The sequence below is a fragment of the Papio anubis genome, chromosome 17 (genome assembly GCF_008728515.1).
Source record: "Papio anubis isolate 15944 chromosome 17, Panubis1.0, whole genome shotgun sequence".
Classification (NCBI taxonomy): Eukaryota; Metazoa; Chordata; class Mammalia; order Primates; family Cercopithecidae; genus Papio; species Papio anubis.
Window position 1 is genome coordinate 42,467,160 of NC_044992.1, and position 68,500 is coordinate 42,535,659.

General features: G+C 53.6%; 2 protein-coding genes and 1 pseudogene across 4 annotated transcripts; 2 read left to right on the plus strand and 1 right to left on the minus strand.

Annotated features, from left to right (window-relative positions):
* Positions 1-21,407: 21,407 nt before the first annotated feature.
* On the plus strand, positions 21,408-39,013 carry COL1A1 (collagen type I alpha 1 chain). 3 transcript variants are annotated; one of them, XM_031657563.1, is made up of 51 exons: positions 21,408-21,649; positions 23,140-23,334; positions 23,503-23,537; positions 23,640-23,675; positions 23,768-23,869; positions 24,593-24,664; positions 24,892-24,936; positions 25,098-25,151; positions 25,315-25,368; positions 25,867-25,920; positions 26,037-26,090; positions 26,429-26,482; positions 26,571-26,615; positions 26,731-26,784; positions 26,899-26,943; positions 27,122-27,175; positions 27,433-27,531; positions 27,620-27,664; positions 27,765-27,863; positions 27,989-28,042; positions 28,251-28,358; positions 28,453-28,506; positions 28,632-28,730; positions 28,896-28,949; positions 29,037-29,135; positions 30,062-30,115; positions 30,294-30,347; positions 30,451-30,504; positions 30,616-30,669; positions 31,134-31,178; positions 31,272-31,370; positions 31,665-31,772; positions 32,231-32,338; positions 32,559-32,612; positions 32,775-32,828; positions 33,047-33,154; positions 33,242-33,295; positions 33,422-33,475; positions 33,616-33,777; positions 33,879-33,986; positions 34,144-34,251; positions 34,359-34,412; positions 34,517-34,624; positions 35,004-35,057; positions 35,142-35,249; positions 35,587-35,640; positions 36,003-36,110; positions 36,203-36,485; positions 36,618-36,808; positions 37,102-37,344; positions 37,474-39,013. In XM_031657563.1, exons 1-51 carry the CDS (start codon positions 21,547-21,549, stop codon positions 37,618-37,620), a joined length of 4,395 nt encoding a protein of 1,464 aa, XP_031513423.1. In that variant the 5' UTR covers positions 21,408-21,546; the 3' UTR covers positions 37,621-39,013. The 3 variants fall into 3 exon arrangements, with proteins under 3 accessions (XP_031513423.1, XP_031513422.1, XP_031513424.1); XM_031657562.1 differs by having other exon boundaries at positions 23,503-23,675; XM_031657564.1 differs by lacking the exons at positions 26,899-26,943; positions 27,122-27,175; positions 27,433-27,531; ... (8 more) ...; positions 30,062-30,115; positions 30,294-30,347 and having other exon boundaries at positions 23,503-23,675.
* An 8,090-nt stretch (positions 39,014-47,103) lies between these two features.
* Positions 47,104-58,893, minus strand: SGCA (sarcoglycan alpha). The gene is made up of 10 exons (XM_021928995.2): positions 58,795-58,893; positions 56,637-56,756; positions 56,388-56,542; positions 56,106-56,178; positions 55,554-55,752; positions 54,873-55,035; positions 53,762-53,970; positions 53,447-53,473; positions 47,583-47,775; positions 47,104-47,320 (listed from the first exon to the last, which is right to left on the minus strand). The coding sequence occupies exons 1-9, from the start codon at positions 58,829-58,831 to the stop codon at positions 47,595-47,597; spliced, it is 1,164 nt and encodes a 387-aa protein (XP_021784687.1). The 5' UTR covers positions 58,832-58,893; the 3' UTR covers positions 47,104-47,320; positions 47,583-47,594.
* Positions 51,430-52,591, plus strand: LOC101004873 (annotated as a pseudogene).
* Positions 58,894-68,500: the final 9,607 nt, after the last annotated feature.

Below are 68,500 nucleotides of genomic sequence, written 5' to 3' on the forward strand. Positions count from 1 at the left end.
GAAGGATGAGGCACCCGGTGGCAAGACCACTCTGGCTGCTGCCCTTCGGAGAAAGATTTGGGCCCTAGAAGGGAGGGGGCAGGGAGAGGAGCTGGGAGGCTGTGGCAGGAGTTCGCAGAGACTGCAAGGCAGGAGGAAGGAGAGGGTGCTTGGGGAGAATCCATGGGTGGAGAGATTTTACAGGGAGAACCCCATTTGATGGTCATTTTGCAGCGGGGAGTTAAAAGCCCACACTTGGCTGCCAGACCTCAGTTTGAAGCAGAAGTCGCCACTCATTTGCAATAGGACCAAGGGCAAGTGACTTAACCTCTCTGAACCTCAGCTTCCTCATCTGTAAAGCAGAGCTAATGACCCATGTATCTCATTGTGAAGATTGCTGTAAAGATTGAGACAATGTAAGCAGGCGTCTGAACCTAAGTCCTAAGTAAACCAGAGCTTTCTGGACACTGTCCTTTAGGTCGTTTTGCAGACGTCTAAGTCTGGGGGAAAGGGTCTTTGGGGCAAGGGGCATAAAAAGTTTCTGGGTCCTCTCCTAGCCTCTCCCCTCCAAGCCGGGTGGCTTTGGGGAGAAGCTCTCTGAGCTTCTGGGTTCTCATCTGTAAAATGGGGCTACTAGCATTTCCTTCACTGGACTTCGAGCAGAACAGCTGGGACAGAGCTGTTGGACATGGAGCAGAGCATTGCTTTTGTGTGAGCAAGAGCTAGTGACCCACCAGAAGGCTGTGACAAGGGTCAGCTCAGTTGACACAGCAGGGCTGCGCTGGACAAGCAGGGCTCACAGGATCCTAGGGGCCTCCCTGGATTCCCTGTGGGATTTCTTTATCTGCCATGGAATGCAGCCTCGGCAGTAACAGGAGTGTTTCTCACACTCAACATCAGCAGCCCTTACTGGGCATTGAGCTCACACGTCAACCACCCACTTTAAATAAGTTTAAAAACAACAGTGCATTTCTAAAATCATTTTTGAAATGCAACTGTGTAAAAAGTAACATGAAGGATAATTGTTACATATCAGGGAGGGTGATGATACCTTCTGAAAATTTCTGCTAGTACGTCTGCGCCCTGTGTGACAGTAGGAGCCATAAGGAGTTTTCATATCCTGTCAGTTTCTTTTCTTATTCCTTATTCGTACCAAATTAGAAAAATCCTAAACCACAATTATAGGTCATTAGAAATGGCAGCAAATGTTTGGTGGCTCTGACAGATGGTTCTGGATTCAGACCAAACAAGAATTCAGAAATCACAGACCTGTTTCTTCCTGAAGACTGCTCTCACCTCTCTCGGACGTTAGGTCAACAGGTACAAAGCTTCCAAAAGCCAGAAGACTGAGTATTTCACTGAGGGAGCGGGGGGCGGGGGTTGGGGGGAGCAAGCAGAGCCATAATCCTTTCTTTGGTTGAATTTGACTCCGGAAAGAATTCTTTAAGTTCTGATGTAATGTTTGGATGTGGTTTTTAAATAGTCTTAATAATATGTCACCGATTCCTTTCTCTTGCTCAGAAACAAAAATCACCAAGTGCTGAAAAAGAATCAAAATCAAAATGGAGCAGTCATACTGCTGTTTGGTTTTAAGAAATTCTGCTAATGCCGGCATGGTGGCTTATGCCTGTTATCCCAGCACTTTGGGAGGCCGAGGTGGGCAGATCACGAGGTCAGTAGATCGAGACCATCCTGGCTAACATGGTGAAACCCCGTCTCTAACATGGTGAAACCCCGCCGGGCATGGTGGCATGCGCTTGTAGTCCCAGCTACTCGGGAGGGCGAGACAGGAGAATCGCTGGTACCCGGGAGGCGGAGCTTGCAGTGAGCTGAGATCGTGCCACTGCACTCCAGCTTGGGAGACAGATTGAGACTCGGTCTCAAAAAAAAAAAAAAAAAAAAAAAAATTCTGCTAACTTGCTCCTCAACAGTAAACATTGTAATTGATGATGTCTGGACAATACAGATATTGAATATATTGCCATTTGAGCAAGTCACTCAGGATCTCAGAAGTGGCCTTGAGTGGCCTTAGAAGAAATGGGGGGTTTTTTGGTTTTGTTTTGTTTTTTGAGAGTCTCACTCTGTTGCCCAGGCTGGAGAGAAGTGGCATGATCTCAGCTCACTGCACCCTCTGCCTCCCAGGCTCAAGTGATCCTCCCACCTCAGCTCCCCACCACCCCACCCCAGTAGCTGGAACCACAGGCATGCACCACCGTGTCTGGATAATTTTGTTTGTACTTTTTGTAGAGACAAGGTTTTGCCATGTTGCCCTGATTGGTCTTGAACTCCTGGACTCAAACAATTTACCCACTTTTGCCTCCCAAATGCTGGAATTTCAGGCATGAGCCACCAGACCCAGCAGCACATCACTGATTTTTAGCCAACTTCACATGGGGCCTCAAGAATGTTTGAAAAAAGAGATGAAATGAAACCATTTCCTTAAGTCATTGACTAGGCCACTGAAGATCAGTTCTAAGATCTTAAACAGCTTGCTCAGATGACAACGTATGTAATAACTGACAGTTCAAACCTCATCTTAGAGGAATAAAATGTCATTATCTTTTTTTAAAATTTTGGTATTAGACAAATTACCACTGGGCAAAAACTTACATTTTTAAATGAGGAGGATATGATAGCCGGATTTATTAAAATCAAACAATTTTCTTATATTTGCAATTGATACTATGTGATATCCAACACTGTCATTTGATAAAGGAAATTTGCCAAAAGTTGGTTTTTCATTCTCTGTGAGAGAAATGTGTATCATTAATAACACAGCTGTGTTACAATCTTCTCAGACAGTATTACTTTGTAGCTGTGTTTTACCAAGAGGAGTGTACTTTTAAATGCTGCCTCTGTCATTTTGTTTTTCTTCCTGCCTTTACTGGGGGAAAATCCATTAATTTTGTCCTGGAAAGCTTATTTTGCTCTTGTTCTGGAAAAAAAAGAAAAGTCTCTGATGGTTTACCAGAAAGGTCACTGTGCTGTGTTTGAAAATGATGTGAAAATCTTGATGGCTTTATGCCACTATTTGACAAAGTTTCATAACACACAACTCACTGGGGATTAAAATGGAATAGATCACCAGTCCAGTAAAGTTTAGTTTCAGATCTTCAACATCGTACTCACTATTTACACTTTTTCAGCTGCTTGTGTGAGATTGTCAGACGTGTCCCAGTTCTTAGAGATTTTACAGATTTTTGAACTAGATGCTTGTTCATTGTGTGTTTACTTTTCTTCTTTCTTCCTTTTCTTTTTTAGCCCAGCCATATGCCTGGACACTACGCATTTACTTTTATAACACCATTCTCAGTTGTAGTATTTGGGTTACTATTTTCATCACTCTTCTTAGGCTTTAATTAACCACTTTTGAATCATTGGCTTATTATTTGGGTTGAGGATATTACACATCACAAAAATAATAACCAAAAACCCTTAAGTGACATGAAAATATATCTCTGGAGATGATCTGCCCAAGCAAGATCAGCCAAATTCAAACTGGAGGATGCACAATGTTGGAGAATGTGACAGTTATTAAGAACAAAATGGGGCTGGGCGCAGGGGCTCACGCCTGGAATCTCAGTGCTTTGGGAAGCTGAGGCGGGAGGATTACTTGAGCCCAAGAGTTCAAGACCAGCCTGGGTAACATTGTGAGAGCTCATCTCAAAAAAAAAAAAAAAAAAGTAAGGATTAGCTGAGCATGGTGGCCTGCGCCTGTAGTCCCAGCTACTCAGGAGGTTGAGGCCGGAGGGTAATTTGAACCCAGTTCAAGACTGTAGTGAGCTGTGATCACACCATGCACTCTCTGAGTGACAGAGTGAGACCTTGTATCTGAGATAGATAGATAGATAGATAGATAGATAGATAGATAGATAGATAGATAGATAGATAGATGTACAAGAGGGAATTGTTGCAAGAATCTTGATCAGTTAATCAATTTTGCATTTCAGATTTATGAGTAGAGCAATTCCATCCTTTTTTGCCTTACAGGTTTCCTATGGACCACTTGTATACCTTTAGGGGCCCTCCAATGGTCCATGAACCACACTTTAGGAAAATTCTATAGCCATTAACTGTTGTCTGAATCATGAAATGTAGTGGGGTGGGGGGAATCATCCTGTTACCCTGGTCTCTGGCCACCTAGAGCTGGAAGAGTGCATCCTTGGCCAAGTGACATGTTAAGTGGGAGGGACCTTGATAGACACATAAGGGGCATCAAGAGAGACCCAGGACATGTAATGAGCAGAAACCTGGACAGCTCAGTCTGGAGGATACTCATGGGAAGATGCAGGGTCTGTCAGGACTCAGCTTATGATGAGTGGCTCTGGTCCCCTGATGCTCCCTGGTTAAGTGTTCTGTTTCTACCAGGGTCTTGTAGCATGCCATAAGCTGTTTTTGACTAGTGAATTACCCTTCAGAACTCTAGAGGTCTGCATTGTGATTCTCCTATTGCGTTGTCAGCCTTTTTTGATGCCACAAATACCTCCAATGCCATAGGATCTGTGGGTCTTAGGGTCCAAGTGGTAGGACCATTTGCACTACACCCAGAACTGTTGAACAACTCTTTGTTGCTCTGCATCTCATTCACATTTGACAGCCTTTAATGTCACCTGTAAACATATTCCCAAATGTAGAACATGTTTTCTCCAGAGTCGAAGGAGGCCTACCAGATGTGCTTTCTTATCTGTTGGGCAAGAATTTCTCCTTTTCTTTGGAGTGGATGTCTAGTCATGCTTCTGACTACCAAACCACTAAAGATTTCACTGATGTTAATAAGACCCTAAATCTTTGTAGGGGTTTTTTCTTCCCATCCCCTGGAATGCATGCACTTACCAAGGCTCCTTGGCACTTTTCTGGTCCAATTAACATGATGTCATCTGAAGAGTAGACCAATGCAGCTGGGCACCATGGCTCACGCCTGTAATCCCAGCACTTTGGGAGGCCGAGGCAGGTGGATGACCTGAGGTCAGCAGTTCGAGAACAGCCTGACTGACATGGTGAAACCCTGTCTCTACTAAAAATACAAAAAAATTAGCCAAGCATGGTGGCGCATGCCTGTAATCTCAGCTACTTGGGAGCCTGAGGCAGGAGAATCACTTGAACCCGGAAGGCAGAGGTGCACTGAGCCAAGACCACACGATTGCACTCCAGCATGGGCAAGAAGAGGAAAAATCCACCTAAAAAAAAAAAAGAGAAGAAGAAGAAAAGAAAAAGAAGAAAAAGAAGAGTAGACCAATGCACTATTCTGCAGAATGTCCAGATGATCCAGGTGCCTTCAGACTTTTATGACAGAGTGGGAGGGTTAATATACCCTAAGACAAGACCTTAAATGTATATTACTGTCCTTTCCAAGTGAATGCAAATTGTTTCTATTTCTTTCTGATAAGGATGAAAAATAATGCATTCTTCAGATCAATGCCTACATACTATGCACCTGAGGCATGTTCATCTGCTTTAGCAAAGGTATGACTCCTGGTCCAGCAGCCGCCATTGGGGCTAATACTCAGTTGTGTTTGCACTGGTCCGCCGTCATCCTCTAGAAACTATTTGGTGAATTGTTTGGTTTTTACATAATATATCCACTCTAGCATGCCCACTTCTCTGAGCTTTTTGATCCTATCTTCTACTGTCTGCTATGACAGTTCTAGAATTTCTACTGTATTTAGTGTAAAGCTGGCTGGTGGGTGATTCAGAGCCTGTTCTCTCTCTCTCTCTTTCTCTCTTTTTTTTTTTTTTTTTGAGACAGCACCTTACTCTGTCACCCAGGCTAGAGTGCAGTGGCATGATCACGGCTCACTGCAGCCTCGCTCTCCCAAGCTCCTCCTACGTCAGCCTCCTGAGTAGCTGAGACTACAGGCGTGTGCCACCACATCTGGCTAATTTTTTTTTTTTTTTTTAAGACTGCGTCTCACTCTGTTGCCCAGGCTGGTGTGCAGTGGCACCATCTTGGCTCACTGCAACCTCTGCCTCTTGGGTCAAGAGGTTCTCATACCTCAGCCTCCCATGTAGTTGGGATTATAGGTGTGTGCCACTATGCTCAGCTAATTTTTGTTTTTAGTAGAGACGGGGTTTCACCATGTTGGCCAGGCTGATCTTGAACTCCTGAGCTCAAGTGATCTGCCTGCCTTGGCCTCCCAAAGTTCTGTGATCACAGGCATGAGCCACCATGCCCAGTTTTTTGTTTTTGTTTTTGTTTTTTAATAGAGATGAGGTCTCGCTATGTTGTTTGGGCCGGTCTCAAACTCTTGAGCTCAAGCTATCCTTCTGCCTTGGCCTCCCAAAATCTCACACTGGGATTACAGGTGTGAGCCACCGCGCCCAGCCCACAGTCAGCATCTTTAGGCCACTCCTGGCACCAGCTGTCTTAGGTGAGGTCCCGGGAAACAGACTCTCAGGTGGAGTTTTATGTGTAGAAATTTTGGGGGTAGTGACTGCTGTAGGACTGGGCAGAGACAGATAATTCACTGCAGTGGATTCACAACAAAGGCCTCAGTCGACCCCACAAGGAATTCTGGAGCTGAGGTAACCCCTGGGAGTTGTCCCTGCCTTGAGGGTTTTATACCCTTACAACAACCAACCCTAGGACGACTGCCCCCCAGGGCGGGAGCGAGACCTGCAGACTCCCTTTGCCTGAGGGTGAAACTTGGGGAGGAATATCAAGGCAGCGAACTCCAGCATTCAGCTGGGGAAATGGGTGTTGCCATCCTGCAGGGGCACCCACAATACAGGCTGAGGAAAGGCAGATTTCACAGATCTCTCCAGCCACTGTAGCCTTCTTGAAAATGTGTGGGCTGGGCGTGGTGGCTCACGCCTGTAAGCCCAGCACTTTGGGAGACCAAGTTGAGTGGATTACCTAAAGTCAGGAGTTCGAGATCAGCTTGGCCAACAGGGTGAAACCCGATCTCTACTAAAAATACAAAAATTAGCTGGGTATGGTAGCGCATGCCTGTAATCCCAGCCGCTCAGGAGGCTGAGACAGGAGAATCACTTGAGCCTGGGAGGCGGAGGTTGCAGTGAGCTGAGACTGTGCCACTGCACTCCAGCCTGGGCAACAGAGTAAGGCTCTGTCTCAAAAAAAAAAAAAAAAAAAAAAAAATTGTGGTGGCCCTCTCACCAGAAGTATGTAAGACCTAGTTTATAATTCCCTGTCTAGAGTTTTATAGCACAAAACCAAGTACCGAACAGAGCTTGGCCTAAATTAACGGTTTTCAAACTGGGTTCCATGGTGTCCTGGGAGTTTCTCATAATTCTCAGGGGGTTCCATGGAGATTCATATTCAGGGGATCATTTCTCATCCCTGCTGTGACCAGGGCAACTCCACTGTTTTCTGTTCACAGACTAGGACTCTGCAGAAGGTTTTGAGGAAAGGCTTTTACTGCTGAAAACTAACAGCAGGACATTCTGTGGAATACCTGACCAGTACTCCTTGAAACTTCAGTCATGAAAAACAAGGAGAGACTGAGAAACTCTCAAGAACCAGAGGAGACCACGGAGACACAAACACCAAATGCAATGTGATATCCTGGATGGAATGCTGGAACAGAAAAGGGACTTTAGGAGAAAAATTCGTGAAATCCCAATAAAGTCTGGAGTTTAGCTCACAGTAACGCACCAGTGTTGACGTCTTCATTTTGGCAAAGGTTCCATGATGATGTAGGATGTCAACATTAAGGAAACTGGATAAGGGATATATGGGAGCTTTCTTTACTTCCTTTGCAACTTTTCTGTAAATCTAACATTATTAAATCCAAATTGTAAAAGTTTATTTAAAAAAAAAAATAGCATTCAAAAACCGTCAGACAAATGAGCTCCAAATACGTTCAGAGATGAGAAGAAAGACGGTGACCTGATTCAGGAAGTTCAGATGTCCATGTTGGTGACCTGATTCAGGAAGTCTTTCGGGAGGAGATCAAGCTTGGATCTTGGGTAGAACTGGGATGCAAGGCATTGGTGATTGGGCAATATCCCTGCCTGTAGGATTCTTTGTGGAATGCTGGATATTCATATTCCTGTCTTTCCTTATCTCTGGCTGCCTCAGGGAAGTAAGAACGCATTTGGGAAAGAGGGGACAGGACTGAAGAGGGACTTAAGGAAGTTGAGTTTACTGGATTGGGGGTGAATGTTAAAGTTCCAGTTTGAACAGGTTTGGAGGGAGAGATGGATGGTGGGGAGGGCATCATACCTTCATCCTTGCTAAATACTTCCTCTACTTTCCAGCAGAGCCCCAGCTGGAGACCAGGAGAATCTAGAGGAAGGAGGTGACACAGGCCTGCTCCTAGTCTGATGGGGAAACCTATGTTTTACCCTCAAGGAACCCCAATCTGGTATGGGAGACACACTCCCTGATTTCAGAGAGCTCTCTGTCTGAACAAGTGGATGCAATGCCTACCTTTAAGGAGCCCCTCTGTCTGATGGGAGGGACACGGCTTCTTCCTCCAATCTGCAGGGGAGACAGGACATATCACATGCCCACTGGTGGTAGCTGGGCTGACCTTTAGATATTAGTATTCAGGGACAAGGAGAGCCTGGGAAGAAGGCTTGAGGATGACCCGTGGTCCACCGGAGAGTGGGCCCTGCTCAGACATAGATGTCCATATTGGTGACCAAGCTCTGATTTGTTGTCCCCACAGGGGTCTATACCCAGCTGAAAAGCAGTGAGGAGACAGGGAAAGACAGGAGACAGAAAAATAGAGACATGCAGAGCCATATATGGAAGAAGATCTGAAATGGAGTGATAAAGAATAGATATGAGGCTGGGCGCGATGGCTCATGCCTGTAATCCCAGCACTTTCGGAGGCCGAAGCCGGTGGATCACCTGAGATCAGGGGTTCGAGACCAGTCTGACCAACATGGGGAAGTCCCATCTCTACTAAAAATACAAAAAATTAGTCGGGCATGGTGGCACGCGCCTGTAGTCCCAGCTACTCTGGAGGCTGAGACAGGAGAATTGCTTGAACCTGGGAGGCAAAGGTTGCAGTGAGCCGAGATCTAGCCACTGCACTCCAGCCTGGGTGACAAAATGAGACTCCATCTAAAAAATAAAAATAAAAAAGAAAGAAAGAAAAGAAAAAGAATAGATATGAGTATATGATTAAAATGCAGCCAGAAGCAAAGAGAGATTCCTGCTCCCAGACCTCCCCTCACCCCCTACCCTATCCCCCATCCCTGCCCTGGCCCCAACTGGCACCCCATTTGCATCTCCTTGTCTCCATGCTCCCCATTCAGGTGTTACCTCAGTATTTTCTTTCACTAGGGGTCAGAGGCAAACAGAGCCAGTATCCACATGTGCCAGCTTGCGGAGGAGGAGAACCTCTGGAAAAGAAGGAGAGTGACAGCAGGCACAGCCCCCATCTACCATTTGGCACACACCAGGCTGGGTCAGGAGGAGGGGGCAGGGAAGAGCCGTCCCAGGGGCCTGTGCAGAGTTGGGCACAACACGGTAGTCAGTAATAGTTGATGACTGACTGAATGAGTAGCATGCAATCAATATTAGAGAATGGGCCATAGCACAGTGGTTAAAGCCTGCGTTCAAATCTCAGCTCTGCAGCTTCCTAGCTGTGTGACCTTGGGCAAATTACTTAATCTCTCTGAGCCTCAGTTTCCTCATCTGTAAAATGAGGATAAGAATATTAAAGGAACCTTCATCATAGGCTTGTTATGGCCTTGCATCTAGCTCATGCCTACATAGACCTCACAACAGGGTCTGGCACACAGGAAACACCAAAAAGCCCTTAGCCTGTGTCGTGCAGGTACTATGTGAGTACGACTTTCCTGTCTGTGACATGCATGTGTGCTCGCTGGGGATATGGTGTGCGCAGGGGCTGCTTCTGGGCTGCTGACAGTGAGAGTGGCAGGTGGTATTGTAGGGTGGGAGGAGCACTAGTTTTGTGGCCAGGCCAGGCAGACGTGGGATCTAGTCACAGCTTTACCACTTCCCAGCTGGTGGGGAGCCCCAGAAAGGGGCTTCCCCTCACAACAGAATGGGCATAAGCCCTTCCTGGGACATTGTCAGTGAGGAGGTGTGCAGGGCCTCTTCAAACACTACCAAGAGCTGTCATTTATTTATTTATTTTTTTTAGACAGAGTTTTGCTCTTGTTGCCCAGGCTGGAGTGCAGTGGCGCGATCTCAGCTCACTGCAACCTCTGCCTCCTGGTTTCAAACGATTCTCCTGCCGTGGCCTCCTGAGCAGCTGGGATTACAGGTATCCGCCATCAAGCCCAGATAATTTTTTGTTTTTTTAGTAGAGACGGGGTTTCATCATGTTGGCCAGGCTAGTCTTGAACTCCTGACCTCAGGCGATCCACCCACCTTGACCTCCCAAAGTGCAGGGATTACAGGCGTGAGCCACCGTGGCCTACCAAGAGCTGTAATTCTTTCCAACGTTCTATGTGGTCTGTTGTATGTGACTGTGTGTGTCTAGAAGCCGTGTGGATTTGGAAATAGGGGATGTGTGGATCAATGAGCGAAGACTGATCTGGCTGTCAGGACACCTGGGTTCTTTCTGAGCTTGAGAAAGGGGATCTTGCACAACGCCTCGGCCCGTTTGACTCTCCAGCTATAAAATAGAGGTATTAAGGCTGACGTCCCAGAGCTGTTGTGAGGATGAAATGAGATGTCGTGTGTGGTGTGGTCAGCTCACAATAGTTCCTCAGCAAATGGGAGGGAGGCGGCTCTGTTCTGATCTTTCCAACTACTGGTGGTGCCTGTGGTCAGTTTCCAGCCACATCATCCTGTGATCTTTCCATGAGTGCACACAGATGGGAGCCTGTTTGTGCAAACAGCCACTGCTTTAGATGAAGTGGGAGGGCATCCCTTGGACCATCCTGGGTCCCTTGGACCAGCTGGGAGTAGCAGATAAGCGTGGGGGCTCTGGAGCCAGGCTGCCTGGGTTTGAATTCCAGCTCAGCCACTTGATAGCTTTGTGACTTCAGGCAACTGACTTAACCTCTCTGTGCCTCTCTTTCCTCCTCTGAAATTGGAGACAATTGGAGCACCCATCTCAGAGGGCTTTTGGAGCAGTACAAAGATGTAAAGTGCTTACGGCAGAGCCTGGCACAATCGTTTGTTGTTATTCCGAAGTCGGGCCGGGTCTGGAGGGTGTGCTCTGCTGCCCAATTCCCACGCCTTTCCTGGCCAGCGGATATCTCATCCCCTGGAACAGTCCCTCCTGAGCTCTGACCAGTCTCCCTCAGGCGGAAGTTCCTAGAAGGGTGCAACCTGGGGCAACAGCCAGGGCAAGCTGCTAAAATGATCACACTTCAGAGGAGGCCTCCGGATGTCAGTGGGACAGATTTTTTTGGAAAGCGAACGTTCATGATGTTCAGGAAAGACAAGTGAGGGGCACCCTTTTGCAGATCCCCAGCGGTGTAGGAAAGAACTAGCCTTTCTCAGCTCTATTCCCTCTCCCCACTCAGACTCCCTCCCACCCAAAACTCAGAAAGAGCCTCAGGGGATAGTCAGAGTGGTCTTTGGCAAGGTCAGAGGTCTAATACTCTGAAGTTCAAATCTCACTGCCCTGCCAGTGACCTCACGCGGAGGAGAACCAGGAGTAGAAAAATGTAAAGTGGGTGGCTAAAGCGGGTGGGGTGGGGGCTGGGGGAGGTATGATTGGAATGAGAGAAGAAATGGTGGGCTGTCAGAAAGAAGGAAACAGAAATTGTGGGGATCTGCTGTACCCAAAATAGGCAAAGGGCTACGTGTGCGTGTAGATGTGTGTGTAAGTGTGCATCAGTGAATGTGTGAATGAATGAATGTGTGTGAGAGAGCAGGTGGGTTTGAGTGAGTGGGTATGAGTGCCCGAGTCTGACTGACTGTACAGAGACAGAATCATAGACTCACCCATGGGTGGAGACTTTTTCTGTTCATCCCCCTTATTTTCCAGCTGAGGAAACTGAGGCTCATTGATGGGGAGTGAAATGGCCAGGCATGCTGGGAGGGGGCGGAGAGGAGCTTTTCCTAGCTTGGCCTTCCCTTCAGTGTCCCCTCCCCCTACCCCCCAGCTATTTCTTGAGGTCAGAGGGAGGGGGCAGGCAGGGCTGCTGGGGAGAGGAGGGAGAGGAGGAGAGGGGTGGGAGGCAGACTTGCAGGGCACAGGGGCTCTGTGGGAAGGGTCTGGACACGTGGCATCCCCCTTTTCTGCGGACGTGGACTCCCCACCCAGCAGAGACGTGTCATCCCTGGAGTGGGCAGCAGAGCCTCTCCAGCTTTTCTGCCAGATCCAGCCTCGAATGTGGGGAGGGCCCTTCAGAAGGACGCCTGGGCAGGTTCCCAGTCTGACAAAGCTGTGCCCTAAAAGGGAGTGGGTGAACCTGGGCCCACCCAAGTTCAGGCCCTCCCCTCCCCACCTCTCCTCAGTGTCCCCACCTGGGAAATGGGAGAAAGTCAGGGAATTCTATCTGCCGTGGGAAGGTAGGATCTGGGTGAGGGGTGTGCAAGTCTTCGAAGCCCCCTTCCAATGGCAATCGGGGAGCAAGACCTCATCCCAGGCCTGCCTGTGGCTTCCTCCCCCACTTCAGAGCCCCCTGCCTGGGAGGGGCACCCTCTCCCTGAGTGTGGGGGAGGAGGAGAAAGAGGGTCCACGTCAGGAGAGGGAAGTTGCAGCCAGAACAGACATTCCCGATGACTCACAGCCCCGGAACGCCTTGAGAGCGGGGCAGGGACAGCCCCCTGTTCAGCTGGGGCAGCTGGAGACCCAGGACCCTGGGGGGCAGGGAGGCGAAGCGAGGGGGAGGCAGGGGTCAGAGGCAGAGCCTGGAGACAGGACTGAAGGGAAGGTCCCTGAGAGCAGCTGACAGACGGAAGACAGTGTACCGCCCACCTCATCCTAGCCACACACCGTGGTCCTCACACAGCATGGGGAGGAAGACTAGATCTTCTAGAGGCCCCCTCCTAGACCATGGAACTCCTCTTCTTGTGAACAGCTTGAAAAGAGGAGGAATGTCCTGCCCCGTCCCTTTCTGGGTCTGATCCTAGCACCCTCCTGCCCTGAGGAGGCAGGGGGATGGCTACAATGACCTCCAGAGAGCCCCCACCTGATTCTCACCCACTCCAACCCACTTCATTGTCATGCTTCTCCCATGACCTCTGTCCCCTCCACTTCCTGGGCCTCAGGTTTGAGGAGGGCAAACTGAGGCCCAGCCTGGTCATGGAGGGTGTTGAGGAACACAGCTGCTCTCCCCAGGCCAGCCTGACCCAGCAGAGCTCTGGGCTCAGGGCCTCTGTGTTCTGCTCTTCCTCCCTCCAGCGAAGATGCAGCTAAGCCTCCAGTCTACGTGGCAGGCAAGGGGGGAGCTTGCGAGGGAGGGGAGCTGGGAATGAGGTCAGCGGGTTGGATGGGCCAGACCATGGCTGCGAAGGCATCTGGGCTGCAGCAGTCTGGAAGGTAGGGGCCTCCGGGTCAGGCCACTCCCAGCCCAAACCCGCCATCCACCCGCCCACCATGGCCTCCTTCCCGTCTCCTGCTCCTCCCCTCCCTGCAGCCCACATTCCGCCCGCCCAGGCCAGATGGTTCGCATCAAGGCTTTTCCATGTGGCAGTTCCTCCCTGCCCACCAGGCTCCCTTCCCCCTCTGGCCACATGGCTCAGCTGAGAGTTGGGGAGCAGCTCTCCTGGGCTGTCCTCCCAGGACCAAACTGGGATTATGTGGGATCCCTGTGTCATGCTGTCGCTGCCATCCTCAGTGACTTCCCTGGCCCTGCCAGCTCCCCAGCCCCAACCACCTGGGCTCTTGAAGTGTCACAGGGTTCTTACCTCTGATCCCTCAGTCCCAGCTGTGTGACCTCTGGCAGCTACTTTCCTTCTCTGGGCCTCAGTTTTCTAATCTGTACAAGGAGGGGAGGACAGAATAAACTCGAAGTTTCCTTCCAGCAGAACGTCTCTTATTCTGTGATATTTCCACTTAGAGACTCTAAAGCTCTGGGATTCAGCAGAGGTCAAACCACAACTCTGGAGGGGTTATCTGGTCTACCTCTTTACCTGCTCCCGGGCCCCATTTGTTTGTTCATCTCCAATTCCACAAGTTCCTCCCAAGCTACCCACACTTTCCTCTAATCTTCCCCTCCATTGAAGGGCCCCGGCCTTCTAACTTGAGTCCTTCTGCTGTCACCAAGGTATAAGTCCTCTGGGTGAGTTCTCGGCAAAAGAATCACAACCATTCTCCTCTCAAAGGCAGTCACCAACTCCCATGGCCACCACCGAGTATAACTAACCTGGGGCCTCTAGAAGTTGGCCCCAGCCTATCTTTCCAGCCTTATCTTCCTCTGCCCATGGCCTTATCCCTCTTTCTCTCTGTCTGTCTCTCACTCAATCTGTGTCAAGCTTCCCAGGCTGGGCGGTGCCTTTCCTCCCATTTAAACCATGCATTTGAACCCTGTCACCCACCCTCCCAAGCCTGGCTGGAAAGCCGCCTCCTCCATGCAGCCTTCCTTGTCTCTCATTGGCGCTCTCGTCATCCTTTGTGTCTAGAGGCTTCCATTTACTGAGCAAGACATAGACCAGCAAGGTGGTCTCACTACTACCCCAGTTCACAGACTGGGGAAATGAAGTTCTGAGATGGAGCATTTACTCAAAATCACACAGCCAGTGCTGCCTCAAGTGAAGGGCGTTTTTGTGTGTGTTTTCTTTCTTTTCCTGGCTCCCCACTCTCCCAGAATAGGAGCTATTGTCCCCAGAGCTCTCCCCAGCACAGGGCTGGCCCCAGAAGGCCTGAAGTAACCACCTAGTGAATAGGATCAACTAGAGGGTCAGCAACAGGCACCAAACTCAGCATATTCTCCCCAAGCAGGGTCCTTGCCCAGCCAGAAGCCCAGGGTCATCCCTGTTCCTCAACACCCCCACCCCACATCCAATCCAACCCCAGCACCTGTAAATTTTGCTTCATAAAGGGCTCTCAAGCCCATCCTCTTCTCTCTGTCTCCATTCCCACCTACCGGGTCCAAGCCCCTCACCTGGACAACTGCAGCAGCCTCTCAGCTGCTCCTCCACCTTCGCCCACAGCCCTCCTCCCGCAGGTACCTACTCCATCGAGTGCCCACGGTGTTCTTTTACAAATGCAGACCTGATTGTGACCCTCCCCTGCCTCAGGCCCTCTGCTGGGGCCCATAGCTCAAAGGAGGCAAACTACACCGTGATGGGGCTTCTCTGGCCTGTCCAACCTTTTCCTGTGGTACTCCGGCCTCACTGGCCTTCCCTGAATTCCTTGGGTATCCAGCACTTGCCATGCTCTCACCTGCCTTTGCATATGTGGTCCCATCACTCCCCAGCCTGCCTCCTACTCCTTCCCATCAGCCTACCCAGGGAAGCCTTCCTAGGGCTCCAGGACTAGAGCAGACCCTCTGCCATGTCTGCCCATTCAAAGCTCTGCATTCTTCTCCTTAGTAACCTTAATGGTTGCACCTCCATGTTTATTCATGTGATTTCATTGCTGGCTGTGTCTTTACCAGACACAAACTCCATCAGGCAAACACAGGGTCTGTGCTGCTCACCATTGAATGCCTGGCACGTGAGTATTGTTGAATGAATTCATCAGCAAATGAATGTAACTCCTTAGCAAAATGAGGTGGCGGTGGCTTTTGGGAAGAAGGCAAGGTCATGTTATCCCTACGGGATCCTTTCTGTGTCCGAGCCAGACTGTCCAAAGAGGTCCTCTGCCAGGACCCCTGCCCAACACCCTGCCCTGAAACTCCAGAATCTCAAGTTTGCCAGGAGGAAGACTGGTGGCTGGGGCAGAAGTGGAAGACAGGAGACATCGGTGGCCAAGGCTTACCTGGGGTGGGGGTTGTGGGGGGTGGGTATCAAGGAAGGAGATCAAGATCTGGAAGGTACCTCTGCCCAACAGAGGCTTCTCAGCTCCCCGCTTCTTTTATTTAAATTCAGGATTCAAAGGAACCCTGGCATTTATCTCCCAAACACAACACGGCATCCAGACATCTGGCTGTGAGGCAAGCCCTGCACCACCCGCCCCCCTGACCACACCCCCTATGGCCGCTGCCCTTTCTCCCCTGGAGCAGCTCATGAAGGCTGCACGCCCGCCTACAGCATGAGGAGACCCGGCAGAGCGCCATCCCCCAGGATGGGCACCAGAGTACCGAGGACTGGAGAAGAGGAGATACCGGAAGAGAATAAGAGAGGAAAAGAGGGAGAGAGAAAAAAGAGTGTGTGGGTGGAGGGGTGGGACAATGGGCCAAAGACAGAGGAAAGAAAAGGAAAGGAAAAAAAAATGAAGAAAAGGAAGAAAAATGCATGAAGAGAAAAATTTGAAGGGAGAGAGGTTAGGGGGAGGGGGAGAGAAAAGGTAAATGAATAGAAAAAACGAAGGAAGAAAGGAATGGAAAAAAGTAAATGGGATAAAACAGGCACAGAATTGAACCAAACCAGAAAGGCGTAAATAAAAATTCAATCAATTCATGAGGCCAACTTTTTCTTTTTCTTTTTTTCTTTTCCTTTTTTTTTTTTTTTTGGAAGAGAGTTTCCCTTTTTTTGCCCAGGCTGGAGTGCAATGGTACGATCTCGGTTCACTGCAACCTCCGCCTCCTGGGTTCAAGTGATTCTCCTGCCTCAGTCTCCCAAGTAACTGGTACTACAGGTGCACGCCACCACGCCCGGCTAATTTTTGTATTTTTAGTAGAGATGGGGTTTTACCATGTTGGCCAGGCTGGTCTCAAACTCTTGACCTCAGGTGATCCGCCTGCCTCAGCCTCCCAAAGTGTTGGGATTACAGGTGTGAGCCACTGCACTTGGCCAAGCCAACTTTTAAGAAGAACTACACTGTCTCCAGACATCAGGAGCAAGGAGGGATGTGACAGAGAAGCTGCCAGCTACCCAGCCAGGAGCTCACTCCAGCAGGAAAGATGAGGCTGACCCCTCACTTCTGACTACCAGAGAGCAGCAGTGAGAACTGGGGTCCCCTAACTCAACAACATCCCCCGTCCAGTGCGTTATTCTCAGCGGGGGCCTGGCTGGGACCTGGTGAGGTGGCTGGAGAGGGCCTGGGAGCCCGGGCCCGTGACAGGCCATACCCCCAGCCCTTCTCTCTCCAGCTCCCAAGTTCTCCGTCTAGGACTCGGGTGGGGGTGTTGGGGGCAGGGGGCAAAGAATGGGGTGGAATCCGTCCAGGACTAGAAAACAAGGCTCATCTTCAGGAGTCTGGAATGAGGGCTTGTTCTAGGGGAGAATGAGTGGGAGGCTGGGCCTGGCTGTGGACATTTGAGGACTCAGGTCACCTGGGAAGAAAAGGAAAGGGGGAAGGAGAGCAGAAGAGGCCAATGTGATCCAGAAAAGGAGCTCTGGAGACAGAGGGGGATGGAGAAAGCAGCGAGGTAACTCGGAAGGGAGAGGAGGGATGCAGGGACCTGAAAGGAAGGCAGGATCGGGGGTGGAAAGAAAGAGAAAGAGCAGGGGACAGATGCCTTTCTAGACTCCTGCCACAGCCAGACTCCTCCTCCCAGTCGCTGCCCTCTGACCTTGCTTCCTGGCCTCCCACACACTCCTTAGCCCACTCCAGTCCAGCTTCCTTGCCCATCTCTCCACCACAGCAGCTCACACTGGGGGGTATCAATCACCACCATTCTGCTAAATCCAGGGAACGTTTTACTCCTTACCATACTAGTTCTCTCTGCAGCATATAACTCTCCTTCCTTCTGGCACCATCTTTTTCCTCTGCACTCATGAACCCCCAATCCCTCTCACCCAGTCCTCCTTCTCTGGCCACTCTTGCCCTGTCTCCTCCTCCTCCTCCACCTCCACCCAGCCCTTACACCCTGAGGGTCCCCAAGGCTCAGTGCTAGCCCCTCCACACTCTTCCCTCCATGCTTTCTCTGAGACAACACCATCCACAACCCCCGCTTCAGTTACCATCGTCCTGGGCCCCACATTTGTCTCTCCTCTGAACTCCCGACCCAGGCACCCAAGGGTTTCCTCCATATTTCTAATTGGATGTCTCACAGGCTTCAAACACTCAGCATGGACAAAAGCTACTTCAGCATCTTCCCCCTAACCCTGGAAAGGAAGGAGGGAGGGAGGAAGAGAAAGAGGGAAATCCTAGGAGGTTGAAGGACTTGGGTTTCGGGCTAAGGCATACAAGAGCAGAGCTGTACCTGGAAGCCGAGGAACCTAGCAAAGGGCTCAGACCATGCAATGCTAAAGCAAGGGAAGAAGAAGGACCTGCACACACCAGGGGTCTATCCCCAGACTCTGCTCCAGGCTCCCTCAACAGGAACTGTGCAGGGCTCCATGATAGAGACTCATGGAGAGCTTCATCCTGGGGTCTTCACTGCACCCCACTCTTAGACCCCGCCCTTCTCTCTCCTCAGCCCCTCTCCTAGGAACTCCCTCTCTATTACCAGTCTGGGGCTAGAGATGGGAGCAGAGAAGCATTCTGGAGAATCGGAGTTGGGGGAAGGGCAACAGAACCTCAACTGGAGGCTGCAGCAGCTGGAAAGGATGACTCGGATGTGCAGGGCAGGGGGGCATGCCCCCCACCAGGTGCACAGCACCTGGGCTACCTCTTCCAGGTGTGTTCTCCTTTGTCCCACACCATGGAGTCCAGATGGGGCACCTGAGGAGCTCTGAGGGTGGGAGCCTCTTCCCTCCTTCTTTGTGTTGCGGGGGACACTTGGGGAAATTTGGAGAAGGAGAGAACTCAGAGCTCAGCACTTTCCTCTTTCTGTTTTTCTTCTTAAGGAATTTTTTTTCCCTCACTGCTGATGACTTTACCATTTCTTGGGGGTGTGGGGAGGAGATTTTGGCTTTTGCTCCCCCCCACTTTAAGTGCCGGACAAAGTCTTACATTCCACAAGAAGCCAGAGCTTCAGAGTTTCCTAAAGATGAGGTGGCGTCTCCTCCTCTCACAGGCACAAGCTCCCTCCTCCTCCCACTTCCCATCCCCCTAGTCTGCAGCCCTCAATCCTGGCCAGGAAGGCCCAGCCAGGCTGGGAGGAGACCCCAAGCACATTCTTCCTCTCACTGTCATACTGCAGAAATTAAAGACACATCTTCAGCCTGGGCACTTGCCAAGCGTTTTAAGTCGAAGAGTGGCAGGGGAGGCCTTGAGCCTCAGCTCCATGCCACGTGTAAAGGATGCTTGGAAACTGTCTGCCTTGGCCCCTGGGAGGAAGGCCTGGAACTGGACGTTGGGGTGGTGGCTGTCACACGCCAGGCACACACAACCCCAATACCAGGGATCCCCAAATATCCTTCAGAACCCCAGGCCCATGATGTAGCAACCCCCAGTTCACACCTTGGAGGTTTCAACTCTTCTTTAAGATGGGCGTGGGAAAGCCTGGATGGGGAACATGTGGGGAGGGGCGGGGAGCTGCAGGCAGGAGCCCTTCTCGCTACAAAAACCCAAGAAGCAAGGTGGACAGGTCACCAACTCTCATACCACCAAGTCCTGTGACACCCTGCCCTAGACCACCACTCCAAATGTCTGTTCCCTCCAAAAACAGGACCCGTGTCCCCTATTAGGGAAGCGGTCTCTTGGAACTGACCCACAGTAGAAGGCAGGACTTTGGTGGGTTCAAGAACTGCCATCTCAGCACCTCAGCCCCCCAGTCCTGCCCTGCAGTCGCTGGCACTAGGCGGGGGCAGACCCTGGGCCACAAGTCGCTGCCACATGGTCGGGATAATTGATGAAGGTCCATCCCTCCATTGCTGTCTCCAGCCCTGCCTCTCTGGAAACTCTATATTTTCCCTTTAATTATAGCCCCTGCAGTCTCCCTTTGCTGCCCCACCCGCACCGCTCATCCTGGCTGCCCACGGCCAGCCGACGTGGCTCCCTCCCCTTCTGTTCCTTTTTTTTCCCCTTTGCCTTCGTTGCACAAAACCAGCTGGGGGAGGGCGTGGAGAGGGGCGGGGGGAGGCAATGGAATCTTGGATGGTTTGGGGGAGGCGGGACTCCCCGCTTCCACGTTTGCAGCTCTGGAGCACCGGGGGTGGGGAGCTGCACAGGAGGGAGAGAAATGAACAGGGCACTGCAAGGAGACCCCCAGGCCTTCTCTCAGCCCTACAGAGTTTGTCAGGACGAGGTAGATTGGGGTTGAGGCAGAGCCCTGTTGGGGGATTCAGACTTGGAGGAAGAAAGGACACGGAGTTCTAGAGGCATCTTCCCTAGATATAGCCTGCTGCCCTTCAGGTCCCCAGCCCCTTTCAGAGTGTACAGAGGATTCTCTCTGGTTCCTAAGGCAAAAAGCAGTGACCGGGATTTTCAGGAAAGAGATGAGGCAGTGGGAAGTAGCCCCTAAAATAAAGTCAATCATCCTCTGCAGCTCATCCCACACCCCAAAGGCAAGTTTCACCCAGACACCCAAAATATCCCATACATCCCCAACACTGAGTCCAGGTACAACTGGAGAAGGGGCTTTATGCAGCTCCGAGAAAGACATCTCTTTAGCTAAGTTCCCTCCCTCCACCCAGGTTCTCCCTGGTTTGACTGTGTTGGGTAGAAGGGTCTCTAAGCAGCCCCTGGCCACAGCCATAGCAAACAAAACTCTTCTCTAAGTCACCAATGATCACAGGCCTCCCACTAAAAATACTTCCCAACTCTGGGGTACAAGAGCTTGGGGAATGAATTTTTAGGGGATTGCAAGCCCCAATCCCCACCTCTGTGTCCCTAGAATCCCCCACCCCTACCTGGCTGCTCCATCACCCAACACCAAAGCTTTCTTCCGGAGAGACCACCTAGTCATGTTTCTCACCGTGCACCTCAGCCTCCCCACCCCATCTCTCAATCATGCCTAGGGTTTGGAGGAAAGCATTTGATTCTGTCCTGGAGCACAGCAGAAGAACTGACATCCTCAAAATTAAAACTCCCTTGCCTGCACCCTTCCCTCAGATATCTGGTTCTTAATGTCTAGAAAAGAATATGTAAATTGTCCCCCAAATACTTCCAAGCTCCATTCCCTAGCCACACCAGAAGACACCCCCAAACAGGCACATCTTTTAAATTCCCAGCTTCCCCTGTTTTGGAGAGGTCCTCAGCTGGCCTCTTTATGCCCCTCCCTTAGCTCTTGCCAGAAAAGTCAGAGGGCGAGTGGGGTACAACCAGGAGGACCCCCTCCCCAACACCCCCAACCCTTCCACCTTTGGAAGTCTCCCCACCCAGCTCCCCAGTTCCACTTCCTCTAGATTGGAGGTCCCAGGAAGAGAGCAGAGGGGCACCCCTACCCACGGCTTAGCCCATGCCATTCTGAGGACCCAGCTGCACCCCTGCCACAGCACCTCTGGCCCAGGCTGGGCTGGGGGGCTGGGGAGGCAGAGCTGCGAAGGGGGGAGATGTGGGGTGGACTCCTTTCCCTCCTCCTCCCCCTCTCCATTCCAACTCCCAAATTGGGGGCCGGGCCAGGCAGCTCTGATTGGCTGGGGGACGGGCGGCCGGCTCCCCCTCTCTGAGGGGCAGGGTTCCTCCCTGCTCTCCATCAGGACAGTATAAAAGAGGCCCGGGCCAGGCGTCGGAGCAGACGGGAGTTTCTCCTCGGGGTCGGAGCAGGAGGCACGCGGAGTGTGAGGCCACGCATGAGCGGACGCTAACCCCCTCCCCAGCCGCAAAGAGTCTACATGTCTAGGGTCTAGACATGTTCAGCTTTGTGGACCTCCGGCTCCTGCTCCTCTTAGCGGCCACCGCCCTCCTGACGCACGGCCAAGAGGAAGGCCAAGTCGAGGGCCAAGACGAAGACAGTAAGTCCCAAACTTTTGGGAGTGCAAGGATACTTTATATCGCGCCTTGCGCTTGGTCCCGGGGGCCGCGGCTTAAACAGAGACGTGGATGCTCCGGAGACTCGGGAATGGAAGGGAGATGATAAGGGCTCTTCCACGGGGCCCTGAGAAAGGACAGAGCTCACCCTGGGGCGAGGTTGGGGATGAACGCGCCCCGGGAGCGGGAGGTGAGGGTGGAGCGCGGCGTGAGCTGGTGCGAGAGAGAATCCCGAGCGCGCAACCGGGAAAGTAGGGATCTGGGTGCAGAGTGAGGAAAGCACGTCGAAGATGGGATGGCGGCGCCGAGCGGGGGATTTGAAGCCCAAGATGTAGAAGCAATCAGGAAGGCTGTGGGATGATTCATAAGGAAAGATTGCCCTCTCTCCGGGCTAGACTGTTGCTGGAGCTGTGGGGGTGCTGGGCCGCGGCGGAGGGGGCGCGGAGCGTGGGCGGGTGGAGGATGAGAAACTTTGGCGCGGACCTGGTGGGGCGGGATCCTTGCGCCCCCTTCTGACCGGTGCTGAGCACTGCGTCTCCCGGTGCAACGCTTCTTGGGGCAGGAGCCGGAGCGGGAAGACCTGAGTTATTGCTGGGTGCGGACCCCATCTCTAGATCTGGAAAGTAAAGCCGGCGATGGGGCAGCCCAAGCTTCTTAAAGAGGTAGTCGGGCCGGTGAGGCTGGCCCCGCCCCGGCCCCATTGCTTAGCGTTGCCCGACACCTAGCGGCCGTCTGGGGAGCCGCTAGCGCGGTGGGAGTGGTTAGTTAACTTCTGGACTATTTGTGGACTTTTTGGTTCTTTGGCTAAAAGTCACCCGGAGGCATTGGCTGGCTTTGGGGGACTGGGGATGGCCCCGAGAGCGGGCTTTTAAGATGTCTAGGTCCTGGAGGTTAGGGTGTCTCCTAATTTTGAGGTACATTTCAAGTCTTGGGGGGGCCTCCCCTCCGATCAGCCGCTCCCATTCTCCTAGCCCCGCCCCTGCCACCCCACCTGCCCAGGGAAGGAGGCGGGATGAGGACTGGACCTCCCTTCTCTCCTCCCGCGCCCTCCTCCTGTCTCCACCGCGCAAGCCACGCCCCGCGAGCCTGCCCTCCCGATAGGGCCCCTCCTATTCTCCCCCTGCCCTCCCCCACCTCCCATCCTGTGGTTTTTATTTCACTTGGCTTCAGCGCCAATGGGCTGAGGTTGGAGTTGGAAGCCACCGCGGCCTAAAGCTTTGTTTAAATTCCTGAGAACTGGAAAGAGTTACAGCCTCCCTGGCCAGGCGCCTCGGCGCTGTCACCCGCGCTGATGAGGAGCAGGCGAACTTTTAAGGATTTAAGGAAAGAGGAACAGGGAGAAGGCGCGGGAAGTGAAAAATCCAAGTGTGCCTCTTAGACCCAGGGGAAAGGTGGTTAAGGTGAGGGTCTTGGAGCCCCAAGGTGGGAGTCGCAGGCACTACTGACAACGCCCCTCTTCCTCTGCCTGTCCCAGTCCCACCAATCACCTGCGTACAGAACGGCCTCAGGTACCATGACCGAGACGTGTGGAAACCCGAGCCCTGCCGGATCTGCGTCTGCGACAACGGCAAGGTGTTGTGCGATGACGTGATCTGTGACGAGACCAAGAACTGCCCCGGCGCCGAAGTCCCCGAGGGCGAGTGCTGTCCCGTCTGCCCCGACGGCTCAGGTGCGACTGCGCTCGGGGCCTGGGGCCTGGGGCCTGGGGCCTAGGGGCTGGGGCTGGGGCTGGGGATGGGGATGGTCGGCGCTCGCTGGCCCTCCGGCCTGGAGGCCTCTGCCGCCAGGAGCGGCATTAGCAAACCTTGGCTCTAACGCGCGTCTCTTCGCCCCCTAGAATCACCCACCGACCAAGAAACCACCGGCGTCGAGGTAATCTCCTGCCCTCGACTTTTGTCCCTCCGCCGCCCGTGCCTCCTCACGGTCCTCCCTTCTCTAACCTGGCCTCTTGTTTCTTCTTCCCCAATCCCACAGGGACCCAAGGGAGACACTGGCCCCCGAGGCCCAAGGGTAAGCGTTGCACTCTCTGGGCTGTGGGGAGCTGCAGGTGGGCGTGGCTCCTGGCCCCACGCTCAACCCGGCCCCGCCCTCTCCCCCTGCAGGGACCCGCAGGCCCCCCTGGCCGAGATGGCATCCCTGGACAGCCTGGACTTCCCGGACCCCCCGGACCCCCCGGACCTCCCGGACCCCCTGGCCTCGGAGGAGTAAGTGAAAAGGCCTTGTGTGTCCACTCTCCGCTGTTTTGTTTTTGTTTTTGGCAGATGACATAATTTTATACTATGAAACAATTTCAAACTTACAGAAAAGTTGCAAGAATCCTACAGGAAACTCTCACATGCCCTTCACAGTTTGTGACATGTGCTTTATTAGTTTCTCTTTATGTATATGTAGCTTTTTTTTTCTGAACTGTTTGAGTAAGTTGCTAACATCAGGTTCCTTTGCGCCTAAATACTTCGGTGTGTTTTTCCTAAAAGCAAGATCATTCTCTTAACTAACCATAGCACAGTGATTAAATTCACTCTCTAATGTGCAGCCCGTATTCAAAGTTCACCCATGTCCCAATAACGTCCTGTATAGATTCCACCCCCACCACCCCTACCTGGGATCTTGTCCAGGATTATGGATTTTGCACGTAATCATCATGTCTCTAGTTTCCACAAATGTGGAACATTCGTCAGACTTTCTTTGTCTTTCGTGGCACTGGGAGTTTTGAAGAGTCCGGTTGTTTTGCAGACTGTCCCTCAGTTTAGGATTGTCTGATTAGATTGGATGCAGGATGCATTTTTGGCAGGAGTATCTTACAAGCAATGTTATTTTTCTCAGCACATCACACCAGGAAGCGCATGATGTCAGTTTCTTCCATCCTCAGTGCCGTCTTCTGCCTTTCAATTCACTATCCTGACCCTGACTTCTCTTGTTTGTTCTAGAACTTCGCTCCCCAGTTGTCTTATGGCTATGATGAGAAATCAACCGGAGGAATTTCCGTGCCTGGTCCCATGGTGAGCCAGCAGGGGGAGCAGGGATGACAGAAGAGAGAATGAGTATCCAGAGGAGGTGGGCATAGGCAGCTGGCATAGACAGCTTGGGAGGTCAAGATCACCTTTGGGACCTCAGAGTCCAGAAAGGATGCAGGACGACTGGGTGGTCCCAACAGGCATGAATGACTACATCCACATGCTTTCCTACAGAGAGATCACCATGACCCCCCTTTCTTCTCCTTCTGTAGGGTCCCTCTGGTCCCCGTGGTCTCCCTGGCCCCCCTGGTGCACCTGTGAGTATCCAGGATATATTCATATGCCTCCCTGGGCTTTGGTCTTTTGGAGGGAAGATCGGGATGAGGGAAGGGGAGATGCTCAGAGATCTCTTGGTAAGATTGGAGAAGGTTGGCGGGGACTTGCTTTCTAACCCCATCTTTCTTTCCTTCTTCTCAAGGGTCCTCAAGGCTTCCAAGGTCCCCCTGGTGAGCCTGGCGAGCCTGGAGCTTCAGTAAGCACTCTCTGTACAGATACACACTCCCTCTACAAACACACAGACTCTCCTATCGAAGAACCCCCAGGCCTGGGGTCTTCCTTGCCTCTTCCCTTCAATCCCAGCCTTCCCCTTCTTTTTTTCTTATCCTTATTCTAACCACCTCTTTTATCTTTTCTAGGGTCCCATGGGTCCCCGAGGTCCCCCTGGCCCCCCTGGAAAGAACGGAGATGATGTAAGTATCCCCAGCAAGAAGATACCATCTGACCCCATGGCCTCCGTGGGTTGGGTCCTGCAATTTCCACTCCACCGCCTTTGGGAACGATACTCAGAGGAAGGAGGGCAAGTCCTCTCTGATGCGTGGACTACCCTTGAACAATGATCCTTTCCCTTAGTGAGATGATTCCATGTCCCCAACAAGGTGACTGTTCTCCTCACCCCAGCCACCTTAGAGCAATCCCCAACCCCATCCCTCTGGGGAAACTGGCGCACAGATGGTGAGATTAAAATGCTGGTGACAGAAGTAGACAGAAATTCCTTTAGAGGCACTCAGGTTTCACCAAACGAAGGTTTCACTGTAGATTTAAACTGAGCTCTAGATTCAAAGATAAGATTCTGGGCCCCCAAACCTGACCTGCAACAACCCAGAGAAGACTGAGACCTTCCCCATTTTTCCAGCCCCTGGGCGGTGGTGGGGAGGCAGGGGCCTGACGGTCTTTTCTCTCCCTCTCAGGGGGAAGCTGGAAAACCTGGTCGTCCTGGTGAGCGTGGGCCTCCTGGGCCTCAGGTGAGCAGGGGACTGTGGCTGAACCTGGGCTTCACTGCACTTGGGCTTCATTTAGGAGCTGGGTCCATGGTGGTGTGTTCTAATGACCCTTCCTCGCCGCCTTCATCTCTCTCCAGGGTGCTCGAGGATTGCCCGGAACAGCTGGCCTCCCTGGAATGAAGGGACACAGAGTGAGTTCCCTTTGAGTCATTTAAGCTCCCCAGGTCCCCAGCATACCCCCATCCAGTCCCAGCCTCTTCCCCAAAAGATCTTGAGATGCATCATGGTGGGTGGCAGCTACAGAAGCCCTGAGGGACAGAGAGTGGACATCCAAAGCACCTCCCTCCATGGGAAAGAAGTCCCGATTAAACAACTGGGGGAGATCTTGAGCCAGTTGAGGTTTAGTCTAGCTCAGAAACAGGGGAATGGCGGTGATGACCTCTCAAGGCTCTTTCTCAGATCTAGGTGGGTGTCAAGGTTGTTCCACCCCCTCCACAGATCCTCACCTTCTACCTCTTTCCTGCTTTAGGGTTTCAGTGGTTTGGATGGTGCCAAGGGAGATGCTGGTCCTGCTGGTCCCAAGGTAAGAGGCTGTCTGAACATCAAGGTCCTCCACATCCCCAGAGTCCCACCATGAATGAATTTCTCACTCATTATTCTCTGTTCTACAGGGTGAGCCTGGCAGCCCTGGTGAAAATGGAGCTCCTGGTCAGATGGTGAGTGTGCCCAGTTCCAGAGGGCAGGGACGGGCAGGAGGCAGGGGCAAGATGGAGGCCTGGGGGAACGAGGCTGTCTCCCATCTCGTTTGACTTCTCTTGGTTTGGTTGTCAGGGCCCCCGTGGTCTGCCTGGTGAGAGAGGCCGCCCTGGAGCCCCTGGCCCTGCTGTAAGTACTCCTAGCCCCTTGAGGGAACCCTGGGCTCTGAAAGGGGCTCCCCAGGAGCTCTAGGGACTGACCAGTGCTCAGTGGACTTAACGGGGCTTCCCCTCTCTCCTGCAGGGTGCTCGCGGAAATGATGGTGCTACTGGTGCTGCCGGACCCCCTGTGAGTGCGGCCTGTAGGCCTCAGGGCCTGGGAGTGGGGAGGAGTCTCAGTGTCTGCTCTCAGAGCTGACACTGGGGGCAGGTTGTGTTGGTCTGAACCCCAGGGCTTCTTCTGTCCCAGGGTGTGACTTGCAGCTGCCATCTCTTCCTTCTCGTTAAGATCTCCATTTCATTCACAGGGTCCTACCGGCCCCGCTGGTCCTCCTGGCTTCCCTGGTGCTGTTGGTGCTAAGGTGAGACCCCCCACTCTCCTCTGAGCATGACCCTCATGGGCCAAGCGGTTCACGTCTCCTTGTTCCCCAAACCAAAGGGACCCAGAATGGCAAGAGAGCAACCCGTTCACTAACACCTTTGTCCCAGGGCCTCTGTGTCTGATCTTAGAGTCCTGATCATTGCTCTCCCGTCCCTGTCTCCCCTTCCTCCTGTCATCCCAAGAGGCAAGGTTGGGTTTCCTAGGGTGGCTTCTGATATGTCCTTTCTTCTGATCCAGGGCGAAGCTGGCCCCCAAGGTGCCCGAGGCTCTGAAGGTCCCCAGGGTGTGCGTGGTGAGCCTGGCCCCCCTGGCCCTGCTGGTGCTGCTGGCCCTGCTGTAAGTGTCCCTGCCTCAGTGTCCCCTGTGCCGCTTTCTAACCTCAGAGTCCTTGCCTGTTGCTCACACTCCTTTCTCTGTGCCACAGGGAAACCCTGGTGCTGATGGACAGCCTGGCGCTAAAGGTGCCAATGTAAGTATCCTGCCAGGCTTCAGTCCCACCCCTGCTGCCTGCAGCCTGCCTGCCCCGTTCCCTCTGCTCCTAGGCTCACCTGGCTGTCTGCCTCCCACAGGGTGCTCCTGGTATTGCTGGTGCTCCTGGCTTCCCTGGTGCCCGAGGCCCCTCTGGACCCCAGGGCCCCGGCGGCCCTCCCGGTCCCAAGGGTAACAGCGTGAGTACCAAACTTCTGCCCGCCCCATGCACTGGCTCCAGTGCGGCTCTCATCTGGGGAGCAGGAAGATGCAGGCCAACTGAATGCCCCCAACTCTCAGCTCATCCTCTTCTCCCCCCTTGCAGGGTGAACCTGGTGCTCCTGGCAGCAAAGGAGACACTGGTGCTAAGGGAGAACCCGTAAGTCTCCCTGTCATTCTTCTTGCAGCCCAGCCCACCTTGCCCTGGAAGCCCCCTGAGGGAGATCCAGAAAGGAAGAGGAACCCCTAGCCTTCTGAGGGAGCCCCTGCCCCACCCCTGATGCTGGAAGCCCAGCCTCAGCCAGCTCTGAGGCTGGCATAGGATGGCCCCTCACCACAGGCTGCCCCCTCCTCTCGGCTCTCTCCAGGGCCCCGTTGGTGTTCAAGGACCTCCTGGCCCTGCTGGAGAGGAAGGAAAGCGAGGAGCTCGAGGTGAACCCGGACCCACTGGCCTGCCCGGACCCCCTGGCGAGCGTGTAAGTGCCCCTGCCCGCCCCCTCCCACTCCACCCTCAGTGCCTGGCTGGTGCCCATGTGTCTCTGAGTTAACTGGCCTCCTCTCCTCCTGCAGGGTGGACCTGGTAGCCGTGGTTTCCCTGGTGCAGATGGTGTTGCTGGTCCCAAGGTAACCTCTCCTTGAGGCCGGGGGGCTGTCCCTGCTGCTCCCTGGGCATCGTCTTCCTCTTTTGGCCCATGGCAAAGAGCCACAAACTTGAGACCCTAACTGTTCCTGTGACTTCTCCCAACCAGGGTCCCGCTGGTGAACGTGGTTCTCCTGGCCCTGCTGGCCCCAAAGGATCTCCTGGTGAAGCTGGTCGTCCCGGTGAAGCTGGTCTGCCTGGTGCCAAGGTGAGGCCCCAGTCCTTCGGCCTGGCTTGGCCAGGCCCTGACCATCCCATGTGGGGTCTGGGATGAGGCGTTCTCGAGCAGGCCCAGGGGTCTGCCCTTCGGAGTCCCCCCTCACCTCCATCATGCTTCTCCCCCAAACCCACTCATACCTCTCTGCCTCCCTAGGGTCTGACTGGAAGCCCTGGCAGCCCTGGTCCTGATGGCAAAACTGGCCCCCCTGTAAGTATCACTGCCCCTGACCCCCTGCCACTGTCCTGTCTACCTCCTCACTATCCTCACCGCTGCTTTCGTGACTCCCATCCTTAGGGTCCCGCCGGTCAAGATGGTCGCCCCGGACCCCCAGGCCCCCCTGGTGCCCGTGGTCAGGCTGGTGTGATGGGATTCCCTGGACCTAAAGGTGCTGCTGTGAGTATTCAGTGAGGATCCATGAAGAGCCAGGGACAGACACACCTGAGACTCAAAGGAGTCCTGAGCTCTGGGCTCAGCTCTGCCGCTACCTGCTGTGTGGCCACTCACTCTTGCTTTCTGGACCTCAGTCTCCTGATCTGTAAAATGAAAGACTTCTCGGCTGAGCGTGATGTCTCATGCCTGTAATCCCAGCACTTTGGGAGGCCAAGGCAGGCGGATCATGAGGTCAGGAGTTTGAGACCAGTCTGGCCAACATAGTGAAACCACGTCTCTACTAAAAATACAAAAAATTAGCTGGGTGTGGTGGTGTGCACCTGTAATCTCAGCTAGTCAGGAGACTGAAGCAGAAGAATTGCATGAACCCGGGAGGCGGAAGTTGTAGTGAGCCTGCACTCACTGCATTGCACTCCAGCCTGGGCAACAGTGCGAGACTCCGTCTCAAAAAAACCAAAAAAAAAAAAAAAAAAAAAGAGAGAAAAAAAATGAAAGACTTCTCCAGGCTCCATGACCACTGCTCTGTGCTGGAAATAAGAAGTGTTGTTGGTGGTCCTCCACCCCCCACACGTGGGGATAGGACAGGCCTTTGATATGATAGGCACCCCCAGTCTTGGTGGGTTCTTCAAGGTCCAAAAGGAGATAGCAGAGGAGAGGAAAGCCCTTTGCAGTGCAGGCCACAGCGGGCATCTAACAGGGAAAGGCAGGGGAGAGGGTGCAGGAGGAGGAGCCTGGAAGGGCATCTTAGGAGGAGTGGGCTCGAAGGGGCCCAGCAAGAAGCACCTGCAGGGGCATTCCCTGGGGGCCAAACAAGCGAGTCTTTTGAAAAGAAAGCCCCTTAAAAAGTCCCACTCAGAGTAAATGAGAGTCCCCAGGAGGCCCTGGCTTCTCACTTCAGTCCCCTCAACCCTAACTCCCTTTCTCCACAGGGAGAGCCTGGCAAGGCTGGAGAGCGAGGTGTTCCCGGACCCCCTGGCGCTGTCGTAAGTATCTCCTTTCCGTCCCTCCCTACCCTCTTCCGGTTGCTGCCCCAGCACTTTCTCCTCCCTGCAGGAGGGGTGCTAGAGGCCACAGTCCTTAGCTGCTCCCAACCTGAGTTGGCTGCTCAGAGCCTGCTCAGGGCCTCCCAACCCTGAGTTCCCCTTCGCTCTCTCCCCGCAGGGTCCTGCTGGCAAAGATGGAGAGGCTGGAGCTCAGGGACCCCCTGGCCCTGCTGTGAGTGTCCCTGATAGGGAGATCTGGGGAGCAGGAAAGGGGAAACACCCTCAGCCCCTCATCTCCTGGGCCTCTCCGTGACCGCACTGTTCTCTCTGTGCAGGGTCCCGCTGGTGAGAGAGGTGAACAAGGCCCTGCTGGCTCCCCCGGCTTCCAGGTGAGGCCTCGTGGCTGTCAGGGTGCTGGGAGATAGGGGTGGGAAACAGCTCTTTGGTCTCTTCCAGATTCTAAACCTTCCCTCCCTCCTTCCCCCATTTCCCACCTACAGGGTCTCCCTGGCCCCGCTGGTCCTCCCGGTGAAGCAGGCAAACCTGGTGAACAGGTAAGAGGGAGCAGCTGGGAGCAGCCGGCCAGAAGGGTGGGAGATGCAGGGAATCCAGAGGGACAGGCCGCTGCTCCTAGTTCATCAGACAGCCATCAGCTAGAGGGATTGAGATCAGACGCCAGAAAGAACTTCCTACCGTGAAGGGAGCATCACAGAGGGAAGTGGGGGCTGCATGATTGCTAGTCTGGGTGACTTCTTTTAAGAGCTGCTGGAATATGCTGTGACTTTCCCTCAACCCTTCTATTGATAAATTTTGGTCCATAGTTTGGGGAGCGGGGAGGCCTCTGACACATCTCCAGGAGGAAGAGAGGGGCTGTCTGGGATAATTCCACTTCAGTGCTGAGAAGGGGCTCCTCTCTCATCACAGCCATACCCCAGGAGGAGGGACAGTGCTTTGCAGCAGAGTGGCCCCAGGTAGATTTTGCTCACTGTCTGTTCCTCCCTCCCTCTCTCCCCTTCAGGGTGTTCCTGGAGACCTTGGTGCCCCCGGCCCCTCTGGAGCAAGAGTAAGTAGGCCTCTCTCGCTGCTTCCATCAAGGTGCCTTGTACGTGGCCCTGTCTCCAGAACAGCTGTCACATGCCCTGTCCTTCCCTTCTAGGGCGAGAGAGGATTCCCTGGCGAGCGTGGTGTGCAAGGTCCCCCTGGTCCTGCTGGTCCCCGAGGGGCCAATGGTGCTCCCGGCAATGATGGTGCTAAGGTGAGGGCAGCGTGGAAGGGTCTCTGGCAAGCAGCCCGGGGACCAGGTCTCACCCCTCCTGCAGCAGGGGATGGCTGGCTATGACCAAAGCTGTGGAGATAGGGTGCGGGGTAGGGGGAAAAGACCAGGGTAGGGACAGCCTGGAGTCTGGGCTGTGAGTCTTTTCTTTTCATCTTTTCTCAAGGCCTGTCATTGGCCTTGGAACTAAGCCTGTGAGATACCAAGTGGGGCTTAGGGCTATGACCCACTCTTGGGACCCCAGGCCTCACTTCAGTCTTCTTGGTTGTCACATAGGGTGATGCTGGTGCCCCTGGAGCTCCCGGTAGCCAGGGCGCCCCTGGCCTTCAGGGAATGCCTGGTGAACGTGGTGCAGCTGGTCTTCCAGGGCCTAAGGGTGACAGAGTAAGTTCAACCTTCCCTCTCCCCTGAGCCCTACATGGCTCCCATCTCTGCCTACTTTGAATCCCTCATCATCTCTCCTTCTCCCTGGGATCTGTTCCTCTTCTCACTAATCCTCCCCTCTTCCCCTTTCTGCTCTGGCCTCTTTGCTGATGAATCCTCTCCTAGTGGTCCAGGCCTGTGTCTCCCCATGAGTTACCATGGTGATGAGAGGTGGGGGCATCTCCTTGATGGAGACTCCCTTATTCATCCCCCTACACAAGTCAGGGGCCTCTTAACCTCAGTTCTACCAGAGTCTCCAGGCAGGCACCCTTTTTCCTGAAAGGACCTTTGAGTCCTTGCCCCAGGTGGAGGCAGGGCAGAGCAGGAGAGGGCCTCTCAGGAAAGCCAGACACAAGCGGAACACTACAGGTCGCCTCCTTGCCCCACGCTGGAAATCTCAAGCTTATCCATGTCTTTAGGGTGATGCTGGTCCCAAAGGTGCTGATGGCTCTCCTGGCAAAGATGGCGTCCGTGGTCTGACTGGCCCCATTGGTCCTCCTGGTCCTGCTGGTGCCCCTGGTGACAAGGTGAGGTGGCTGCTTCCCCACCTTCTGCCCTAACACATAGCCTCCCCAGCAGGCCTGGGCACGGTTCCGTGGGGTTGGGTTGGGAAAGCAGGTCCTGTCAAACTGAGCTGTCAACCCGGGAACCTGGAGGGACCAGAGGGAGGGGAGGCTCTCCTGGGGTCATCTACCAGGAATATTCAGGGGAGGCCCTGACCCTGAGCCTCTTGTTCCTTGCTCTCAGGGTGAAACTGGTCCCAGCGGCCCTGCTGGTCCCACTGGAGCTCGTGGTGCCCCCGTAAGTATAGAAGACCTGTTAAGACCCCACACTTGGCCCTTCCCTCCCTTCACATAGCACTCCTGGCCCTGTCTGTGCCTCCACCCCTTGCCTTTCCCCTCACTCCATCTCCGCCTTCCCTCATGTCAGCTCATCTCTCCAATCTGCCACCTTTTCTTCTAGGGAGACCGTGGTGAGCCTGGTCCCCCCGGCCCTGCTGGCTTCGCTGGCCCCCCTGTGAGTACCAAGACCCCCCTCATTTTTCATCACCGACTGGGACCTGGGACCTCGAGGGACAGAATGAGGACAAAGGCGTCAGCCCTCCTCTGGGGAGAAGGGTGGAGACGGGATTGTTTCCCACCCAAGCATCTTCCTGCCTCCATTACTGCTCCTCGCCCCGCCGGTGGAAACTCCTGCCTGCCTCCCTACACTCACGGCCCTGCTTCCTCCCCCAGGGTGCTGATGGCCAACCCGGTGCTAAAGGCGAACCTGGTGATGCTGGTGCTAAAGGCGATGCTGGTCCCCCTGGCCCTGCCGGACCCGCTGGACCCCCTGGCCCCATTGTGAGTGGCTTGCCCTCTGTGCCTGTGATGCTGGTGTCCTAGGACTCAGGACAGGTCCAGGCTTGATGCCTCTGTGCTCTCCTACAGGGTAATGTTGGTGCTCCTGGACCCAAAGGTGCTCGTGGCAGCGCTGGTCCCCCTGTGAGTATCACCTGCCTCTCTGCTGAGCCTCTCCCCTCTCCCCAGGCAGCGGTGGCAGGTGAGGGCAGCTGGATAGGATGACTTGGCTGTTCTCCCTCTGATGGTTCCTTTGTTCTCTCCTTCCAGGGTGCTACTGGTTTCCCTGGTGCTGCTGGCCGAGTCGGTCCTCCTGGCCCCTCTGTAAGTCTCTGCAGTGGAGTCCACTGCTCTAGGTTGGGGGTGGTGGGTGCGGGCTGCCAGAAGGATGGTGGGTCCGACTGAGGAACCAATGATGCACCAGAGCCCCCTGGAGTCTGACAGCCACTCCTATCCCCATCCAGGGAAATGCTGGACCCCCTGGCCCTCCTGGTCCTGCTGGCAAAGAAGGTGGCAAAGGTCCCCGTGGTGAGACTGGCCCTGCTGGACGTCCTGGTGAAGTTGGTCCCCCTGGTCCCCCTGGCCCCGCTGGCGAGAAAGGATCCCCTGGTGCTGATGGGCCTGCTGTAAGTGCCAGCTCAGATCTCTGCAGCTCCAGAGGTGTCCAGAGCTGGGGAGGGGTCCCTGTGCTGCTGTCCCGCACCTCACCCCTGTTTGCCTCCCACAGGGTGCTCCTGGTACTCCCGGGCCTCAAGGTATTGCTGGACAGCGTGGCGTGGTCGGCCTGCCTGGTCAGAGAGGAGAAAGAGGCTTCCCTGGTCTTCCTGGCCCCTCTGTAAGTGCCCCCCTCACCTTGGGGGACCCTGAGAAAAACCAGCACAGGACTTGGAGTGGGGTGGAGCCAAGGAGAACAGATTTGGTAGAGATGACCTCAGGGGACTCATGGGTCCTCTCAGACCCTATCGCTGGCCTGACTCTTTCTTCTCCCTTAGGGTGAACCTGGCAAACAAGGTCCCTCTGGAGCAAGTGGTGAACGTGGTCCCCCTGGTCCCATGGGCCCCCCTGGATTGGCCGGACCCCCTGGTGAATCTGGACGTGAGGTGAGCAGTCCCCAGCCCCCATGCCAGTACCCTCAGCATGGCCACTGTGGCCTTGCCTAAGTCCTCTTCTCTGGCTGACTCTCACTTCTCTCTCTCTCTCTCTGCAGGGAGCTCCTGGTGCTGAAGGTTCCCCTGGACGAGATGGTTCTCCCGGCCCCAAGGTAAGATGGTGACACTCCATGACCACAGCCTTGTCTGCTGCTTCCCTGCCCCATCCTGGCCATTCAGCTGGAGCTGGCCCATATTCCCCTGCTCTCCCCGCCAGGGTGACCGTGGTGAGACTGGCCCCGCTGGACCTCCTGGTGCTCCTGGTGCTCCTGGTGCCCCTGGCCCCGTTGGCCCTGCTGGCAAGAGTGGTGATCGTGGTGAGACTGTAAGTAGCTGGGCTCCAGTTCCCTGTGTCTGGTCAGGCCAGGGACTCTCCAGGCCTCCTTAGAGGCCTGGGGATGGGTGTCGGACTTCACCCAGGCAGGGGGAGGAAAGGAGATCCTGCAAGATGTCGGGGCCTTAATCCAAAAAACTGAGTTAAAGCTCAGCCTCAAGTCCCCTCTCCCAGACAGGACCCCCTCTCCCTTGAGCTGGCCCCAGGTCTCATGAAGATTGCAGTGGGGAGGCTTCCCTGGGAGTTGGGAGAGATGGCCACAGTGGGAAGGAGCTGAGGAGAGAGAGATGCAGCAGGGGGAGGCCTCATCCTGGAGCCGCAGCCTCAGCCTTCCCTGGCCAAGATCTCATGCTCTCCTTGCTCTCCTCAGGGTCCTGCCGGTCCCGCTGGTCCTGTCGGCCCTGTTGGCGCCCGTGGCCCCGCTGTAAGTTCCCTGCTGTGTCTCCCACACCTTCAGAACCCTACAGATGTGGACAGTGCCCCACTTGATGCCCCTTCTCTCTTCTAGGGACCCCAAGGCCCCCGTGGTGACAAGGGTGAGACAGGCGAACAAGGCGACAGAGGCATAAAGGGTCACCGTGGCTTCTCTGGCCTCCAGGGTCCCCCTGGCCCTCCTGTGAGTATGCTCAGCCCCTCCCCAGTCCTCATGCTGTGCTGTATGATAGGAGGGGGAGCTTTGCCTCGGTTTCCCCCTCTGGATAGTCACTCTTACCCCTCCCTAGTGAGGACTGGGGTCTGAAGATTTATGGGCATGTCCAAGTAGCTTCTGAGAGGGTGAGGGGTACACAGAGAGGGATTATGGGAGAGGTCTCTGCCTATGGACACCCTGGGGCTAGATTTCCAGAATAATGAAGGGGCATGGGCTGCCCACGCTGCCCTCGTCTCTCCAGCAAGGCCCTCAGGCTACATTTGACCCTCACTGGGCCTGAATTGCCTTTTTATCTGTCCTTCAGGGCTCTCCTGGCGAACAAGGTCCCTCTGGAGCCTCTGGTCCTGCTGGTCCCCGAGTAAGTCATGCCTTCTCTCTCCTCTTCCTGAGTCCCAAGCCCAGGCTCACCTTGGGGACCCTTGCCAGGGACCCAGGCACCCTTTGCCTCTCTGGAGAAGGGTTAAGGGACAGGGAGTGGGCAAAGAGAGGAAGAATCCTGAACAAACAATCTGATTTAGCTTTGGCCTCTCTGCTCCCCAGTCCGTCCTCCCCTGGCTCAGCGGCTGGAGCGAGCTATGGCATGTCCTATGGAAAGAGGCTGAAACTGGCTCTATGAGGCCGTGGAGCCAGAGCCAGCAGGGAGGGTGGTGGGCTTCTCCTCCAGAGCTGGGGTTGTTGGGGCTTCTGGCAGCCTTTCTCAAACCATTTCCCCCACTCCAGGGTCCCCCTGGCTCTGCTGGTACTCCTGGCAAAGATGGACTCAACGGCCTCCCTGGCCCCATTGGGCCCCCTGGTCCTCGCGGTCGCACTGGTGATGCTGGTCCTGTTGTACGTAGCCCCTCATCCCCTCTGCTCATGGCCCTCCAGCCCCCAAAGCACTTGGACGCCGCTAATCCCCACTCTCCTCCCTCTCTGTGCAGGGTCCCCCCGGCCCTCCTGGCCCTCCCGGTCCCCCTGGTCCTCCCAGCGGTGGTTTCGACTTCAGCTTCCTGCCCCAGCCACCTCAAGAGAAGGCTCACGATGGCGGCCGCTACTACCGGGCTGATGATGCCAATGTGGTTCGTGACCGTGACCTCGAGGTGGACACCACCCTCAAGAGCCTGAGCCAGCAGATCGAGAACATCCGGAGCCCCGAGGGCAGCCGCAAGAACCCCGCCCGCACCTGCCGCGACCTCAAGATGTGCCACTCTGACTGGAAGAGCGGTGAGGGCCTGCCCTAGCCTCCCCCTCCCTCCTACTTCTGCCATGCCAGGGTCCCCATGCCCATATGTGCCCCTACCATATGGTGCTGGCTGCTCCACTTCCCTGACTCCACCTTGCCCTGCCCTACCACAGGAGAGTACTGGATTGACCCCAACCAAGGCTGCAACCTGGATGCCATCAAAGTCTTCTGCAACATGGAGACTGGTGAGACCTGCGTGTACCCCACTCAGCCCAGTGTGGCCCAGAAGAACTGGTACATCAGCAAGAACCCCAAGGACAAGAGGCACGTCTGGTTCGGCGAGAGCATGACCGACGGATTCCAGGTGCGTGAGCTGGACCTCAGAGCCAGTGTTAGGAGATGGGCTAGCCCAGTGCTCAGAAGGGACATGAAGTCCTGGAGTAGGTCTCTGCTAAGGGTGATGGACAGAGCTGGGCTGGGAGGCAGGGGTCCCAGGTCCCTGATAGTGGTTCAGACACAGGCTGCCTATGGGCAGGTGGCCCCTCTTGATATAAGGGTGTATTGGGCTGCTCTCTGAGGACCCTGGACAGGGAGGCCAGGCAGGACTAGAGGTTCCTGCATAGCTGCTCACTCTTCCCTCTCTCCCCTCCCCTGCAGTTCGAGTATGGCGGCGAGGGCTCCGACCCTGCCGACGTGGCCATCCAGCTGACCTTCCTGCGCCTGATGTCCACCGAGGCCTCCCAGAACATCACCTACCACTGCAAGAACAGCGTGGCCTACATGGACCAGCAGACTGGCAACCTCAAGAAGGCCCTGCTCCTCCAGGGCTCCAACGAGATCGAGATCCGCGCCGAGGGCAACAGTCGCTTCACCTACAGCGTCACTGTCGATGGCTGCACGGTGAGTGGCCAGAATCCTCAGGCAGGGCCCCACCTCTCTGGCCTTGGGCTTTTTGGGCAGGCCATAGTGTCCTCTTTCCATCACTCCCACATGGTAATGCCCCCTCCCATTGTCTCCGCCCCACCCCAGAGTCACACCGGAGCCTGGGGCAAGACAGTGATCGAATACAAAACCACCAAGACCTCCCGCCTGCCCATCATCGATGTGGCCCCCTTGGACGTTGGTGCCCCAGACCAGGAATTCGGCTTCGACGTTGGCCCTGTCTGCTTCCTGTAAACTCCCTCCATCCCAACCTGGCTCCCTCCCACCCAACCAACTTTCCCCCCAACCCGGAAACAGACAAGCAACCCAAACTGAACCCCTCAAAAGCCAAAAAATGGGAGACAATTTCACATGGACTTTGGAAAATATTTTTTTTCCTTTGCATTCATCTCTCAAACTTAGTTTTTATCTTTGACCAACCGAACATGACCAAAAACCAAAAGTGCATTCAACCTTACCAAAAAAAAAAAAAAAGAATAAATAAATAACTTTTTAAAAAAGGAAGCTTGGTCCACTTGCTTGAAGACCCATGCGGGGGTAAGTCCCTTTCTGCCCGTTGGGCTTATGAAACCCCAACGCTGCCCTTTCTGCTCCTTTCTCCACCCCCTCTTGGGGCCTCCCCTCCACTCCTTCCCAAATCTGTCTCCCCAGAAGACACAGGAAACAATGCATTGTCTGCCCAGCAACCAAAGGCAATGCTGAAACACCCAAGTGGTCCCCACCCTCAGCCCACTCCTGCCCGCCCAGCACCCCCAGACCCTGGGGAGACCTGGGGTTCTCAGACTGCCAAAGAAGCCTTGCCATCTGGCACTCCCATGGCTCTTGCAACATCTCCCCTTCGTTTTTGAGGGGGTCATGCCGGGGGAGCCACCAGCCCCTCACTGGGTTCGGAGGAGAGTCAGGAAGGGCCACGACAAAGCAGAAACATCGGATTTGGGGAACGCGTCAATCCCTCGTGCCGCAGGGCTGGGCGGGAGAGACTGTTCTGTTCCTTGTGTAACTGTGTTGCTGAAAGACTACCTCGTTCTTGTCTTGATGTGTCACCGGGGCAACTGCCTGGGGGCGGGGATGGGGGCAGGGTGGAAGCGGCTCCCCATTTTATACCAAAGGTGCTACATCTATGTGATGGGGTGGGGAGGGAATCACTGGTGCTATAGAAATTGAGATGCCCCCCCAGGCCAGCAAATGTTCCTTTTTGTTCAAAGTCTATTTTTATTCCTTGATATTTTTCTTTTTTTTTTTTTTTTGTGGATGGGGACTTGTGAATTTTTCTAAAGGTGCTATTTAACATGGGAGGAGAGCGTGTGCGGCTCCAGCCCAGCCCGTTGCTCACTTTCCACCCTCTCTCTACCCGCTTCTGGCTTCTCAGGCCTCTGCTCTCTGACCGCTCTCCTCTGAAACCCTCCTCCACAGCTGCAGCCCATCCTCCCGGCTCTCTCCTAGTCTGTCCTGCGTCCTCTCTCCCCGGGTTTCAGAGACAACTTCCCAAAGCACAAAGCAGTTTTTCCCCCTAGGGGTGGGAGGAAGCAAAAGACTCTGTACCTATTTTGTATGTGTATAATAATTTGAGATGTTTTTAATTATTTTGATTGCTGGAATAAAGCATGTGGAAATGACCCAAACATAATCCGCAGTGGCCTCCTAATTTCCTTCTTTGGAGTTGGGGGAGGGGGAGATATGGGGAAGGGACTTTGGGGTGGTGGGCTTGCCTTCCATTCCTGCCCTTTCTCTCCCCACTATTTTCTTCTAGATCCCTCCATAGCCCTGCTCCCGTTTCTCTCACCCTTCTTATACCTCAAACCTTTTTATTTCCTCTTTTATTTTCTATCTCTTGCAATTCCCTTGCACCGTTTCCAAATTCTCTTCTCCCCTGCAATACCATACAGGCAATCCACGTGCACAACACACACACACCCTTCACACCTGGGGATGTCCAAACCTTATGCCCACTCCCCTTCAAGCCCATTCACTCTCCACCGCCCTGGACGCCCTGCAGTTGGTGGCGGTGGGATGCTCACGGATACTGGGAGGGTGAGGGGAGTGGAACCTGTGAGGAGGACCTGGGGGCCTCTCCCTGGACTGACATGAAGGGTCGTCTGGCCTCTGCTCCCTCCACACCCATGCTGAGCTCCTGCCAAAGGAGCAATGCAACGGGAGAGGGGTCTGCTGAGCCTGGCGAGGGTCTGGGAGGGACCAGGAGGAAGGCGGGATCCCTGCTCGCTATCCTCGCCCTGGGGGAGTGAGGGAGACAGATGCCTGGGAGAGCTGTGGGGAAGGCGCTTGCACAGTGCTCTCAGGAAGGAAGGAGGCCCGGCCCTGCTCACCACGGACTGGGTGCCTCAACCTCCTGAATCTCCAGACCACAACACCCCTGGGCTGGGGTGGCCTGGGGAGCCATTGTGCCCCTGCCTCCTGCCTACTCCTTTTGAAGCTTTTTCTTTTTTTTTTTTTCTTAAATTCTTGCTTCCTCTTCCTTCCTCTTCTCCCTCCCTTCTTTTTTCCTTCACCTTCTGCCTGCTCCTTCCCACCTGCCTGAGATGCCGAGGCCCGGAGGGAAGGTGACTGACTGTTCGGCTCCCCCATCGCAGGTAGGGGAGACTGCAAGTGTGGTCAGCGGGGGACAGAGAATCCAGGGCATCAGAAGTCCGGAGAGAACCAGGCACCCGGAGCCAGGGAGACAGCGAGACGACAGCTGGTCACCTCTCTCACCCCGTCTCAGGTCTAAACCCGAAAGGAACAAAAAGCCCACGCTCCTCCCTAAGGTCCCCAGAGAGATGGTCAAGTCTGTAGATATCATTCATCGGCAATACTAATATCGTGGTGTCATTAAGTATTCATGGCCATTCATTATGGCCTTTAATAATTCATCATTAGCACTTCTACCACACTTAGGACAGTGTGGAAAGGGAATAGGTATACAGAGGATAAGAATGATGGCATATAAATGAAGGTTTATTCACATGCAAATTACCCAAAGTTGTATGATGCCCATCCAGCTCTCTTTTTCTCTTTTTTTTTGAGACAGAGTCTCACTCTGTGGCCCAGGCTGGAGTGTGGTGGCGCAGTCTCAGCTCACTGCAGCCTCCGCCTCCCAGGTTCAAGCGATTCTCGTGCCTCAGCCTCCCAAGTAACTGGGATGACAGCCATGCACTACCACACCCAGCTAATTTTTATATTTTTAGTAGAGTCAGGATTTTACCATGTTAGCCAGGCTGGTCTCGAACTCCTGGCCTCAAGTGATCTGCCTGCCTCAGCCTCCCAAAGTGCTGGAATTAAGGACATGAGCCACAGTGCTGGGCTCCATCTCTTGATCAATGTGTTGCTTGTTTGGTGATGCCTGCCATGCTGGCAGAAACCCTGTCTACCTGGACCTCTGGGACTTAAGGACCCTGGCTGTCCAGGCCACATCCCCATCTGCCCTCATGGGGGACCCAGGGACATCCTGAGCCTGGCATCCAAGGCTCTACCTGGTCACTACCCACCTGCCCAGGCTCACTGTCCCCTCCCCTGCCCACATGTGTCACACCAACCAAAAAGGGTGGCCATAGTTTCCACAAATGCACTGCATTTCCCCACTTCCAGGCCTTCCTAGATGTCCTTTCTCTCTGCATGCTCAATGCCCTACTGTCTGGGCCATGTTCAAATGTGTCATTCTCCTCCCATTTCCCTGCCCAACCCAGCCTGAGCTCAGCCCCTCTGAGTTTCCAAAGCTCTCCAGATCCACATAGCTCCCCTCGGTCCTTCACCCTAGGATTGTGGATGTGGTCATGTTTCCATCCTGTTATTCTCTCCAGACTAGAGGCCAGGTGTTGCGATGCAGGGCTAGGCAGAGTCTGCGCTTAGGTACTGGAGAGACTAAAGAGAGAGACTGAGCTAGAGAGGCCACCCATTAGGTGAGAGCATGGCGCTGTGTGTGCTTTGTGCACCGGAGTGAGCAAGTGTGAGAGGAAGAGCAAGTGAAAGTCAGGCCCATGGGGGAGCGGACAGCAATGGAGGGCGCAGGGCAGGCCTTTCTGCAGCAACAGACATGTCCTAGAGCTGCACTGCCCTGTACGGTAGCCGCTAACCACATGCAGCTGTTGAGCATGTGAGATGCAGCTAGTGTGACTGAGGAATGCAGTTTCCACTTTTACTGAATTGCAATTAATTTTACTAACTCTATGTGGGATAAGGGTTACCGCATGGGGCAGCAGAGCTGTAGGCAAAGGAGTGAATATGCCTCTTGTCACCTCTGTACAAATCTACATGTGGGTATGTGAGTGTGTGTACATGCGTGGGCATGTATGTGGACACACACACTGTGGGTCAGGGCTGCAAGGGGGCAGCCTTTTGTGGCAGTGCCCCATGGGCAGCTCAGAGCCTGTATCACGTGGTGTGGGGCTGGTGTGTGGTTTCAGTGTGTACAGGACAGGAGGGGAGGGGGACAAAGGGGCCATTGTGCCATATTCCCAACTCAAACCCTCCTTTCCGCTGACATCACAGCTGCCCTAAATACAGCCACCCAGACCCGCTCCCCGAGACCCTCACTATCCCCTGCAGGGTGTCACAGAGCCTGCCGCTCTGTCAGACTCACCTTTGTCTTCTCTGTGAGAAGGACCAGGCTCCTGTGGTTGACTTTTCAGTCAAACCCAGATGGTAAATTCTAGAAAGGGAGGAGGCTTCATTTGGATTTTTAATTTCTGCTGTAATCTCAGACTCCTGGGTCCCTTTTGGGACTTGAGCCCATCTCCCGGCAGGAGTTTCTATCACCAGAATACAGTGGATTTTCCCTCCTTTTTTTTTTTTTTCTCAGCACCTTAACTCTCAGCTTTCCAGACTTTCTCCAGTGACAGAGCTGGGTGGGTGGAGGAGGGGAGGGGTTTCGAGAGAGCTTGCTGGCTGGGGCGAGGAGACTGTGTGTGGAGCAGGCGTGAGCGTGGGCGGCGTGGGAGAGAATGTGAGGCTGCCGTCAAGACCAGCGTCCACACGAAGAGGCGTTTGAGGGAGCGAGGTGAGTGCCACCAAGGGTTCCCTGTCTCCTGGGGGTGCCTAGTGATGAGCATGTGTCTCACTCTCTGTGCCCACCTATCTGTGCACAAATAAATGCAGCTGTGTTCACAGGGGCCCTATACACATGCATGTGTGTGGGTTGGGGTGGGCGGGCATCTATGCGTGATGAGGGCAGCTCCCCCACACGTGAGGCAGTGAAAGCAACCCTGTGTGAACTGTGAGAACACATGGACGATGGCATTTGGGACATATTGTACATGAGCGTGACAGAGGGCATAGGAGGGTCTGTCTGTGTGATATGGATGAGTGGGGCAGGGGAGCAAAGAGGAGTGTGGGAAAAATCAGTGGGTGTGGGAGGAGACCACTCTCCTAATGTCCCCCAGCCAGCGGGAGCCCTGGTGCTGGGAAGGGTGTGTCTCCCTGTCCCCTTCCCCTGTGTGCGCTCTAGAGGGTATCAAGTCAGGCTGAGGGCATGTCCACAGACAGGGAGGCAAGATCCTGGAAGCAGGAGGGGTCTTGTCCAGTAGGGTGGCAGGCCCTCCCCATGCAGAGATTTCAACCCTTCGCAGAGAATGTGCAAGGCAAGGCCAGGAGGGAGGTGAGTCTGGCACACGCTAGTGCTGGAGAAAGTGGGATTTTCTCTGCAAAAGACAATGGGAGGAACTGGGAAAGGGGTACTGAATGAGAAGGTACAGAGAACCATGATGGGGACTAAGACATTTTAGAGAGGGCGGCCACACACATGTTCAAATTCTGGATGAATTCACTGCTGTGGGGCAAACTGCCCGCACGCCAGGGCTTTGCTGCTGAGTGAACAGAGGCCTAGGAGAGCAGGTGTTCTGCAGAAAGCAGGGTAAAGGGCTGAGTTCCGGGTGTGAGTTAATCTGGGATGGAGATACAGGAAGAGCCATGAAACCAGCGCAGCCCAATAAAGATACAACCCAAGGCACAGATGAAATTTTTCATTTTCTAGCAGCCATTTAAACAAAGATAAAAAGAGTCGAGGGTGGTGGCTCACGCCTGTAATCCCAGCACTTTGGGAGGCCGAGGTGGGTGTATTGCCTGAGGTCAGGAGATCGTGACCAGTCTGGCCAACATGGTGAAACCCCGCCTCCACAAAAAATACAAGAAAATATTAGCTGGGCCTGGCGGTGTGCGCCTGTAATCCCAGCTACTTGGGAGGTTGAGGCAGGGGAATTGCTTGAATCAGGGAGATGGAGGTTGCAGTGAGCCGAGATAGTGCCACTGCACTCCAGCTTGGGCAATGGAGTGAGACTCCATCTCAAAAAAAATAAAAAATAAAAAATAAAAAGGCTGGTGCTGTAGTGCATGTCCTAGCTACTCAGGAGGCTGAGGCAGGAGGATCCTTTGAGGCCAGGAGTTTGAGACCAGTCTGGACAACATAGTGAGACCCTATCTCTACAAAAAAATTTTAAAAATTAGCCAGATGTGGTGGTGAGTGCCTGTAATCCTAGCTACTTGGTGGCTGAGGCCACTTGAGTTTGAGGTAACAGTAAGCTATGATCATGCCACTGCACTCCAGCCTGGGCAACATAGTGAGACTTCATCTCAAAAGAATAAATAAGTAACTACAGGTAAAACTAATTTTAGCAATGTCTTTTATTTAACCTAATGTATCCCCAAATCTGATCATTTCACAATTACACTGACAGTACTTCTCAGTTTGGACTAGCCACAGCTTAAGTGCTCAGTAGCCACGTGGCCTGAGGCTGTTGGACTGGATGGTGCAGCTCTAGGCAGCAGATCCATGCCAAAGATCATATGAATTTAGGCTGCCACCCCCAATTCACAGGGAGAGACTGAACTTTTTACAAGGCACAGCTGGAAATGGAGTTCATTTAGCCTGGATCTTAGGGGCCAGGGAGACCCCAGGGACCTCTGGCCTTGGGGGATTGTGTGTGTGCTTGTATGCAATAATGTCTCCATCCTTGGGAGCTGCCAGAGTGTCCAGTTCCCACAAATTCTCACAGCCCCAAGGTGGTTATGACGATCATCTTATGAGTAAACTAACCCTCAGCTGGCTGAGCCAGCTGTTGTGTGGCAGGATCATGATTCCAGTCCTGCTCCCGGGCAGTGTGCAGCAGGGGGCTGAGGCCGGCCCTAGGTGGTGCCTTCAGTCGCCAGGTCTGGCCGATAGAGAGGTGGTGAGGGAATGTCTGAGCGTCAGGCCACGTGTGGGTGCTGTCTTTAGAAGGAAGGTGGAGGCCACCCACTGGGCCACAGGGGCGATACCATCGTGGGACTGGAGGAGACAGGGGTGGAGCAGAGTGTGCAGCAGGCCAAGTCTCCCGATGGAGGTGGCTGTGGGGGCAGCTGCCCTTCTTTGTCCTTGGCTGTGGGGAGTGGAGCGTGACTGCTGGTTGGAATCTTGCACGCCAGGGAGGGGCTGTTGCCCAGTGGGGAGGAACTAAGTGTGTCTGTGCCTTCCCAGCGTGCTGCCGGGGACCTCTGGACGTGTGTGCCCAGGCAGGGCTTGGCGTCCTCTGCAGGCACGCCATCCTCCCAGCTACTTGTCTGGGCCACTTCCTCTCAGGCCGGCAGCCAGGCTCCCGTGTGCTCTTTGGAGCTGAGCAGGGAGAAAGGCGCTGCCAAGACCCCAAGGCAAAGCTGGGAAGTGAGGAGCTGGCCTTGCACTCTCCCAGCCCTGGCCGGCACAGGAAGAGCACTGGAGGCCCAAGAGCTGCCTGGCTGCAGGGGGCGAGCCCAGAGATGAGGGATGGGCAGCCTCCTCCTCAAGGGAGCAGGGATCAAGGAGGAGCTACCCCAGACAGCAGGCTGGCTGCTGGAGCCTCCAGTCTGCGCAACTCCTGGTTTCCTTCAGGAGAAAGAAAGAAATAGCCAATGATAAGCCAGAGGCACCCGCTAGTCAAAGAACCCATTTGGTTATGGCGTGGGCACCTAAAGAGCTAGTCATTCAACAGGCAATCATTAAGCAGTACACTGCACCTCGGCCTGCCTCAGCAGATGCTCATGAAACCAATGTTTGACAAGTTGATTGACTAACTAATGGGTACCGGGAGGCACAGGAGATAATGGAAGAACCTTTAGCCATGGCCTTGCTCACCCCCTGTCCCCTGAGAAGGGGAGCAACCTCCTTAAGAACGCTGAGCACAGGCATGGTGGCTCACGGAGGTCATCCCAGCTTCTCAGGAGGCTGAGGCAAGAGGATCGCTTGAGGCCAGGAGTTCGGGACAAGCCTGGGCAACGTAGTGAGACCCTGGCTCTAAAAGAAAGAAAGAACGCTGAGCAAACCCATACACATGGTGTCCCTTCATGCCTCCCTTCAGAACCTCCTTCCTGAGCCCTCACTGTGTGCAGGCACTGCACCTGCTGCAGGCTGAAAGAATCGTATGTTCTAGGGCGGAAGAGGACTCGGAATACGTGAGCCCAGACAGCACAAATCCTCTCAGAGAGCAGGAAGTCCTCGCAGGGCAGGCGGTGGGACCACAGCGGGGACAGGGAAGGCCTCTCCGAGGAGGTGCCCTTTGGGCAACGACAGAACCTGCAGTGAGGGGCTAGTTGTGTGGATGTGGGAGCCAGGGGCTCCCAGCAGAGGAAAAGGAGAAGGAGGCTGGAGTGGCGATGCCAGCCCTTGTCTGGGTTCTCTCGGAGTTGCCACTAGGGGAGGGCCTTGCCAGCTGTCCCTCTTTTAGCCAGGCCCCTCTCAGGCCTGTCTTCACGCAGGAGTATATGAGCCTGGATGTGGCCAGGTGGCAGTGATCAGGGGAGAACTGGTCCAATTTGGTTGTAGCCACCTGGGAAAAACAGGTTCAGGCCGCCTCACGGCCAGCTGAGCTCTTCTGAGCTCATGTGGGGTCAAGCTGTGCTAGTGCCATTCAGCCCAACAAGGGTCCCAGGCTGTGCTGTGTCCTCTGCACCCCTGCCCATCTCTGGAGGAGCTCAGCAAGGTGGGGAGTCCTTGAGCCTAGGGCATTCGGGACCCACATTCCAACCTCCTTTTGATATCTTTTTTTTTTTTTTTTTTGTTTTTTTTTACAGAGTTTTGCTCTGTCGCCCAGGCTGGAGTACAGTGGTGTGATCTGCAACCTCCACCTCCTGGGTTCAAGTGATTCTCCTGCCTCAGCCTCCCAAGTAGCTGTGATTACAGGTACGTGCCACCATGCCTGGCTAATTTTTGTATTTTTAGTAGAGATGGGGTTTCACCATGTTGGCCAGACTGGTCTCGAACTCCTGACCTCAAGTGATCTGCCTGTTTTGGCCTCCCAAAGTGTTGGGATTACAGGTGTGAGCCACTGCGCCCAGCCCCACTCTCCATATCTAGATTAGCTTCTCTCCAAACACAACAGACAGAGGGACTCTCCCTCCAGGGAATCTTGAGGTGCCAACAGAATCTGAAGGTAAGGGCCTGGATTTCCTGCTTCTAGAACCCCTCAACACTGTAGAAGGCAGGATGAAGGCAGACATGCCAGGGTCAAATCCAAGCTTTGCCACTTGCTTGCTCTGTAACCTTGGGTAAGTCATTGACTCTCCCTTGGTCTCTGTTTCCTCGTCTATGAAATGGGAATGATGATCCAGGCATCCCTCACTACCAGGTTCGTGGGAGGGCTGCAGGTAGCAGGTCCTTCCCTCTTTCTTCCGGAGAATCTGAGAAAAAGGCAAAATGCCAAGAGTCCAAAGGGCAGGCTGGCAGGCACTGGCTGCCTGTGGGGCCTCCCAGAAAGCACAAAGGGAAACAGAGCCAGTGAGGACTGGGGAGGCTGCCAGCAGCAATAGGTGAGCAGAGCAGCAGGTATTTATTCTGAATGTCCTTACTCCACACACTCTCACCCCGCCCCACTCCCTCTCCCTGCTTGTTTAGAGCCTGGGTTCCAGGCGGGCCAGGAGCTGGAATCAGCAGGTGGGATGTGCTGCTTGCCGAGTGGACACTGAAGGGAGGATGAAGTCAGGGCTGGACCTGGAACCACTATGGGAAGAGAGAGTGGAAGGCTGAGAGGGCCAGATGCCGGTTCTCCTGCCTTCCCCACCCTGACCCTCCAACCCTGAGTGCTTGGCATTGGGGTCACAGCCCTGGCACTGGTGGGCACCCCCAGCAGCTGCCTCAGAGGGGCAGGCAAGTCTATGTGCCTGTTGCCCTGAACTCTCCCAGACCCCACCATTTGCCCCAGCCTTGAGATAAAGGCCATCTTGTTCCCAGCAATAAGGCTGACATCGCCCATCAGACCCACCTGGCCGAGCCCTCAGTGCTGGTCCAGAATGAGGGGCACCTGGGCGCTGTCCACACGGGGAGGCAGCCGCTCGCCCGTGCGCACATTGAACATGGGCAGGGTGGAGAGTGGCCGGGGCACCTCGCGGTTGGCCGCCATCTGCCGCAGCTCCTCTGTGTTCCCGTGGATGGTGCAGTGGTGGACCATCTGGATGCTGGAGGCACAAGTTGGGAGTCGTCAGCTCTGGGAGTCAGCTGCCCTGGAGTGCAGCCTGGCACTGCCTCTGAGTCACCCTGCAGTCCTCCCCACCACTTACGTGGGGAGAGACTCAAACACATGGTGCAGGGGCAGAAAATAAACAGAAAGCTCTACAGGGCTGGGCACGGTGGCTCACACCTGTAATCCCAGCACTTTGGGAGGCTGAGGCAGGCAGATCACTTGAGGTCAGGAGTTTGAGATAACCATGGCCAACATGGTGAAACCCTGTTGCTACAAAAAATAAAAATAAAAAATTAGCCAGGCATGGTGGTGGGCACCTGTAATCCCAGCTACTCAGGAGGCTGAGACAGGAGAATCACTTGAACCTGGGAGGCGGAGGTTGCAGTGAGCCGAGATCACGCCACTGCACTCCAGCCTGGGTGAGAGAGACTCCATCTCAAGGAAAAAAAGGAAAGAGAAAGCTCTATGGTGCCTGCTCAGTGTCCAGTGGTCGAGACATGGGCTGTGGGTGTAGACAGCCTGGGTTCAAGGCTGTGTGTCTTGGGCAAGTTGCTTAACCACTTCATGCCTTAGTTTGCTCAACTGCCAAATGGAGATAATAGCACCTACCACCAGGCTGGGCGCAGTGGCTCATGCCTGTAATCCCAGCGCTTTGGGAGGCTGAAGGAGATGGATCACTTGAGGCCAAGAGTTCAAGGCCAGCCTGACCAACATGTTGAAACTACATCTCTATTTAAAAAAAAAAAAAAAAAAAACCAAAAAAACAACCTACCTCCTAGGACTGCTGTGAGATTAAAAGAATGCAGCTTAGTGTTTAGAACAGTGCTCACCACGTAGTAAGCGCTCACAAGATACAGAGACATGAACAGACATCCACAGGGGCCATATTCTTCCAGAAGCCAGTATTTGCTGAGCTTTATATTGTTTATTTATATTATTTATTTATTTATTTTTAAGAGATGGGGTCTCACTTTGTTACCAACTTCAGTGCAGTGGCACAGTCATAGCTCACTGCAGCCTCCACCTCCTGGGCTCAAGCGATCCTCCTGCCTCAGCCTCCTGAGTAACTGGGACTATAAGTGCAAATCACCATGCTCGGCTAGTTTTTAAAAATATTTTTGGCCAGGCGCAGTGGCTCACGCCTGTAATCCCAGCACTTTGGGAGGCCGAGACGGACAGATCATAAGGTCAGGAGATCAAGACCATCCTGGCTAACACGGTGAAACCCCGTCTCTACTAAAAATACAAAAAAATTAGCCGGGCGTGGTGACAGGCACCTGTAGTCCCAGCTACTCGGGAGGCTGAGGCAGGAGAATGGCGTGAACCCAGGAGGCGGAGCTTGCAGTGAGCCGAGATCACGCCACTGCACTCCAGCCTGGGCGACAGAGCAAGACTCCGTCTCAAAAAAAAAAGAAAAAATTTTTTTTGTAGAGACAGGTGTCTTACTATGTTGTCCAGGCTGGTCTTGAACTCCTGTCCTCAAGAGACCCTCCTGCCTCTGCCTCCCAAAGTGCTGGGATTACAGGCGTGAGCCACCACACCCAGCCAAGAATTGGTTTTCTTAGAGGAGCTGGGGTCCCAGGCAGGGATGAAGCAACCCCACTTGCCACTTGGTTACTGATGAGATGAGAGAGGAGAAGTGATCACCACCCATGTTCAGGTCCCAATTAGTGGACACAGACTCCAGTTAGAGCCTGACAGTTTAGACCACAGAAAAGACCTAGCTTCACACTGAATGGGCCACGCTCCTCCTGCGGGGCGTGGGACCAAGTCCTGTCTGGCCAGCAGGAAGAGGTGGAGTCACCATCTAAGGCCAGGGGAGGGGCAAGATGAGCTCTTGAGTCTGGAATTTGGTGAGCTGAGTTATCCGAAACACAAATTTCTATTCCCAGGCAAGGGGAGACTGAGGGAAAAGAGAGCAACCAGTGTGTGGATGCTGAGATGGAGACAGCTGGGCAGGTGAGGCCCTGGCAGAGGAAGGCCTCAGTCAGTGGGCCCCCTCCTTACTCCCAGTCCCACATCTGGGCCTCATTACTCTGGCAACACACAGGTGGAAATATGTGCTGGGGATGTTTTTCTAGAGCAAGAGCAGAAGCCAGACCCCGCAGTGGCTTCCCCACGTTCCTTCCACATCAGCACTTGGGCAGACAGACAAACGGCAGGCATTCCTACACACTCGGGCACACACACACACGTGGCCCGGGTCTCACCCGCTCCCACTCCACCACCAACACACAGTCCCGAAAGCACTGCCTCTGGCACAGAAATCCCCAAGAGAGGGTCGTGGGACCTGGAGGACTCTGTGCAATCGCTGCAATCTGATCTAGGTGAAAAGCAGACAGCAGAATCATAACTTGTGGATAATCTGAAAAGTGGCAGACATTGAACAAGTGAAAAACTGGATTTTGTAGAAATACATCAACACAAAATCCAAACCAGCCAAGGCTATAATGTTGCACATGGTAAAATGGTTATTGATTTCAAATGGACGGAGGCAGCAGATTTTTCTGACAACATCAGAGCTACAGAGTTGACCCAGGGAAAGCTGGATGTGGAGGAAATACTGGTCACAAGAGAATATCCTCAGTGGCAGTAGATGTTAGTGATTACATTTGGCACAGTCCAAAAAAATTGAGGAATAAAATCTTCCCAGTGAAATGTACATGAAAAATCACTGATCCCCATGGGGAAAAAATTCTACAAAAATGAAAACAGAAAATAAAAGCAAAGCCTTTTAACTGCTTTGTATAGAAAGTTGCTTGAGGAATTAAGTCAACTCAGCATAGATCAAGGAATTACATCTCTGTTCACTCTGGAAAATATATTCCCTATAAAAAATTCATAAATGTTGGTATAGCCCTGATGCCTGCAAAGCTTGTATTCCTCAACCCAGTGGCTCAAAAACCCAGTAGGTCAAGATGGTGGGGTCAAAATGGTGAGTTTAAAACTGAGGGCCATGCCAGGGGCAGTAGCTTTAGTCCCAGCTACTCAGGAAGCTGAGATGGGAGGATCACTGAGCCCAGGGAGTTCGAGGTTGCAGTGAGCTACGATCATGCCACTGCACTCCAGCTTGGGTGACAGGGGTAAGGACCCTCTCTTTTTTTTTTTTTTTTTGAGGCAGGGTGCCAGCTGTGTGCCAGACTGGAGTGCAGTGGCGATCTCGACTCACTACTGGCTCCACCTCCCGGGTTCACGCCATTCTCCTGCCTCGGCCTCCCCAGAGTAGCTGGGACTACTGGCATCCCTGCACGCCCGGCTAATTTTGTATTTTTGGTAGAGAGCCAGGAGTTTCACGTGTCAGCCGAGGATGGTCTTGATCTCCTGACCTTGTGATCCACCCGCCTCGGCCTCCCAAAGTGCTGGGATTACAGGCGTGAGCCACCGCGCCCAGCCTCAGAGTGAGATCCTCTCTAAAAATTGTTTTAAAAATAGGCCAGGTGTGGTGGCTCACGCCTGTAATCCCAGCACTTAGGGAGACCAAGGTGGGTGGATCACGAGGTCAGGAGATCGAGACGAGACCATCCTGGCTAACACGGTGAAACCCCGTCTCTACTAAAAATACAAAAAATTAGCCGGGCATGGTGGCAGGTGCCTGTAGTCCCAGCTACACGGGAGGCTGAGGCAGAGCTTGCAGTGAGCCGAGATCGCGCCACTTCACTCTAGCCTGGGCAAGAGAGTGAAACTCTGTTTCAAATAATAATAATAATAATAATAAAATAAAACAAAATAAAATCAGCCCAGGCATGTGCACAGACACATGCATATGCGCACGCACCGTGCAGGCCCACTGTTTGGCCCATAAGAGCAGCCTTCCTCCCCAGGACACCTGGCATGTTACATGCCTCCACCATCTGGCATCTCTGGTCCACCCCTCCCTGGAGGAAACAATGAGGCTACTGTGACCCACACAGAATTCTGGTAGCCTCTGAGGTCACCACAGAGATAACCTCACCACCCCCTGCACCAGGAGCACAAGTCTGTGGAAGCCAGCCATGGGTGACCATCCTTGATCCTCTCTCTGGCCACCCAGGGAAAGGCGAGGGCCGGAGCCCAAGAGGAAGCCTCGGGGAGGACCAGGAACCAGGACGCACCTCAGCCATCATGCAAAGAGCAGCCCAGTGGAGACTGCCAGCTGCCCTGGAGGTCCTTGCACCCAAGACATTTCACCTACCCCAGGGAGAGAAGCCGAAAGGCACTTCGCCACTGTCCCTGTCAGTGCCCTTGACCTCAAATACTGCCTTGAGTGGAGGCCAGCAGGGCAGCGTGTCCCTAGCAAGAGAGCGACTGGGCAACACACCTGTGCCAAAGACTGCCAGAAGCCCAGCATATCCAAGGTGATCCTGAGGGCTGTGGCAGACAAGGGGACCTGCAAGTATGTGTCCATGGCCACCCTGAAGAAGGCTGTTTCCACCGCGGGCTACGACATGGCCCGAAATGCCTATCATTTCAAGCGTGTGCTCAAGGGGCTGGTGGACAAGGGCATGCTCAGCAGGTGACCGGCAGGGGGCCTCTGGTTCCTTCACCCTGGGCAAGAAGCAGGCCTCCAAGTCCAAGCTCAAGGTCAAGAGACAACAGCAGCAGAGGAGGCGCTCTGGGCAGTGCCTCTCTGGGCAGTGCCGCTCTGGGCAGTGCCCCTTTGGACAGCGCAGGTCACTACTGGGCTCCAAACAGGGGCACAAGTGACTTGTCAAGAGGGTTCAAAGGATCGCCAAGTGCCACTGCAATTAACGAGGCAGGCCGGGCAGGCAGTCAGGGGTGCCAAGCCCGCCATTGGCTCAGTGCAGTGAGAATAAAAGGAAGCTAACATTTCACATCTGCCTCCTGGAATCTGGGGTTCAGGGGAGTGGGAGAGGAAAAGGGCTGGGGGCACAGAGGAGGGGTAAGGCCATGAGTAGGAGAAACCAGGCCAAAATAAGAGAGGAAGGATTTGGGAAAGGCTGGCAGAGTTGGAAGCATTCATAGACACCAGCTAGTCCAACCGCGTGGTCTTGCAGGTGGAGCATCTGAAGCCAGAAAGAAGGGTCACGGAGTAATTGTGTGGCAGAGCCCGGCCTGGACCGCAGGTGTCTGACTCATACTGATACTGGGAGTCTCTTAAGTTGCTTCTCAAGCCCTTTCCCCCAGAGTGGCAGTAGCTCCCATTCCCCTGTGCCACAACAGGCTCTTCTTTTTTGGGGAAAAGAGTCTCACTCTGTTGCCCAGGCTGGAGTGCAGTGGCACAATTACGACTCACTGCAGCCTCAACCTCCCAGGCTCAAGCGATTCTCCTATCTCAGCCTCCCAAGTAGCTGGGACCACAGGCATGCTCCACCATGCCTGGCTAATTAAAAAAAAATTTTGTTGAGATGGGGTCTCACTGTGTTGCCCAGGCTGGCCTCAAACTCCTGGGCTCAACCAATCCTCCCACCTCAGCCTCCCAAAGTGCTGGGATTACAGGCATGAGCCACCACACCCAGCTCACTAGAAACTCTTCTATGGACACCAGCAGATAAGAAGGCAGAGTCAGGAAAGATCAGGCCCAGCATCCAGCCAGCCCAGGGCTAGGACTCAGAGGTCACCCCAGAATGATTTATTTTGTCTCTGCTGTTCATGGCATAGTTTGGGGGTGGGGGTCCAACAACTGTCTAGGTGGGCTCCCACCCCACCCCCTGCTTTCCTTTACTCACTCAGAGGTAGCCAGGTCTCTCTTCAGCCTGTGGGAAAGTGAAGGAGAGGGTTAGCCCAGCTCTGGGCTTCACCCCAAGGTGCCCCAGGGCTCCAGTGTGTGTGGAGGTCAGTGTGCGATTATCCACAATGCCCTCCTGGTGCCAGGCCAGGCAGGTCTCAAACCCTAAGTTGCCTACAAAGGGGCCCCACACTCCTTTTGTGCCTGAGAACCCCATTCCCAGGGCGTCTGGGTCCCACACAGCACAGGTGCCACCAGGAGTCCCATGGGTGTGAGCTCCAGCAGGTACTCCCCTGCCCTTCATGCCCACACTCACCTTCCCTCCCGCCGGCAGCACATGACGTAGGCCAGCAGCAAGGTGAGAAGCAGGGCCACCAGCAGGGGCACCAGGAGGGTGACCAGAGCATCCACCAAGAAGTCACGGTCTGGGGCCTCAGTGGGTGGGCAGAAGAACGGGTCATGCTCCAGGATCCCATCGCCTGGGGTGGGCATCTCATCTGCAGGCTCCGGGACTGACTTATCCACCTGCACAGAGAGCTCAGGGCTGATGCAGGAAGTGGCTGGCTGGACACAGAGGTCCCCAGAAACAGGGCAGGGGCCAGGACTAGGGGGCAGGAGACACAAAGTCCAGCAGAGGCAGGACAGTGCACTGGTTAATGCACAGCTCTAGGGTCTGACCTCCTGGTTTGAATCGAGACTCAGACAAGTGCTTAGCTAGGATGATTATGTGCCTCTGTTTCGTCACCTCTAAAGTCAGAAGGGTAATAGTAGCAGCTGTCTCCTGGAGTGGTGGTGAGCATAAAATATGTTGATGGGACAGTGCCCAGCACAGAGCAAGGGCTCAAGAATGTTGTCAATTACCAGTCACTGGCTGTGGACCCTGAATGAGTCCCTGCTCTGTTGGTCAATTCACAGGAACAGAGTACACCAGCAGTGGGATCCTGTGAACCTCAGCTCAGTATCCAAAAAGCTGTTGTGAGCATCTTTGATTTATAGTGTGAAGAGTTCTCAGATCCTTGTTGTAAGTGGGTTTGCTAGGTAGAACCTTAGAGAAAATCAGACAGAGCTGTCACGCAGAGGCCCTTGGTAGGGAAAGGGTTTGGGAACCAGACTATGACATAGCTGTTGGCCTGGGCGGATCTGGAGCGCCGGAGTTGGAGACCCCACATGTGGATTGCGGACTCTGTCGCCCTCTTGTGGGAGTAAGGTAGAACTTCAGGCGGGGTGTGTGTGTGTGTGTGTGTGTGTGTGTGTGTGTGTGTGTGTATCATCAGACTAAGCCTGTGGGCAATACTGAGAGCATCAGAGAAAGAAATGGGGACTGGAGCAATCAGAGAGACGGAGGTAGGAAGAGGCATGTGAGGGAAGGGGGACGGTGATGGGGGACCATGTCCCAACCCACCCCTGGACCCAGGATCCCTCCTCACCAGGGTCACATTGCACCAGTCAACGCGGAAGTGGGGAGCCAAGGTGTCATAGCAAGACAGAAGTGGAGGCTGGCCCTGGGCACAGCGGGCGTGGCTATCGGGGGATGCCACCATCTTCAGGCAAGTAGAGAAAGGTGAGGCAGAACCCACCTTAATGTACACCCTGGGACCAGATAGAAGTCACTGTCAGCAGAGTGGGGGCAGGGGGCACCAGGCACCATTCTCCAGGGGTTGTTGAAACCGTCCTGATTGTAGGCTATGACCTGGGGATGGGATGGGGGAGACGGCTAGGAGGGAGGATTAAGGGAGGAACATGGCACAGCTGGGGTCTGGCAGGAGTCACAGTCCTCCTAGAGATCTGAGGTCATGGTGAGAGTACCCAGAGCAACCCATTCTTCTAGGGGGCCTTACCCTCCCCACTAAGGAATGTCTTTTAATGGATGGATCTGGTATGTCCTCATGAGGCACCGGGAAGTACAGAGTTCAAGGTAACTAGGGTCTGGGCTCTGGAAGGACAAGGAGATGGGGGGGTAGCCAGAGGGGAGTGGAGAGTGGTGTGACGCTGGGAGGTGGAGATGTGCATGGTAAAGCCCCACCTGGAAATTAGGGAGACCCTTGTTCTATGCCCGCCACAAGCAGCAGCATCCTCTTTCAGGAAGTCCTCTAGGGTTGCACACCTACCCTTCTTTTCGGCCCTCAATGGGAAGGGGGACACGGCCCCCACGGTCCAAGGCAGAAGTGATGTTGAGCAGCTGAAGCTCTCCCGGCTCCCAGAGTCCCCCCAAGGCTGAGAGGAAGCGGCTGGCAGGGGCTGAGGGCAGCACCTCCTCCACATCATGGCTGCGCACCAGGAACTCAGCTTGGTAGGGCAGCAGGGGGCCTGGGAAGGCCAGGTGGACACCTCAGGCTGCACCCAGACCCAGCTGTGCCCCGCGAAGTCTCCCCGAAGCTCCTCCTCACATCCCCGCATACCCCTTCAGGCCCCTCAGTGTCCCATCCATCACAGACCCCAACGAGCCAAGGCCCCGTAGTGTCTGCAACGCAACCGGTAACAGAACTCCAGAGCCTGGAACCCCAGCCCAGCATCCATTCTCTAAGGCCTTGTCCCCACTTTCCAGGATGCCCTGCTCCACTCCTCTCCAAGCCTCTCCCGTCCACAGCCCCCTCCCTTTCCAGGGGAGGTCCCCCAAGACTGGCATTGGTGAGGAAAGGATGGGGCACAGCTAGAGGTACCTTCCGAGTCCCCAATCTCCAGCACCAGCCTCTGCCGAGTGGTATCAAAGCTGTCCCGATTGTAGGCTGTAACCTGGGGGATGGGATAGACACCTGAGAGGTGGATTAGGGGAGAAACGTGGCACAGTGGGGGCCTGGCAGGAGAGGACTTAGATACCAAATTAGAGGTATGTAAATTATATGTAAATGACTGTGAAGGAACACCCAATCCGACTGGTAGGGCTGCTCCTAGGAGGCCACGCTGGCCCACCCCTATGATTTTCTCAGGGTCCCTGACGGCACCTCAATGACCTGGCGCCCACGATCTTCTGGGGTGGCAGAGCCGTAGAGGAAGCCAGGGTGGTGCGGGCTGCGCTGGGTGTAGCGGAGCCACCGGGGCAGGTCTGGGTGTCCCTGGAGGTGGGCGTGGTAGGTGATGCGGACAGCCGGTGGGACAGCTGGTGGAAGTGAGGAGAGGGGATTAGAGTCACAGCAGGAGCCCTCCGGGGTCCACCCCAGCCCTCCCGCCTGGGTGCCTGTCAGGCCGCTCACCGACGTGCTCAGGAAGGCTCAGAAAGGTCTCATGGTCCAAGGTGTGCACAAAGACACGGCCCACAAGTGGGTATAGCGTGGTCTGCTGGGCCTCGGTGTCCCCCAGTCCTGCCAGGAGACCTGTGGGGACCCCACAAGTCCCAAACACACAGGCCAGCCTCAGTCCTGGGCAGGGGATAAGATCCCTTCCCCACCAAGTCCTTGGAGCCCCTAAGGGACCAAGAGAAGCGCTTCCTTTGCTGCCTCCCAGGAAGGGATTGGGGTGGGGGTGAGGGAGCAGGCCCTGCTGGGTTAGACATTTTAAATGTCTGGGTTGTGGGATTCGTGGGAGAGCCTCTCCCACAACCTTTCCATTCCTTGTTTCAGGCCCCTATTAATGGTGCAGTGGGCAGGGACTGATGTTTGGGAAGTGTGTGTGAGGGTGTGTGTGTATGGAGGGTGTGTGTGTAAGCGGATGGATCGGCAGATAAGATGGGCGCACGCACGCGGATATTTTCGCCAGCGCCTGATCTGGAGACCACCGCAGCGCATGATGGAAGCGATCCACACCGCAAGCGCATGCCGCATCTGCGCTGATGCCACGTACCTGAATCCGGTGATCGCATGATGGTCATCCAGCACCGGATGGCCGCGGATGGCGCGATAATCCGAGCGATACGCGCATGAATCAGCGCGATACGCGTGATGCGCGAACAAGCAAAGATCCATCGCTGACCGGCGATAACATCCATGGCAAGATGGGCGACGGCGGACGCACAAGCACCGGCTGCCGGTCAGCGAACGCGGCGATCAGCGCGATACACCGCGCGATGATTGGCTGCCGGATACACCGCGGATCATGGCGCCAATGGCTGCCAACGATGATCTGCATGATAATGATCACCGCATAATCACCGATATTAACGACTGAGCGCGATCATGCCAGCCGAACACGCCATGATGTCTGGCTGACCCGAAACAACCGCCGATAACGATACGGGATATGATACGCTGATGGGCGCGATCGGTTTGCGCGCGATTACGCGATGATGGCGAAGGACAACGCGTGATACGCGGCGCCGAACCGATGGGCGCATGAACGGATATCCGCTGCCGCCATCCAGCCAGCTGATACGCCGGCGACGCGATTTACGCCATGATTACGCATGATCCATGCAATGATTTACCGGATTTACGCTGGCCGATCCGCGACGGGTAATGCCATGATGCAATGATAAATGATGGGCCATGACGACGCGATAATGCCGATCGCACGATGACCAGATAATCATGACCGACAAGCGATTTACGGATAACGCGATGCACGCGCGATTTATCGCCATGCAAGATTTGAGATCGCTGCCGATACGATAGCTGCATCCTGATTACGCGATGGCCATGATGATGATTTACGCAAGCGGATTTACGCCCGCCATGATGCAATGATGGATCGACGCCGGATCGAACGGCATGAAGATTTTGCCACGAACGCTGCTGATACGCGCTGATTTACGCGCCGACGCCACGATCCGCAGACCAGATCGATGATCGCTGGCGCGATGATCCGAAGGGTGTGCAGGGTGTGTGTGTGGGGGTGTGTGTGAGGTGTGAAAGGCACTGGGAAAAGAATCCCATGCTAATGCCCAAGAGCCCGGAGGAGAGGAAGAGGGGGCCCGGAGCCTACAGAAGGGGAAGGGTAGCCATTCTGTGCCTGGAGACCCCACCTTCCTCCCCTGAAATACAGGGAAGGAAAAGGCCTGCCCTAGAGGCCAGTAGGAGCTGAGCAAAAGGAATCCTAAGCCCAGGAGAGGAGCAGAGGACTTGGCCGCCAGCTCCACCCTCCCTCCCAGGGCCAAATTTAGCCTCTGGGCTCAGAAGCTGCTGCCCAGCCAGCTCATTAAAGGGTCCGCGACCCTCTGGGCTTGCGCTGTCAAACCCACCCCCGCCCTAGGACACCTCCAGCTCTCAGAGCTCCCAGCCCCCTCATCCCAGAGCCCAGCTCCCAGTCCCATTCCCTGGAACCCCAGCTGGCCATGGCATTAACACCCCAAAGCCCTTCTGGCCCCTGCCTCACCCAACCCAGATCCCTGTTCTGCAGGCCCTCCATACCTCCATCTTACCACCCCTAAATCCTACCCCCTCAGCCCAGGCCTCCCCCTTGAGCAAGGCCCCAACTTGCCCACGAGGAGAGGAGTCCAGAAGAGTGTCACAGCCATGGCTGCCCGGCCTGGCCCGCCCCATGAGTGACAGAGACAGGGGGCAGGGAGGAGAGGAGGGAAGGAGGGAGGTGGCTTGGGGCAGCTGGGTGCCAGCATCAGCCTCCCCTCCCTGCCTGGAGCAGGCACTGAATCTGGGATAGACACGCTCGTCACATTCATTGTCCCTCCGATCGTCCCCTCCAGTGGCCACAGTGTTTTCTAAACCACCAACCTGGCCACCTCCATCCTTCCTTAAAACTCTAATGCTTCTCATGGCCCCTGAGTTCCCAGCTCATCCCCAGTTGGTGGCTTTCTGGCCTGTCCTGAAACTGGCCAGTTGGTCTAGAATCCCATCCTCTGCCCCCACCTTCCCAACCCCAGGCCCCTGCCCAGCCTCACTCCGCTCCTGCCTAGCTTGGCAGACTCTCTCAAGTCTCCATGCCATCACCCAGGCTGTTCCCTCTGCCTGCAGTTCCCTTCCCATCTTGATTCAAGCAGCAACCTTCCAGTCACCTTTCCAGACTCTGCACAGATGTCCTCTCCTCTCTGAAGCCTTTCTGACCTCCCTTCTGCTGTTAGGCCAAGCTGGGTGACCCCTCAGCCCCTGCGTGCTTTCCTGGGCACAATCCCACCGCACAACACTGCTCCAAGCTCCTCGAAGACTAGGATCTTGTCATGTTTGTATCCTTGGGCCTGGCACAGGGCCTGGAAACTAGTAGGTGTAGCCGGCTGGTGGCAGTTTCCTTAACAGCAAATGTAGGTGCCATCCACCCAGCCTTTATCCCCAGTCCAAGCACTTCAGTTGGAAGTCTAGCAAGCCCGGGACAGGACCAGCCAGGTAGAGACAGCTGAGCGGAGGAGGCGCCTTCTCTGGCCCATGGAGTCAGGGCTCAGTGCACAGACTCGGAAGCCTGCAGGTGGGCACGAGTCCCACCTTGGCCACTTGCTGGGGATGCAGCCTTGAGTGTGCCATTTGCCCTCTAGCCCATTTCCACAACTATAAACTGGCAAGAATAGTGCCTGCCTCTTGGCGTCATTGTGAGGACTCCACAAAGTAATGAATGCAGTGCATATTTATGGAACACCTGCTATGTATCAGACATTGAAGTTGCAGAGGTAGGCAAACCTCTGCCCACGTGGAGGTCACCTGCCAGTGGGTAATACCAGCTAGCCCTGCCAGTTACTGTGCTGAGAGTCTTACATATATCTACCTATATTACCTCGTTCCACCCCCTCAGCAGTTCCATGAGGCAGGTATTATTACTGTGCCCATTTAACAGATGATAAAACTGAGGCACAGGGGCGTATACCTTCCCCAAGGCCACATTGCTGATGAGTAGAATGCAGGCAGATGGCTTAGCCCAGTGCCTGACTCAGTCAATGACAACTGCCGATGTACTTGCCGGCCCCGCTTGCCCTTCCTTCCTGCCTCTGCCAAAGGATCTCAGTCCAGGGGTGATGGGGCAGGGTGTCCTCTCCCCAGGTCTCCTACTTAGGGCAGGCACAGGGGCACTCTCCCCAGGTGCCCTGAGAAGGGAGCAGGGACCTATGGCTCCCAGGGTTCCCAAATCCTTGATGCCTGTGTGAGCGCTCCTCCAGGGCCTCAAGATGACAACAAAATACTCCAGGCAAGGATCGCTTGGGTCCAGCCTAAGGGCACAGGTGTTGGCCTGCAGATGGGGTGACTGGTAGGCAGGTTATTCAGTCCTTGTCCCTTCCTCTCTCTCTCTCTCCACCCGACTGACCTGCTCATCCCTGGAGAGTCACCAAATTCCAGAGTCAGCGTCCCCTCAGGCAAGGTGGCATTTGTCCCAGCATCACCTGGCCACCTCTCTGTCTTCTCAGAGACAGAGGGAGGGAGGAAGAAAGGTTCTGGATGCAGAGGGAGAGTCTGAGGGCTCTGGGGGAGCAGGCAGAAGTGCCAGCGCCCGGGCACCTGCCCAGCCTCATCCCTGAGCCTCTCCATGTGACTCCCCGCCCCCCACTGTCCCCCTAACTATTTTTGGAGCCACCCACTCAGCTGTCTTAAGGTAGCAGTGCCTGGCCCCAGTGTCACCAGGCCCTTGGAGGCCAGCCTTCCTTAATGAAAAGCTGCAGCCACTTCCCCATCGGATCTTCCTTGCCCAATTCAGGGGAGCCAGGGACTGTCCCACAAGCCAGAAAGTCCCCAGAAACCCTCCTCAGACCCCTCAGCCATCAGAGGATCTTCCCACTCAGAGCTGTCTGGTTTGCAGCCTGCTGCTTGTAACACACACAGCACCTTCTGTCTGTTGGGTCTAGGGGTGGGAAGGGAGGTCACAGGGTCTTTAAACTTCTTAGTTTGAAAAATTTACAGCATACTGTCATAAGCCCCCATGTATCTGTCACCATGCTTCAACAATTATCAACTCAGGGCCAATCTAGTTTCATCTATACCCCTCCTGATTAATTTCATCCATCAATATTTCAGTGTGTATCTTTAAATGATAATGAGTCTTTTTAACATAATTACATAACATGTTCAGTTATTAACATCATCAATAAAATTCCTTAATATCAAACTTCTAGTGTTCAAATTTCCAATTTCTCGTAAATATATATATATATTTTACAGTGTATTTGTTTGAATCAGGATACAAAGAAGGTACACACATTGCAACTGATTGATGATTGATAGGGCTCTTTTTCTTTTTCTTTTTTTTTTTGAGACAGAGTCTCGCTCTGTCACCCAGGCTGGGGTGCAGTGGCATGATCTCGGCTCACTGCCACCGCTGCCTCCCAGGTTCAAGCAATTCTACCTCGGTCTCCCAAGTAGCTGGGATTACAGGCACATGCCACCACACCCAGCTAATTTTTGTATTTTTAGTAGAGACGGAGTTTCACCATGTTGGCCAAGCTGGTCTCAAACTCCTGACCTCAAGTGATCCACCCACCTGGGCCTCACAAAGTGCTGAGATTATGGGTGTGAGCCACTGTGCCCAGACACGGCTCTTTTAAATTTCTTCAAATCTGTAGGTTCCCATACATCTTTCTCTCTCTTTTTTCTTTCCTTCCTTCCTTCCTTCCTTCCTTCCTTCCTTCCTTCCTTCCTTCCTTCCTTCCTTCCTTCCCTTCCTTCCCTTTCTCCCTGCTTTCTTCCTTCCCTCCCTCTCTCCTCCTTCCTTCCTTTCTTCCTTTCTTCCCTCCTTCCTCCTCCTTCCTTCCTTCCTTCCTTCCCTCCTCTCTCTCTTTCCTTGAAGGAGCCAGATAATTTCTTCTGTAGTTTTTTGTCCTCTGGATTTTGCTGATTGCACCTCTATGGTGATCTTTAACATGTTCCTCCCACCTCCATACTTCCTGTACGTTGCATTTCCTGTACATTGTTATCTCCTGTAAATCGTAGCTGGATCTAGAGGCCTCATAAGGTTTATGTTCAATTTCCTTCGTTGAGACCACTTCATAGGTAGTGATAGTGTTCTTCCATTTGAAGGCACATCATGCGTTTCTGTGGTCTTGGCAGTGTCAGTGCCTCCGCCATTAGCTTTTTATTTTGTGTGTGTGTGCAGAATAGTGATATTCAAATTTGATCACTCTGATCACGCCTTCCTTTATTAGCTGGAATAACTATAGACAGAAACTGCCCCTTGAGATTTGGTTACTGAGTGGGAAAGTTCGTATAAGAAAGACAAGAGAAACGCTGGACTCTACCTGTATTAAACAGTTTCAGAATAAAGAGCTGACTCCCTAGCATCCTCCAAACTCTGGCCAGTCCGATCTATTTTGGTAGTAGTAGAATGATGAATACATGGTTTACACTGATCTGATTGCTTCAGTTCATTGAAACTAGGGTCCCTTCTGGTGCTCATATTATCTATCTTTAGCTCTCCATTTTGTCCTCCCCAGTTGGGGCGTCGGTCGGGGTAGCTGGAAGGGTCGGGGCTCACACCCCGCCTTGCACAGCTGGTGCCTGTGCCGTGCTGCAGGCTCCACCGGGACTTCCCCGGCCTCTGCCTCACTCCTGCGGCCCAGCCCTGCCCTGAGCTAGTCGCTTCTCTGTCCTCGCCTTTTTGACATCCGCATCCGTCTCTCCAGCTCTCTGCCCCGTCTCTGCCCACCAGTGCCTAAATGTAAGCCCTCTGGTCCTTTGTCCCTGTATCTCCCCATCCCAGTGAATATTTGCTGCATGAACGAATGAATGAATGAATGCTGTCCAGTGTGTCTCATTCAGCTTCAGTCTCTGTGCACCTGTCTCTAAATCTCTTGAGGTCTGAGGCCGTGTTTTCTTTATCTGCATCTATACGTTGCCGTGAGGGACAAAGGAAAGGGCTTCTCGTCATTGTGATCTGATTCTCGCATCTGCCTCCCAGACTCCACCCACATCTTTCTCCCCCGTCCCGTTCACCGCCTCCAGCGCAGCAACAAAGACTGCGACCCGGCCAGTCAGCCACGAGAGGGCGCATTCGCTGGCGCCTGCCCGGTCTTGCGCCTGCGCGATGTTGGGGCGGAGCGGGAGTCGGGGGCGGGATGCCTGCGGAGCGCACCGCCGGGGCTGGGGATGCGCGTCAGCAGTGCGTGCCGGGCGCCGCAGTTACAGGGGGCGACGCAGGAGGGAACCCAAGGCCACGAGCTCCATCTCGTCCTCCCCTTCCTGATCCAGAAGACGCTCTAATCTGTAGGGGGACAAGAACCCGCACGGAGGCAGGGGGCTGGACATAATGATCTCTTCCCGGTCCCACCTCCACCCATCCCACCATCTGTATCAAGCCTCCGACTTCCAAGGACATTTCTATATCCCCCCCAGACATTTTGGGATACCAGCCTGGAGACCTAAATGTACCCAGAATCTCCCGCCTTTTTATCGGCGAATTTCAGCCCTCAAAGGGTTCCGTGAGCCTCTGACTGCCCAAATCCATCACATGAGTTGGAATGCCAGGGACCATTCCCGGCCAAACGTTAGCTTACAGGAGAAAGAGAGAAGAGGAGGGACTGTCCGAGGTGCCTCGGCACTATGCCTGCACAGCTGGATCTCTGCACACGGAGCCCTGGGCCGTTTCCACCCAGACGCTCCCACTCCATCAAGCGGGGGTAAGAAGGATCAATGAGATAATGGAAGCGAAAGGGCTTTGCTAACTGTAAAGCTCTGGAGAAAGTAAGGGTGTTTTATTTATTTATAACTGACAGTGCAAGGTAATAGCTGCCCAGGGCCAGCCCACAGGCAAAGCCCAAGCCCAAATCTAAAGTCAGATTTAGAAGTCACCATTCACTGATAGAAGGATTGGGAAAATAAGGCCAGGCACGGTGGCTCACGCCTGTAATCCCAGCACTTTGGGAGGCCGAGGTGGGCAGATCCCGAGATCAGGAGTTCCAGACCAGCCTGGCCAACACGGTGGAAACCCCATCTCTTCTAAAAATAATTAGCCCGACATGGTGGTGGGCGCCTGTAATCCCAGGTAATCAGGAGGCTGAGGCAGGAAAGTCTATTGAACCCGGGAGGCAGAGGTTGCAGTGAGCTGAGAGCGTGCCATTGCACTCCAGCCTGGGTGACAGAGCGAGGCTCCATCTCAAAAAAAAGTTTAAAAAAAGAAGGATTAGGAAAATAAGAGGCAAACGTCTCTGACATCGTCTGTAGACTGAATGATTATTTATGCAGAAAATCAAGAGATTCTACAGGCATATTATTAGAGTGATTAAGTGAAGTCATGCTGGACAAAAGTCAACATCCAAATACAAAAAACCATATAAAATTCAGCAGTGTTTCTATGCACTAGCAATAATTTATTAGAAATCATAGTATCTTTTCAAAAATAAATCATTCACAATAAAATTAAAATTGTACAGAACCCAGAAAAAAATTACAAAATACATCGCAAGATATTTAGGAAGTAAAACATAGGCTACGATAGTAATAAATGGAGAGCCGTAGAGAAGTATTAGGTTAGGGATGAGACGCCTCAATGTTATGAAGCCGATTCTCTCCACATTAATCTGTTGATTCATTGCAGGTCCAATAAATATCCCAACAGGATTTTTCACAGAGCTAGGCAAACTGATTCTAAAATTCATAGAGAAGAGCAAAGACCCAAGAAAAAAGTAGACAATTCTGAAAAAGAATAAGGAAACAGACCTGGCCCTAACAAATACCAAGACTTTTTTGAAAGCGATAATAATTAAAACAATGTGGTATTGGTGTCGGGCTAGACAAAGGGATCAATAGAATAGAGTGCCCAGAAACAGATCCAAGTATATGTGGGAATGTGATTTATGATAGTGGCAGCACTGCAACTCAGTGAGAGAAAATAGGCTTCAATAAAACGTGTTGTGACAATTGGCTTTTCCTATGAAAAATCTTCACACCATCCATAAATATGAATTCCAGATGGATTAAAGACCTAAAAGTGAGAAACAAAACTTTAAAATCATTAGGAGAAAATGTAGGAGACCTAAGGGTAGGAAAGCATTTCTTAGACAAGAGACACACTCAAAAAAGATCGGCCGATTTTTATTACATTACCCCCCAAAAGCCCTCTGCTATGAAAATGACATTACGAATAAAGTTAAGAGACAAGGAGCAGCCTGGGTGGCAATGGTGACAGCATACACAACAGATAAAGGGTTAGCATTCATAATATAAAGACCTCCTAGGAATCTACGAAATTAGCTGGGCATGGTGGTGTGCACCTGTAATCCCAGCTATGTGGGAGGCTGAGGCAGGAGAATCACTTGAACCTGGGAGGCAGAGGTTATAGTGAGCCAAGATTGCGCCATCGCACTCTAGCCTGGGCAACAAGAGCAAAACTCTATCTTAAAAAGAAAGAAATAAAGAAAAAAAGACTTCCTAGGAGTCAATATGGAAAAGACAGAAGTTTTATTTTATTTTTATTTCTTCTTCTTCTTTTTTTTTGAAACAGAGTCTCGCACTGTCACCCAGGCTGGAATGCAGTGACACAACCTCGGCTCACTGCAACCTCTGCCCCTCCAGGCTCAAGTGATCCTTCCACATCAGCCTCCCAAGTAGCTGTGACTACAGGCACATGCCACCATGCCCAGCTTATATATATATATGTGTGTGTGTGTCTAAAACATATATATTTAATATGTATAATAAGTAATATATAAAATATATATGTATTTTTTTTTGGTAGAGATGGGGTTTCACCATGTTGCTCAGCCTTCTCTCAAACTTCTGGGCTCGAGCAATCTTCCCATCTTGGCCTCCCAAAATGCCAAGATTACAGGTGTGAGCATCCACACCTGGCCTATCTTTTTTCCTTCACGGTACTCATCAAGTAGTAAGGACAGACATTTTTTGTGCCACTCCAAATAGCATCCCTTCCTTCTTCCTTGATAATCAGAACCGCATTCTGATTCAGGGGTTTGGGCTTTGTGGGAGGCTTGGCCTTCCTCAGCCCCATCAGGTGAATGATGATTGGTCTAAATATAGCATGATAATTTAGTTCCTCTGGTCAATGATTAGTTTAGGTGTGAACGTTTATGCAATTCTGGAAGGTCTCCTGCTGGGGACCCCTGGAAAAGAGACTAATAAGAAAGCATCCAGTTTCTTCTGTCTCTGACGTTGTTGTCTGCACAAGAAAGGCAGCCATCTTGGGACCACGAGGGGGCCAGTCTAAGAGACAAATCAACACAATGAGAGGGTGCTGGAAAAAGACAAAAAGAACCTGGTCCTTGATGTCACAGCGGGGCCTCTGAATTAACCACCCCCAGGACTTCTTGTTATGTGAGCTAATAAACATTCCTTTTTGCTTAAACCCCTTCTAGTTGGGCTTTCTGTTGTAACTTGCACCAAAAACTACAATAGGATAGCAAAGGATATGAACATAAGTGATTTGCCTGGAGGAAACCCACATGGTCAATGAGAATAAGATGCTCAACCTCATAGGCAGGGAATGCAGCTGCAAATGAGATGCCACTTCATGCCCATCAGATTGGCAAACATAAGTCTAACAAGAGCAAAAGTTGGCAAGGACGTAGTCAAACAGGATGTCTTATACAAACGCTGGTGGTGAAAGGATCAATTGGTTCAGCCACTGTAGAGAGCAGTTTGGCAGTACTAGTCAACTTCAAAGTGTGCCTGCCCGACAAGCCTAGCTTTCTAATTCTAAGTATATGCCCTAATAATGGGTTCAGAGAAAAGCCCAAGCATGTTAATTGAAGCCCTGTTTATATAATAGCAAAACAGGCCAGGCACAATGGCTCATGCCTGGAATCCCAGCACTTTATGGGAGGCCGAGGCGGGCAGATCACTTGAGCTCAGGAGTTTGAGACCAGCCTGGCCAACATGATGAAACCCCGTCTCTGCGAAAAATACAAAAATTAGCTGGGCACAGTGGCATGTGCCTGTAATCCCTGCTACTCGGGAGGCTGAGGTAGGAGAATCGCTTGAACCTGGGAGGCAGAGGTTGCAGTGAGCCAAGATTGCGCCATTGTACTCCAGCCTGAGAGACAGAGCGAGACTCCATCTCAAAAATAAATAAATAAATAAATAGCTATAATAGCAAAACATAGAAACCTAAACACCCAATTGATAAATACATTGTGGCTTATTCTCCTGATAAAATAATCAACAGAAGTTAAAATGAACAAATCAAATGAACAAATGTGGCTACATTGTAAAAAACATGTTGACTGGAAAAATGGTACACATAGTACGATGGCCATTGCATAATTTTTTTTTTTTTTTTCAGGGTCTTGCTCTGTCACCCAGGCTGGAGTGCAGAAGTACAGTCATAGCTCACTGCAGCCTGGAACTCCTGGGCTCAAGTGATTCTCCCACTTCAGTCTCCTGAGTAGTCAGGACTATAAGTGCACACCTGGCTACTTTTTTATTTTTTTGTAGAGACGGGGTCTTGCCATGTTGCCCAGGATGGGCTTGAAATCCTGGCCTGGAGTGATCCTCCCACCTCAGCCTCCCAAAGTGCTGAGATTATAGGCATGAGACCCTGTACCTGCCCTTGTTACATAAAGTTTTAAAATACATGATTCTAGGCCAGGCACAGTGGCTCATGCCTGTAATCCCAGCACTTTGGGAGGCTGAGGTGGGCAGATTACTTGAGGTCAGGAGTTCGAGACCAGTGTGGCCAACATGATGAAACCCTGCCTCTACTAAAAATACAAAAATTAGCCGGGCATGGTGGCACGGGCCTGTAATCCTAGCTACTCAGGAGGCTCCGGCAGGAGAATTGCTTGAACCCGAGAGGCAGAAGAGGGGAATGGGGACTTATATGGGTATGGAGTTTCAGCTCTGGAAGATAAAAGTAAGTTCTAGAGATGGATGGTGGTGGTGGTTGCACAACAATGTGGTTATACTTAATGCCAATGACCTGTACACATAAAATGGTGAATTTTATATCTCTAGTTTGCTACAATTAAAATATAGTAATGCAAAAATTATGGTCTAGAAAAGCTGTATTCCAAGTGTGCCAGTGTTGGGGGAGGTGGACAATGGAACTGGGGAGAAAGAAAAGGGGGCTTGACAATTTTTGTTTTTTGAGACAGAGTCTCGCTATGTTGCCCAGGCTGGAGTGTAGTGGCGCGATCTCGGCCCACTGCAAGCTCCGCCTCCCAGGTTCATGCCATTCTCCTGCCTCAGCCTCCCGAGTAGCTGGGACTACAGGCGCCTGCCACCATGCCCAGCAAATGTTTTTTGCACTTTTAGTAGAGACTGGGTTTCACTGTGTTAGCCAGGATGGTCTCGATCTCCTGACCTTGTGA

Coding starts and splice junctions, on each gene's coding strand:
- SGCA (XM_021928995.2), bottom strand. CDS start 58,831: ATGGCTGTGACACTCTTCTGGACTCCTCTCCTCGTGG. Junction 56,757..58,794: donor CTGGACTCCTCTCCTCGTGG/GCAAGTTGGGGC, acceptor GGGTCCCCACAG/GTCTCCTGGCAGGACTGGGG. Junction 53,971..54,872: donor ACTGGTGCAATGTGACCCTG/GTGAGGAGGGAT, acceptor CTCTCTGTGCAG/GTGGATAAGTCAGTCCCGGA.
- COL1A1 (XM_031657562.1), top strand. CDS start 21,547: ATGTTCAGCTTTGTGGACCTCCGGCTCCTGCTCCTCTTAGCGGCCACC. Junction 24,937..25,097: donor CTGGCCCCCCTGGTGCACCT/GTGAGTATCCAG, acceptor CTTCTTCTCAAG/GGTCCTCAAGGCTTCCAAGG. Junction 36,809..37,101: donor GCATGACCGACGGATTCCAG/GTGCGTGAGCTG, acceptor CCTCCCCTGCAG/TTCGAGTATGGCGGCGAGGG.